The sequence below is a fragment of the Triturus cristatus genome, chromosome 5_2 (assembly GCF_964204655.1).
Source record: "Triturus cristatus chromosome 5_2, aTriCri1.1, whole genome shotgun sequence".
Classification (NCBI taxonomy): Eukaryota; Metazoa; Chordata; class Amphibia; order Caudata; family Salamandridae; genus Triturus; species Triturus cristatus.
In genome coordinates, this window is record NC_140588.1 from 147281808 (window position 1) to 147353896 (window position 72089).

Genomic DNA, 72089 nt, shown 5'->3' on the forward strand with positions numbered 1-72089 from the left:
GATATGGACCGTACCAAATACGCGCTGCTTCGCACTAGACAGCGCTACTATGCGGGGGGAATAAGGCTGTGAAGCTACTGGCACAAGCACTCTGGGCCGAGACGGCGGCATGATGGATTGCAGAGATTAGAAACGACTGGGGTGAGATCCTGAGGTTGGATAAAGGCATTGCGGCTGAGTTTGAGGTTTTCTATACTGCCCTCCATTTGGCGGTATGCCTAGAACCTGTGGCAGCCGAGGAATATACACGTGCGGCTCCGGTGACCCACCTTTCGGCTCCAGAGGCGGCCCCTCTGGAAGGAGATATCAGACTGGAGGAGGTCCTCCGAGCCATTCAAAACCTCTCCCCTGGGAAAGCCCCGGGAGAGGACCGTTTCCCGGCTGACTTCTACAAAATCTTTGCCTCAGATCTTACCCCCCTCCTGACACGCCTGTTTAATATGTTTAGTGAGACCGGGAGACTGGCCACATCGAAGTCCATGGCCGAGGTGGTGGTTATCCCCAAGCCAGAGAAGGACCCCCAGGAGTGTGCATCGTACCGCCCTATCTCTTTGCTCAAGGTTGACCTGAAGATTTTTACAAGTGTTTTAGCGGGGAGGCTCGCTCTCCACATGTTGGGCCTGGTGGATCCGGACCAGTCGGGATTCATTACAGAATGTAACTGTAGTGATGGGATTCGGCGAATATTTCACCTCTTGGATAAGACGCAACGTACCCAGATCTCGGCAGTTCTTCTGTCAGTGGATGCCGAGAAGCCATTTGACGGGTCCATTGGCCCTACCTTCACCAGGTCCTCGGCAGGTTTGGCATTGGGGAACGTTTCCTGAAATGGGTAAACTGTATATACCACAGCCCGCAGGCACGAATCAGAGTGAATGGGATTGCCTCTCGCCCCTTTCAGATTGAGCGGGGCACGAGACAGGGGTTCCGACTCTCCCCCTCCTGTTCACCCTCTATATGGAGCATTTTGCCGAATGTGTCCAACATCTCCCCACTGTTACCAGGATCCGGATGGAAGATAGAGAGCGCAAGATCTCGCTCTATGCGGATGACGTTGTGCTCTTCCTGACTCGGCAGTTACTTTCTCTCCCTCCCCTGCTAGCAGAAATTTAGTGCAGCATCGGGATTTAAAATCAACCTGAGAAGGGCACAGGCCCGTAGCTTAACAATGCCACACACAGATCAACAACAGATAGTGGCACGGCTCCCATTCTCATGGGCCCCTAATGACATTACCTATTTGGGGATCCGGGTCTTCCTGACAACTGCGAAGATTGCCCAGGTGAATTATGTGGATATCTTGGCCAAGGTTCGTCAAGAACTGCACAGTTGGAAGAAACATGTCCTCTCATGGCTGGGCAAAATTGCTGCAATCAAGATGACGATTTTGCCCCGTCTTCTTAACATAATGCAGACGCTCCTATTATGCCTGCCTCCTAAAATATTGGCCCACCTACAGCAGCTAATCGATGGCATCATATAGGGGGAAAGAAGGCTCGCATTGCTCGCCATCTAACGTATCTGAGGCAGGAGGATGGGGGACTCGGGGTTCCGCATCTGGGGCGCTATTACAAGGCAGCGCAATTACGCTACATGGTAAAGTGGTACCAATCGGGAGAAACACTGGTTTTCCATAGACCGAGGGGTCGCTGTTCTCCATATCTGGAAGGTCCCCTGGTTTCTCAAACGCCATCGCACGCTGGGTGTATACATCTCCCCTGTTTTAGAGATCTACAATGAAGGTTTGGGACAGGGTAGAGGAGCGATGCAAACTCTTGACCGCTGTGTCTCCTCTGACCCCCTTTATAGGGTATCCAGACTTCCCTCCTGCTCATATAGGGAATGTGTATCTGAAATGGCAGGAAGCTAACTGTAAGCGCATAGGTGACATTTTTGACATGCAGGGAATCATGGATTTCTCCCAACTAGTGCAGGGCTTTGGAATTCCCAAGGACGCGCACTGGCAGTACCTGGCACTAGGCCACTGGGTGACACAACCACAGCTGCGCGTACAAGCAAGCCACCCTCTTACCAAATTTGAGCTCTGGTTTATTACCCACACCGCAAACAAACTTCTCTTATCAGATGTCTATAACTTTCTCAACAAGGCCAAAAACCCTGCTAAGTCTCCGGCGTAATGCAGGTGAGAATCAGAACTGGAGCGGGAATTCTCCCCAAAGGAGTCGGCAGACATTATACATACGGCCCGGGCCTCCTTATGTAGTACTTCAGGAAAGGAAATGCTACTAAAAATTGTGCATTATTGGTACTACACTCCGGCACCAATTGCCTGGTGGAGACCACGTGGTGATGACCTCTGCTGGCGTAGATGCGGTCAGGAGGGCACTCTGACACACATACTATGGCACTGCAAGCCTTTTGGGACACAATCCTAGCTGAGGTTGACCATATACACCAGACGGAGCTTCCTAGATTCCATAGCTACATCTTGTTGGGACTTCCTAACCCACTTACATACCCTCTCAAGTCATGTGGGAGGAGAGCGATTACCTTGGCACTTGGGGCAGCTAAACAGGTGCTACTAGCAAGGTGGGGCACAGAGGAGATCCCCAAAAAACTAGACTGGCTTCATAAAGTCTGGGAGGTAGTGGGGATGGAAAGGATTACAGCGGGGATTAATCACACTCTGCCCAAGTTTGACAAGACCTGTGGATCCACCGTGGCCTACCTGTCTTCTGAATTTGTTTAGCTCACCTGCCCATGTTACTTAAGGGTCCTTAGGTTTCCCACTACTCCCCCCGCCAATGAGCAACCCGCCCACGACAAGGAGGTGCCACCCGATGGCTAAAACCCTACTGTGACATATACGGGGTAATGGGTCAGTCTCTGTCTCTCTTCCCCTTCTCTGCTCTTTGGTTTTATTTTTTCCTTTCTTTCTCCTCTCTCTTTGTTATACTCCTTTAATAATATAAGTATCAGCTATGCTATTCCCCACCGGCCAGTGGTTGTAGGTGGGTGTTGTGTTTATTGTTTGACACGAAAAACTCAATGAAATGATTTAAACCATAAATAATGAAAGGCTCTTGGATTGCCATACCTGGGCATATCATGGTTGTGCGTGAGCATGTGAAGGTTGTTCCTGGGGGACATGTGAGGCTATACTAGGGAATATGATGTCTGTATTTGGTTATGTGATGGTTTTTCATCTGGTCTGTGAATGGTCTACCCCTTGCCTATGATTTTCTTTCCTTTGGCATATCATGGGTTAACCACTCATTTACTAACATTAGTTAAACTATTGATGGTAGCTTATAGTTTTATGCACTTCAGTATTATTTCTATCATTTTATTAGTCTAGATCTTGAAAAATATGACTTCCTGTAAATATCACTTGGATCACTAGTCACATGATAAATCTCTGTGATGCCATCAAGGTCAGAGTGTGTGTGAGGTCACGTACTCTGGTGCCAAGAGGTGGATAATCAGTGTGTCTGTCGTCACTGCCACTTCCTCAGGCATTGTAGCGAATCAACCTCCATGTAAAGCACATAATGTGACATTAAACTCCCAGCAAGTAACTGGATATTAGAGAATCTATAACATAAGTATTGGCACTGAAAGCCTTAAATCTGCAAAACTAATTTGAAATCTGTACATATCAAATCTCATTCCTCTCCTTATATTTAAATACAGCAATATTTTGCATACCAATGTTTCTCTTGTACAGGCCACTCATTTATCTTGTGGCATTCACTAACTCAGATAATTCTTTACTGCATCCAGAAGTTTACCCCAACATTTTCCAACCTAAGTACGAATAAAATAAAATCTGATGTTGATTCAATAAACTTTCAACTCTGCAATATTAACTCCAATGGAAAACAGCACCACTGGGGAGTCATATGCCACATAACTACACATCCCTGTGACCTTGATATATGCTGTTGAAAATCAGAAAACAAGTGTGCACATCATCAAGTTTGCGCTATCTCTGTCAGTGGTGCGGATCGCCATGAAAATTAAGGGTGGACGACAATTTCTGTTCCGCTTGCGGAAATTGCGAAATTTCGACATTGTCGCGTTCCGCGCGGAACATGAAAATGTCGAAACTTCTGCGATCCGGCGGAACGGAAATTTGCAGGGCAGGATTCATTCTGGCACGATGCTCCTGTCATTAAACCTCAACAGGAAGCACTTCCAGATTTAAATAAAGCAGGTGCCCGAGTTGAAGGTCAAATTCAGTAATGCATTAATCAGCACAAAAGATTCGTGAGCATGGTGGAGGCTAGGCAGGTGTGCTTTCTCCCCATATCTACCGTCAACAATTTGCTGTAATCCTTGATGGAGGTCTGTGCATCCATGAGTTTCTCGAGTGCAATCCCTGTGTAGTTCCTGACATCAGGAGGTTCTGTCTCCTCATCTGCTACTCTGGTCGGTCTCTGACCCTTTATAAACAAGAGGCATGTGAACTGCATAGAAGCCCCGCTTGTTTGGCCCCAGCCCACACACCAGCGGTGTGCAACGTCTTCCCGCCCTTTCCCCACTATGATGGACAGCTCACTCGAGGGACCTCGGCGCCCGTCGGCGCAGTGACAAAAGTTACAGACACATATGTTTGCTGGAGACAACTCTTCTGGCCCTTTACGCAGCTGTAGTGTAGGAAAAGCACTATACATTTACCCACCGAGGTAGCACTTACTGATTAGCCAGTAGAAAGTACTCCCGTTGAGTAGAGGTATTGCACAAAACGGTGGCATCTTCTTGGATAAATATGCAGGGCAGGATTCTTTCTGGCACGATGCTCTTGTCACAAAAATGAAACCTCAACAGGAAGCACTTACAGATATAAATAAAGCAGGTGCCCGAGTTGAAGGTCAAATTCAGTAATGCATTAATCAGGCAAAATCTCCGCGAGCACGCGAAATTTTGCGTGTTCGCGGAGATTTTTTGTCGTTTTGCGAAATTTTGCGAAAGGCAATTTTGCAAATTCCACCCACCCTTAATGAAAATAGGTTAATTGCGCCTCTTGGTTTACTCTGGAATATGTGTGCCAATAGCGTACTATAATACTCGAAATTATGTAATCCCTGGATAAATGCACAGCTCTTATTTCATTATAATTAGTAACTAGTGATACACTTAGTCATCAATTATAAAGAGAATTCACCAGGACTCGACTATTATAAGTCATTATAGTCGAGCTCTGATGTCACCATGCCTCATGCCAGAGCCAGCAGCTGAGGTGAAAGGCATTTCAGGTGACAGACCATAATTGAAGCAGCTGTTAAAAGCAACAAGTTGCTTTTCTTTCTTCTGTTCTATTTTAATTGGTTAAAATAACAAGCTGAGAGAATGTTTAGATTTTTTGCACTTATTAGATAAAGAAATTCAGCAGCTTTTTATTTTTTTTAACTTATTTGTGTTAAACTTTCTGATTATCTGTTTGCAAAAAATATTTAACAGGTTTTTGATGTCTTTAATTTTGCACTAGATGTTTTGTTTTCATTCTTCTTGTTATAAACTTGGTGCGTAGTTCTTTCATATGAAAGAGTGAGTAGAATTGCTAAGTGGTTTGTGGCATAGGTGATGGTGTGACCATGTATTATTTGGGATAAAGTACTCCCTGGTGTACATGATAAGGATATTGCAAGTCACCCTAGAGTTTCATAACCTTATAAAAGAACCCTGCCTTCGGCCTCGTTCCTCTATATGGTAATGTAACTCCTCAGTGACTTGCAGTATCCTTATAATGTACAGCAGGGGGGACTTAATGCTATATATCTCATTATTGCAGACACACTCTGACTCGAAATTCATTCACAGCAACAAGAAACACACTGGCTGGTATAAATGTACTTCAGTCTTTTCTTTGTGGATCATCCACTGCCGGCCATCAAAAATATGTTGCATCAGTTGCACCATCAGTGCCCAGGCAGAGTAGCAAAGAATCCCACAACACTACCCGATCCATTTTCCAGAAGAGCGATCAGGTGTGTGGCTTGATTGAACGTCTCATGTAGCTGCTGTCAGAGGGTACACACGCGCAACAGCATCGAAGACACACGCGCCCTTGAGGGATCCTTCACAATGACAGTGCACATAACATCATCAAGAGCCAGGGTCTCAGTGCAAGATAAAGAGGCTCATGCAACAAGTAAACAGCGAGTTCTTAGGCACATACATTTCAATAGGCTCACACACAAAAACTGTCTTTTGAACTTTGAATCCAGTTGACCCGAACTCTCATGTCTAAGCTCAATGTCCAATAGACCGTTGACTGTTTCCTAATCTTAATATCATTTGAAAAAAATCCCAGGCACATGGCACACGCAGATCTCAAATGCCATGACCCTTCACGCAGTGCTCATCCTCATTCCACCAGAGACTAATAATTTTGTATTCTCATGGAGAACGGCTTTGTACTTTTCCTTTGCACAATTATTTTTAGTGGTCCATGCTCACACATGTAGTAGAACATCTCCACCAATGTCACCGAGCTGCTGGACGATTCCTAAAATACCTCAGACTATGCTGGGCCTCTCCTGATAAACACCCCTCTGCCCTCCTTACATATTAATCTTAACTTGATGCTGAATTTCCTCTAATAGTTACCAGCCCAACAGCAGCTGCTGGTCATTCCAGCATTTCTTAGTCAGTTGACAGGTATTCACTACAGCACTGTTATTGTGATCTTTAGGCTGTCTGGAAAATGGCACTTGTGGATTGAAACTTTTATTGCAATTGCAGTTGCTTATTGACTGTTCTTTAGACATATTAACTTCTGTTGTTTCAAGTTTGTTGCTTCTCTTACTTAATTCCATCATTTAATCAATCCATTCATTAAATAATTAGGAGAGACTATTCCTTAATCGCGTGCCTGTGTTGAGGAGAGGGTTTGAAATGCTGTTTGCAATATCACTGTAAGGTGCATTTAATTGGTGTATGTATACTGTTAGTTGTAGCACATACACACACAGTTAGATGTAATACAATTAGCTGATAAAAGACCCCACCAGGGTGCACCGCCCAGGTCTGCTAATAAACTGATAGTCAGAGATCACCAATTTACAAAACTTTCCGCAGCATCAACAGGAAGATGCGAACCCACCACACATCACTCACCACATTCATTCAAAAAATAAGCACAGATCTGACCCTGTAACTTAAACATTTCCTGTCCACTAGTACTCTAGATATTTTGTTCAGACTCTAGATATTTTGTTCAGAAACCAGAATTGCTCAGAGAGAAACTTGTGCATTCAAAGGGCCAGCACACAAGGGGAGCAATACAGCAGATGAATGTAATAAAACAGAGGTGAATTGTTGCACACTTCCTTGCACCCTTATATGGTGATAAATGTAATGCTTCACCTGCAACTCAATGATTTCTAGAGGCTGCTCCTCTTTGTCTTTATTTGGTGATTGAGTTGTATATGTTTTTATACTGCTCTCATATATACTGCATCCCGCCTCCTCCCAGGGAATATTTCTGGCTGATTTATTTTTTGTTTGCCAATGAAACTCCACAAGCTCTGCTCAACCCTAGTCCTAACAGTTTAGGGTTAGGGCTAAGGTTCCCATTGGCCAAAGGTCCCCTAACCTAGGGCTATTTAAGCTTAGGGCGTCTCAGCCTGGGCGTTGAGACTTAGGGCGGAGAGGACAAGGGCAGTTGCCTGTTTGGTCCTGTTCAATACTGGTCAGACCTAGGGCCAGAAATGCTGCCCTTTTTTGCATACACCAGCACCCACCCTAAACAATCCACAATCACAAACATATTAACACATTTACAGCTAAAGCACTCTGCTCATTTATTACAAACAAAAACTGAAGACATTTCAATGTCTCAACAGCCACCACAAACCACAGCTATACACGCTTCCACCCCAACTACAATACACTGGCAACATTACCCTCACAAAAAGCACCACTTTGTCCTATACCACTAACAAATCCAAATATCACCAACACAACACAAACCCACAATATACATAACTCTAATAAATCCAGACACACACTCCCTGTTCATACAAAACACCAGCTCTATCCTCTATTTACTACTAACATACCCCTATCTGCCACTTTCTCCCTCCATCATTTCATCCACCAACACCCTACTAATTTTTTACTAAAAGCACACAACTAATCAATCCTTACACTCCACTCCACCAAACATATTGCCTTTTCCAGCTATCAAATCTAACACAAACACTCATAACTCTTGTCCATTTTCTCTCACACACCACATACACTCCTTTTCAAAACACATCACCACCCCCTTTACCATTTAACTTCTACTCACCAACAATACTTTACATCCAAATCCTTCTCAGAAGACCACTACATTATCATCTCCTGTCACTACTCCACAAAAACAAAACAGAACACATACACCAGCATAACAAAATCTCACACACACATTATTTCATAATGCATTCCATCACAAACTAGAAACGTACACTCACTCCTACTCTCCTGACTAAACAAATAATACACATCACAAACCATCTGTACTGCCAAGTTTTCTCTCTTCCCCCACACCTAACACAAATACACCAACACAACAACTCTCATTCAACTGCCTCTCATCCATTGTACAATGCAGAGCCTTAAAAAATGACCCACATGCTCTACCACCCCTAACTTTCACCCTAAACAGATGTTAAGAAAATAAATAACATGCCGCTCTTCACAAATTCACATCTCCATGTCTATTACATAACAAGGCTACTGTACGAAAACTGCACAGCTCATCAACTCACTCTTAAGCATCATCTTCACAACCTACACAAACAGACCTATCAAATGGCTTCTAAGCCTGCTGGGCAAGAAATACAATGTAGAAAAGCAACACTATTGCTGTCCTCAGCCAGCTAACACCAGCTCTAATGACACACTTGCTACAAGTTCACAAAGTACTGCTCACTCTTCTACAAAACAGAGTCACACCACCACCAAAACAGAATCTATCTCTAAATTGCCTACTCATAAATGCTCAATCAATCTTTAATAACAAGCTCACTAACACACAACCTGACTTACTCTTAACACCTGTATCATGGTTGGGAGATGATATGGCTCCAGTGTTGCATGAAGTCGTTCCTCTAGGCTATCAAACTATCACACAAAATTGTATAGGTAAAATAGAAGGTGGACTAGCTGTTGTATTCAAGAAAACAATACAAGGCTGTGAGGCAGTCTTCACCAGATGCAACTCAATACTAAATTATTCCTGTAACTTCCTTCCCCCTTACAGACCTCCACCCTGCAATGCAACATTCCCAGACACATTTAAAGTTTCAACTCAGATTACACTACACTCCAACTTTTGCATTCTTGGTGACCTAAATATTTGTTCTGATAAATCCAACATGCCCCATCCAAAACCCTTAATCCCTGGCCCAGACACACTGGGCCTACATTAGATCATCTACAGACCCACACACCTCACTGGACACATTCTAGATGCTATTTTTGCTAATCCAAAACTAGACACCTTTCCAATGATTACTCCACTCACATGGTCAGACCACTATTTGCTAGCTTTCCAACATAAAATATCACAAAGCAACATACCTGCAAATACCTTGCATGTTTTCACCTATTGACCGTAGAACAATTTTGAATACTTAGAAACACAACTAACATCCAGCACAGATCTAGATACAAATGATTTGGTTCAAAAACTATATGAGTGGCTACAGGGAGCTTTTTATATCATAATACCACTCAGAACAACAAAACAGGAAAAGAGAAAACAGGCAACTTGGAGAAATACAGAACTAAAAGTGATAAAAGAGCAAACTAAAAAGCTGCAACACATCTGGCTCAAAACAAACAGCAATCAAGACAAACTACGCCTACAGAAACTAAACAGATTATACTAGTCAACAATCAAAAAAGCTAAAACTAAAAGTACTATTCAGACAGAATTTCAAAAGCTGAATGTTCAAATAAAGAATTTTATAAAATTATCACTGAATTTCATAAACTTAAATGCATAGAAGGAACTCATTCGATTACCCAAGTATTCATGGACAGACCTGGCAAATCCTTTCACAGCCAAAGCAGACATATTGGACTTCTATTTAAAACAAAGGAAAACCACAAGTACCAACCCATTTCTGAAATTCCCCTCCAAGAGAAGGCTAACCCAGCCTCTACATTTCTTCAAACGAATATCACAAAGTGAACTTATGGATTTGATCGAAGCAAGCAGGCTAGCCGTCAGCCCTTCTGACTGTTGTCCACCACAAATCTTCAAGAACATTCTTTTAACTATCTCTGCTGTCACACCAGTAAGAAGAATCGTCAATAATGAACTAACTACGGGAATCTTTCCAGAAGACCTACGCCCATTATTAAAGAAAACTATCCTGGACCCGCTTGATCCCGGACAACTATAGAACAACAATTTTCTGGGCAAACTGATAGAAAGAGCAGCGTTCGTCCAGATGTCACAATTCATTGAGGATAATTCCATACTTCCTGATTTTCAAACAGGATTCCATCCAGGAAAAAGCACAGAATCTGCCCTCATCACCATCTGTGATGACCTTGAAAACACAGTAGACCAAAACTGCACTACTTTTCTTGGACCTCTGCGCTGCTTTTAACATAGTTGCCTATGACACTCTAACACAAACACTCTTTGAAGCCAGCATAGAGGGAACTGCTTTCGACTGGATCACATCCTACCTTCAAAACAAAACAAATGTCATCCATTTTCTCCCTTTCTCATCCAAACTGTACTTCACGAAAACAGGGGTCCCTCAAGGCTCTATCATCTCATCCATGCTTTTCAACATCTACATGAAGTCATTACCCGCAACGATCAATGAATTTTAGCTTCCATGCTATAACTTTAGAGATGACATAAAAATGCTACTTAAATTGGAAAGCCCCAAACACATTGGAAACTCACACATTTTCAGTTGCCTCAGAGCTGTTGATCAGTGGAGTACATGGAGTCATCTCAAATTGAATGCTTCCCAAACAGAAATACTCACATGTGGCATTTGGAAAAATTATGACCCACTCCGTGTCTGACGATCTGGAACCACCTCCTAAAGTAACAGAGGATGTAAGAAACCTTGGAATTACCATGGATGTCAAGTTATCAATAAATGCCCTTGTGGACAAATTAGCAAGATCAAGCTTCATTACTATGAAAACTCTACAAAGCATCGTCCCCCAACTAGGATTTCCACACAAGGTCCAGGCTACTATCTCTTCTGTACTGTCTAAACTTGATTATGCTAATGGTCTTTACCATGGATCATCTTTATCAACTATGAAAAGACTGCAATAGATTCAGAACTCTGCTGCCTTTTCAATCCAACTAACAGACTCACATGTCCACCGCTCAAATTAATTTTCCCCTATACTAATTCACCACTAATCCTTTTAGCCTTCAGAGTAATGTGCTACTCGCCGAACAGCACTTCGATGCCTCGTCAGGGATAGTAGAAGCTATATAAATACAATTACAATAACAATTGCATTCCCACACCAAAATATTTTGTTACTTAATCCAGAGCCCTAGTACTTGCTTGAATTACTGTGCTGGTACAAATTAAATGGGAACATGTGCTTTGCATGGAGACTAAAGCAGTGTGTGCTTGTTCTTCTGCAGTTCTGTGAGCATGGCCAGGGCCGAGTATTGTCATTGGTTAGCAGATGCTTTCAGGTCAGAGACGCTCGTAGCTGTCAACTTTTAAAAGCCATATCCTTATCCTGTCAGGGTTAAGACCGGGTACTGACACATGGCACTTGTCAGCATACAGTGAAAAACTTAGGAGCCTGACAGAGAGACTTGGGGGCATATTTATAAGGAATTATCGCAGAGCAGTGCCACAAGTCATTTTGCTGCGCTGCCCTCCGCCAATTCCAAAGGGCAGAAATGCACTGCATTTACAATATACAGTGGATTTCTGTCTTTTCAGGCAGTTCCGTTGCATAATTAGCAGCTGTGCGCCAATGCAGCACCTTTACACACGGTGCAAGGGTGTTTGTATTGTTGGCAAGATTGTTTTTGAACAGAAAGGGACACCTTCCTACACAGAAACAATGATTGGAGGTTTTTTTCTCGTTCAATGTGCGCTGCAGAATGCAGCACATGTGGAAATTCGGGAAAAAACTAGAGAAATGTAAACATTTCTCCTTGTTGCTCCTGCTCTAGGGAGGTGCAAGGTTTTGGTGCTTCCCCAGGTTTATGAGATATTATAAATCTGGGTCAGGGTCAAAGTATATGGGTGCTGCGTGGGAACACCCACAGCAACACGCATGGAACGCCTCTTTGCCGCAGAGGAAGGTAAAGCCGTGACTTGCGCTGCTTTGCCTTACTGCAAATCCACAAGTCCATGAAAAGCCACGCAGGGTGGCTTTCCGTGGCCTTGTAGATATGGTTAAGCCCTCTGCGCCACCGGAATGTCACTTACGGAACGTCACAAAGAGTGACATTCCGTTAGTCTAACATGGTTTGTAAATATGCCCTTGGTTGTTTACCCTACCTCTGATTCAAGGCCTACCACTGACAACCCTAGCCAAGGAACCACCGACACTCCCCTGTGACCGAAGCTGCTCTCGGCACTGCATGTACCAGAACGAGGCATTCACTATAGTATGCGGCTGGTGGGCAATGAATGTGTGTTTTTCTTCTATCGACACTTCAACGTGCCCTTTCTGCAAAGGGTGCTTTTATGAATGAAAGATGGCTCTGCTAAAGGATTTGAAGATGCTAGGCAAGAAAAAAAAACAGAAAGATGTGTAAAATTAATCGTATGAACATTTGCAACGCTTTAAAATGTTTGTTTTTCTGCATGGATTATTTTTCACAAATGGCAGTATTTACATTGATAAATTTCAATCAAAACTAAAGGTTTTATTTTGTTGTTGACATGTGTCTGCGACCTGGAGAATTAAAGTTTACCCTGTGAAGCCGCTGTACTAACGGTTGTACATGCAAAACAAATCTGAATTGTTTTGTACTGAAAGAGGAAGAACGTTGTATTGTTTCAAAGTCTATATTTAGGACTCTAAACAGGCAGTTCTGCATTGTGACTCATCGCCACTTGTGTGTTGGAACAGGGAATCTCATGCCTTGAATAGGGAAAAACAAAGCCCGGTGTCCCACTGATAGGCACAAAGGGGTCCATTTATTATATTTATTTCATTCATGAACATAACAGTTTTTTTCTACACGCATTGAGGCATCACTCAAAGGTTTCACACGTTATCAAAATGTCACTCATACATCATACACCAAAAACATGGAAATGTCAGACATTCAAACTCAAAACGTGGCAGCTACGCATTATAACAACCAATGCACAATACTTTGCACATGTGAAAAACTGTCCTTTTTAAATGCACTGATCAAGTGAACGCCTGGTTTTAAAATGTCATTTTGACTCATACATAAGGTCAACTGCTCATTACATGGAAAATATGCATGTGATTTACCTAAAGGAACTTAGTAAAATGTTCCTTTCCCATTTTCATTAGGGATAATATCGAGTTTATTTCATATAAAGTTTAAAGAGTAAGGGGGACCAAAAATAATACCTGGTCATACACCTCTTTTATCCCTACTTTTGGTTTGCCATGTATATTTGGTTGGTGCTACACAATGAATAAATACGTTGCTTATTTATGGTTCTTGACTTAAGGTGAGTTCTTTCATCCCAGTGTCTTTTCAATGTACCATCATGTGTGTGGTTAAGTGTAAACTGGGGAGTCGCTAATCATTCGCCTCCCCCATGAACTACTCACATGACCTGAGCCTCACCAACAAATTAGGAAACCTGGCTCCTATGTCTGCAACCACTGCTGCAGTACAGCACTTTGGCAGTAGGTTTATGCTAATTTCACTACAGCTTCAGGAGCCGTTCCTAATCTATAATCAGTACCATCATTAGCTGAGGAGAAATAATGCAATAGAGCCCAGTAAGAAAATGTGTTGTGGACGTCACAGCTCACAATGATTCATCTTTGACATCTCAGGGTCGTTTGCCCTTGGGTTCAAAATGTAATGGAAGAAAAATCACTTCCTTGCTGAGGCATTGGTTAATGAACTCAAAGCCTAGTGCAGCTTTTGTAAATTTGCACAGGGCTGCCAGAAGGGCTGCAGAGAGGCATTATCAGGGCCCCAGTCTCATGCTGCAAAATGTATTATCAATTTTTGATGCAATCACGCCCCATTTATTAAGAGGTCTTTGAACACAATTAATGAATGGACCTTAACCAAAACACACAAAACAGAGCCACCACATTGGTTACCAGGCAAGTCCCATCCACTATCTTAATGAAGGTTATACTTCAGGAAAATAGAGCAGAGACATAATATCAAACAAAGAGTGACCTTGCCTCTCACTATAAATACCTTAACCAGCCTTCCCATTAGAGTTCCAGATGCCAAAAGAGTATATTAGTTATGCAAGGGAGGTAATGAATAAAGGATATCCTTTTTGACAAAATCCCTGGCTTTGAGAATTAAAGCTGAATTTGTTTTTTAAGAATCCATGACTTCGGAAGAAGCATAGTATAAGAAATTGGATAATTGGCTGAGAATGTGAAATCTTTCAAGCAACAATCACAAGCCTTGTCAGGGTGAACCACTAAAAGTAACTAAATTAACCTATGCCTAACCTTCTAGGAGCTTGGCACAAAAGACATAAGGCTTAACTTAGGCAATGTGTAAAGAATGTATGCAGCACACAAACAGTAACAAAGTGAAAACTCTAAACAAAAACATTTCCAAACCAATTTGGGAAAATAGAGTACATTTTAGTGAATACAATTATACCAGAATGACAACATTCCAATCAGAACTTTAAATATTCAATTTTAAAGTCTCAAATATTTATAGTGCCTAAAGTACAAAGTTCCCTTAGTGGTCATCTGGCCGTGCTAGACCAGGTGAATATCACAAGTTCAGGCCAACCATGATGGAGCACGGGTCCGATAGAGGGACTTGGTCAGTCCAGCTGAAGGAGTTAACTTCTCAAAGTCTATTACAGAGAAGGCTGCGGGAAAGAGCGAGAGTGTTGTGGGTGGTTGTTGCTGTAGCATGAAGGGCAGGCAAGGTGACATGGGCTGTCATCGCTGCAGACTGAAGAGCTGTTCAGTGTTATTGATGATCACTGCTGGAGCTTCGCGTTGGGGGTCACTGCAGGCTGTTGTGCAAAAGCAGATCTCACATTGTTGTCGCTCGTGGTTGCTGTTACACAAAGACCAGGTCTTCACCAGAGCTTCTCATTGACAGCTGTTACGAGTGACAGAGTCTCACCACGAAGGGGCCCGTTTGTGGTTACAAAGAGCCCTAACATAAGGACGTCAGCTTTTAATCTTGGGAGCACAGCTAAGGGTCCAGGACCTGGGAGGGGGCACCTCTTGAGCATTTGAGCATCAGGAATGCACTCCAGCAGAAGCCAGCAGGTCCAGGCAGGTCCAATGTCAGCAGGTCAGCTGAGCAGATGCATGGAGGCTTCTGGACCTTGCTATGGTGCTGTTGCTCAAATAGGAGGTTAGGCAACTGACCCTTGAAGTCACTCTGTACCTGCTTCTCTTCATCCCAGGCTAACCTGTCTTCCTTCTCAGACAGCAAGGCAGACATCAAGCAGGAGGGGGCAGTCTTCTGGCAGTTGAGCAGTCCTTTTGTAATGTCCACAGATCCAGGAGTGTTCTGATGAGTGGCTTTAGAAGTCCAAAATGTATAACAGGTGGCAGCCTTTGTGGGATTTTCCTCTACTACTCCCACAACTGGTTCTGGATAGTTATTCCCTTTCCCATGTCAAAGCTCCAAGAAGTAAGGGGAGATAAAAGACAGGGCAGGCCTGGTGTCAGATTGCTATGTGTGTGCAGAATGCAAACACCTGTGAAATTAAAGTGGGGCAGGGTACATCTCCGCCCTTATCTATGTGCAAAAAATATATAGGAAACTATTGCTTGGTAGACTAATAAGAATAGATGTGACCTTCAAAAAACAACTAAGGAGTGCATTCACAATTTTGTCATTTATTATATAAATATACAAGGATGTGCATATATTTATAATGTATCTATTTTTCCTTTTTATGCATATAAGGATACATGTCCTATTGATTCAATATTATGCATGTTCAATTTTACATACATTCATACATTTGTACTTCATTACATATAATTCATGAGAGTGCTCAGTTGATGACTAACATAGAAAAAAACAAAAAGCACAAAAAGGTAGAACAACAAATACTCAAACTAAATATCTGGCATGGCTAGACATAGTCTACGCGCGTTTCGGTGTTCTGCCTTCATCAGGTAGCCATGTGTTCAGAATTCCTTATCCTGGAAAACCACAGATCTAGCTGTGACAAATGATAAAGATTCCGGGAATGCTCGTGGAATCAGAGCGATGCAAAGTCAATAAAATCCTGTACCGGCGACAAATGTTGGAAATGCAGTGCGTAATAATTTGACGAGGTGGACAATTCTGCAAAGCAAGAATTTTATCATGGATGTTCACTGTCAGTTCTATTCTAGGACCACAAAGGAATGTGACTATTATTTTAGTGAAAATGAAAAGTCTGTGGAATATCTCAGTAAACTCCAGAGGCCTGAATTCTGATGATGCAGATTTTAGAGAATGAACTTAGTACATTTTATTTCCAATTGTGGAAGAAACAATGATTTGTGAGAGGAGTATTTACCTTCGTTGTAGAGACTGTTCCTTCAATGTATCTTGTAATTCGTACATATAATTCCCCAGGCATGCACTGCCTTAGGTAATGGAGTGGATAAGGTTAACATGCATGTCTAGAGAATCCAAATAAAAGTGAATGTCACTTGCTTTAACCCAGCATGAATCCAATTTTCGATAGGGCCATTTCCTCATATACAACTATACCCTACAGCAACTGTCCAGCTCTGAGTGTGCACCAATTTGAATCTCATATCATGTAACAATAGAAAAATAAATACAAAAATTTCAATCATAATTAAAAATGATCCTACCTTACAAAATAATTCCAAGCTAAAATATGAAGATAATATGTAAGTGATGAAAAAAGTAGGTATTGTGGTCTACAGGGAATGGCTAGCCTATTATCTTCAGGATGTCTAACATATTCTCATCTATTCTCATAAAATCTTGAAATATTCAATACTAGAGACTTGATTTGGAGTGTGACAGATGTAATATGGTGAGTAGTCTATGGCACTTATTATAAGGTAAACTAGATGTGTGTTACATTTGTGACGGAGTAACCAGTCAGCCAAACTCAGAATTATATCTACCATCACAGTCAATGTTATTGCTTCCCTAAAATATATCTAATATATATAACACTATGGGGCCTATCTACAAACTGCATTTTTGTAGCATGTTTAGTAGTACTGCAATACTTCTAACTTGCTGCAAAATGCTATTCACAAGCCTACGTGTGGAGGATCTGTTTACGCCTCTCTATCTTTTTATTTACAGAGATCTCTGCCCCAACTGTGGATTCTGCATTCACATAAGGATATGTTTCAGTAGTAAATATGAGGGGCAGGTAGGAGTGGCTGGAAAATGGCGATATTTACTACTAAACAAGAGGGGTTAAGGAAGGAGTAAGGAGTGGTAGCAGGAGGGCTTTAGGGAGGGACTTGCACCCACCCACAAAAGTACAAGCCCATTGCTCTTAACAAATTCAACTTCTACAGTTACCACCATTCAAAAAGGATCCAAGACAATAGTAAATTACTCCAGCAAGTCCACACCACACATGTACTACCACTTTGTACACATTTCAGTATAATACAGAGACAGGGTGAAATATGGCAGGCAGTAATTCGAGGAAACCATACATAGCCCAGTAAATGAGATTATCCGATCCAACGCTTTGCACCACTTAATTACACCCCCTCCCGATTCCACCCATTTTGGACCCTTCTGGTTAATTCCTGTACTGTACCCATGAAGCCCAGATCTTTTCCTACTGCTATGATAAATAACTTCTTATGTCTGTTGGCACCAATCTACATCTATCTTCCTGTCTCCGATCCTAGGGGCATTGGTAGCTCGCCATGCCCGTGCAATGTTCCTCTTTGCTACCCCATATGCAAGCCTAAGCCCTAGTTTAGTATATTTCAGCCAGTCTGTGTGTCCCATCACTCCAATATATGCCACCATGACTCAGCTGGAACATGGAGACCCATTACAGCTGTCATCACTCGGGCAACTCCTGTCCAATATGACTGAATTTTGGGACAGTTCCATAGAATGTGAAAGAAGGAGCCCATCTCCCCACATCCCCTAGATGCAGTGACCCATGCGGAGCTAAAGCATCCTAGGGACATGTGATCTATGCAAAATTCGGTGTTGAATCAATCTGAACTGTGCCTGTATGTCAATCTCCCTAGGGCTGTATATGGCTTCTGCCCAATCGTTTTCCTCCAGGAGCCCCACGTCTGTTTCCCACGCTTCCCTCAGGGGGCCCATGTGATCTGGGGAGTTATTCATGATCTTTCACTACGTGAGGGAGACAGCTTTGTCTATCATTGTGTCGAGTAGGAGTCTCCTCTAGTGGGGAATATTCAGGTATTTGTTCGCCCTCCGATATAAGATATCGAAGGTCGTGCCTCAACTGCAGGTAGCGAAATCGCTACCTGTCCACCATCTGACATTCCGTATGTAAATCTCTGAAGGTGACCATAGTTCCACGACACCAGACTCCCTGTCAGTCTATCCCAATGTGTCCCCACTTGCGAAAACTTTTCAGACGCCCAAGCTCACCTAGCAGGTCGCATCCCCAAAGCAGGGTATGTTCCATTAATTTAGTTTCCCATCCCAGTAGTTTCGTAGTATTTCGCAATGCCTGGGCTGCCATCTCTCCTACTTTTTGCTATACAACATGGTCGGGTAGCCACCGTTTCCCATGGCGAGGTGGTCCACTCGATGAGCGAGTTTGGTGTATGGTGCGAAGACCCACTTGTTAGTGTTAATGAACTGGGATGCCAGGTAATAGTTCCTGATATCCAGTACCACCAGGCTAACCTTGTAGACCGTTCTACCAAAAGTACTCCCCACCAGTAACTCAAAGATGAGATTGGGAGTTGTATTCGAACAGACCTAGAATTTTCAGATGTTAAGGTCCCTTAATGAAGATGGAACTAAACACCACTACTCAGTGGGAAAGGAGGCAACTCCTTTTGTTTTATATTCCCTCACACACCCTAGTGGTGTCATGCTTCATCATCGGGACACCTCGACCCCTATAAGTTAAGGTGGGCTCGACCATATCTCAGGGAGCTCTTATGATGATGTTTTTGGCCAGGGGGATAAAGATTAAAAGCCACAGCAGTTCCCAGTATCCCTTTTATTCTTGGAACTGTCAGTGGTGATAATAAAATAAAATTTAAGGGTCAAATTGGGATATTATGGTCCTAAGACCCTATAGGCAACATGTTTCAGTCCTGCTGGGCCCCATAAAGGGTGCTGGACTTTCTTCAGGGCGGAAAAAATGCCCCCTGGATTGGGTAGGCAGAAGAATTCCCTGCACTATTTGGGATGAGGGCGACTAACGCTCCTCATCAATTGTTGTGGACCAATTAGTCTTGTATGTCACTCCATCTAGGTAGAGAAACAAGGAGACAAAAAGAAAAAAGGAAAGAAAGAGACACCACATTTAATTATATATGGAGATCCAGGAATGTTCATGTCTACAAACGTGCGTCTCAACTCACTCAAGGTGAAGACAACAGACATTTCCGGGTGGCGGGTGAAAAAACACTCTGATTTTCTCACACGTTCATATTTGTGTATTGCCCGGTTTTTGTGGAGGCTGCGTGCCGCATTCTATCTCCTTTTATTCATAGGTGTAAGTCTATACATAATGTACTGACACCCGTGTAATCCTCTTGTGAAAAAACACTATAAAATGTGAAAAATCGCCGTGGTTTTTTATATATATATATATATATACATCTGTACATGTAACATGATCGCGTGATAACATGCTCACCTTTCGCGCTCTTACATACGTCTACACTTTCTCTCTCTCTCTCATACATGCATTCTTACCCCGTTTTGAGAGGGGTATCAACTCCAAGTGGAAGACTACTGTTAGTGGGGTAGCCCTGTAGTCAAACACTTCATAATCGTAAGCGTAAGTATCATCAACCCATGAGATGTGAGTATCCCAGTTTGTCATGAAGGGGGGCCATCAAGTAAGCGTACACATAAAGAGACACACAAAAACATAAACGAAGGACAAAGTCTGTTAGAGTTATGTCCGGTGCTGGATCCCGCGAGGGGACCAGCTCTCTCCTCATACCTTAGAGTTGCAGTCACTCGGCAGCATTTACTCACGCCATCAAGGGTCCTGCCCCTCGTATCAACCTATTCGGTGGTGGTTCCACTGCTTGGGGTGCTGTTCCGTTTCCTTGTGACGCTTTAAACACACAATTCGCTATTGGTTACTGCCCCACCTACTTCCGTATCCTGTCTCCGACTCTGTCGACTGTCATCGAGACTCATGGGAATTGTAGTTTTGGGCTTAGTGCGTGTCTATTGATGCTTTCTTTGAGGGATTACTTTAATTCTTCAAACAAAGCTTTATCAATTTGCTGACGCATGTTTATGGATTCTAAATCTGTGTATGTATTCATATCTATTTCACGCTGGTCCATCAGAGATGCCCAATATGATGCCGATACAGCCAGCACAATTGCCGGTTATAACTTCAGGTTATCAGTATTATTCCGTCGCCTATGGACGGTCTGTATGGCGAGAGTGTGCGATCTCTAATATGTCCTTAGCCACTCGGGTTTGAGAGTCTAGTTATTAAATAGAGAATGGATCTCATGGGACACCCACAGGGGACCGCAATTTGTTTCTCAGACGCTTGGTTCTAGAGATTGATTGCTGAATCAATACTGTGATTTTTGGGACATACCCACCGCGGAATGCAACCTGTTTGCGTTGTTGGAGGGTCAGAAGCTATTGGTCTTAGAATAAAAAACCAAGTGATCTAGCCATTGGTTGCTAAAAAGCAACATCTCACCCAATCTCTAGTTTCCATAGTTTTCGGTTTTTAGTCTAGGTATGACCATATCTACGAGACTTGAATGTGGGGTTATGTTTCAGTTGTATTACTCATAATGAGTGTTATCTCTGAGTAAGTTGGTTCCATTGTATTGAATCGTTTAATCCAATGATGTGGGTTTTGAGTCTGTATACCCATCGTTGTTCGCGTTCCAATAGGGTTTTAGACATATCGCCCTCCCCATTCACTTTCTCAATAATTGTCCACCACAAATCTGAATCTGTGTGTTTTCGCTCAATGTAATGTGCTGTCAATTTAGTAGACGTAATAGCCCTTCTGATCGTGCTTCTATGCTCACATATACGCACTTTGATTTTTCTTCCTGTCATTCCCACATACATCAGTTGACAGGGACATTTTATCAGATAGATGACCTTATCTGTATTGCAATTCGTGTGTGATCGCTGTTCCCACAGGTATGGCATTCCCAGATCTATTTCCTTAGTCTGTTCTGTAAACGGGCAAACCACGCAAGTCCCGCATGGGTAATGTCCAGTGACCATTGGTAGATTCCATAGTGTTGTCTGTTTTCTGGATTGTATTTTCGGTTTCATGAAATCAGTATGAATGAGAGAATCCCTCAGACTTCTGTTCCGTTTAAAAGAGAACATTGGTTTCTCATATTTCAGTTGATTGGACGTGAGAACTGTCCACTTTTTATTGATAATTTTCTTAATCACCTTGGATGATGTATTATAGGTGGTAACACATATGAGAGCGTCTGGTTCTTCTTTCTGATGTGTTTCAATTAGGGCCTCTCTGGGTGTGTTACGAGATTGTTTTTTTGCATTTTCAATAATCCTTCTTGGGTACGATCTTTCATATAGCTTCTTTGCCAGATTATCTGCTTCTATTCTGTATTCTCCCAGATCGGCACAATTCCTGCGTATACGCAAAAATTGGCCTATTGGGAGATTTTCCCTGAGTGATCGGGGATGGGCGCTGTTGAAGTGGAATAAACTGTTTTTATCAGTAGGTTTGGAAAATAAAGAACTGGTAATCCCCCCATTTTTTGCGCTCAATTTTACATCTAGAAATGTTATCTGATTTTGGTTAGATGTCATGGTAAATTTCAAATGTGGGTTGAGTTGATTGACCCATGTATGGAAGTTGGTCAATGTGTCTGTATCGCCTTCCCAAATCACCAAGATATCATCTATATACCGCCACCACCCTTTGATATTCTTGGTATATGGGTTGGTGGTCCATATGTGTTCTTCCTCCAGATGTCCTACATAGAGACATGCTATGCTGGGAGCAAATGTGCTCCCCATAGATGTACCGTGTGTTTGCAGGTACAGTTGATCCTCGAATCTGAAAAAGTTTTCTTTCAATGCCAGACTCATAAGTGTAATAACCCAGCTTATTGGTGCGTCCCAGGTCCATTCTCCTTGCTGGAGATATGTTTCAATCACTCTGATGCTCTCATCTTGTGGAATGCTGGTATATAATGCTTCAACATCCAGACATACCAAAATGTTCTGTGTTGGATCGTATGTAACATCCCGAAGGACGTTTAGTAGATGTTTGGTGTCTTGGATGTAGGATTTAATTTGAGTCACCAGAGGACGGAGAAACCAATCTGTGTATTTAGACAGTGGTTCCAAAAGGGAACCTATCCCCGACACAATGGGTCTCCCTGGTGGTGGTATTCTTCCTTTGTGGATTTTGGGTATTGTATAGAATATTGGTGTTCTAGGATCATTGCAGTTCTGGAAATCCTGCTCCTTCTTATTTATGCACTTCTGTTCCAGTGCCTCTATTGTAAGAGTGTTTATGGTTTTCTTGAGTCGAGCTGTAGGGTCTCTGTGGATGGGTCTGTAAAATTTGGTATCTGCTAATAGATTGATACAGGCTGATCTATATGCTGAAACGCTCTGTATCACCTTGTAGACACCCTGTTGTAGTTCACATAGCGCTATTCTCAGGCTGACGCTCCTCACAGTAAGTTGCACTGCTCCGCCTCAATTGCCTGGACGAAAGCCTCCAGTCTCCGGTATGGGGTGTTTTGGAGCACATATAACAGGCGGGGGAGAGCCATCATCTTGAATAAGACCGCTCTGTCCATAAGAGAGGCTGGTAGACATCGCCAGAGGACCTTGTCCTCTTATAACTTCTGCAGTTGGTAATGTACATTCCGATGCATAAAGTCTTCCTCTGATTTGGCGATTCAAATACCTAGGTATTTGAACTCCTCTTGTCAGACCAGGGCCACACAGGCAGAAATGAGGGGTTCGATCTCGTCAATCAGAGAGAATTCTACGAACTTGTCCCAATTTATTTGGTAGCCCAAACAGCTGCCAAAATGATGGAAAATGTAGATGAGTTGTGAAAACCTTGGCGGGGCTTATATTCATAGAGCAGAATGTCATCCGTGTATAAGGAGATACTTTCCTCCCAGCCACCCCCTACATCAATACCTCAAATGAGCAGATCCTCACATACCCACACCGCAAGTGACTCAAGTGCCAATGCGAAGAGCAAGGGAGAGAGTGGGCACCCCCTGCAGCGTGCCCCTGTGTAGCGGGCATTGTCTAGATATCACTCCTTTCACATTACCCGTTTTATATCATGAACCTCGCTAGCGGGTCATGATATAATAGTTTGACCCAGGTGCAGAACTATTGTCTGGATAGAACCGCAAAGAGATATGGCCATTCGATGTTATAGAACGCTATTCCAGCTTCTAGTGACAACAGCGCAACAGCCTCGGTCGGCTGGGTCGCCGTTACGTGCATGACTCCATATAGACGGTGAAGATTCATCCTAGTACTCCTGTGTAGCATGAATCCTGATTGATCAGGGTGGGCTGTAGTGGGCAGTACTGGGCCCAGTCAGTTAGTTAGTACTTGTGCCATGACTTTGACCTCAAAATTAAGAAAAGAGATGGGTCTACAGGAGCTACATAACTCCAGAGGTTTTCCTTTTTTCAAAATGGTCACCAATCTCAGTTCTTCTGTCAGTCTTCCATCGTCCCTTGCTGTGAGGAACATATTTAACATTGGCTGAGCCACTCCCTCTGCTACACTCTTATAGAATTCTGCAAGGAGTCTGTTCGGTCCTGCTGCCTTTCTGGACTGTAAATCCCAAAAAGACCCCACAATTTCGTCCTTTGTCAAATCATGATCAATTGCCTCACCCATCCTTGCGCGACAGAACCGACAGGGGAATATGTTTGAGCAGTTTGCAGCTGTCATTTCCCGATCTGCTGGAGACCGGTTGGTATAATACTTCATAGTAAGTTGCGAAAGCCTCCGCTATTTGCACACTGGACCTCCTCGGGGGGCCACCTGGAATTTGGAGTTTCGGGACCCAATTTTGGCTCCTATCCCTCCTCTCTAGGCAAGCTATTAACTTGTTGGCTTTGTCATCTAGATCGTATATTCGTCTCTGCGTGGCTACGGCGTGTGCCTGAGCCACATTTTCTTTCAGGTCTCTGAGCTCCCCCTGTTTAAGACGCAGCATGTGACTCAGAACTGGGTCGGTCAATCCCTTCTCACCCCAAGTGTGTCTCAATGTCCCTTATTTCTTGTTCCAGCTCCCCACATTGAGAGCACCGCTCCTTCCTCCTACCCCCAACCACCGCCTGTACAAAGCCCGGGCCAACACTTTGTATGCTTCTCAGAGGGTGCCTGTATTTTCATCAAAATACTGGGTTTTTTTCCCTGAACTTATCTTGGAATTCACAGTCCTTAAAGTGCCAGGGGTCTAGACGTTGTGGGAGAGTGAAATCTCAGACGGGACCCTGCAGAAGCACCTCGACTGGAGAACGGTCTAATATGCCCCTCACCTTGTGGCGCACCTTATTAAATTGCCCCAAGTACACTGTCTGTGTAAAGATGTACTCTAGCTGGAAGCCACTACTGTGTGAGGCCGAGATGATGTTTACTGCCCAGTGGTCAAATTGTGTATCCTCCATAAGTCCGTCATTCCCATCGCCTCTGTAAAAGCATGCATTGGCTGCGCCCTGTAGCTCGAAGGGACATCGTAGCTCTGTCTTGCTCTAATGACATGATGGCGTTCATATCACCACCTAGTATGAGGACGCCTGGGGGCATATCTAATATTCGTTTGCTAAGTTCTCATAGAGTCTCGGCGTGGATCCTTGGTGGTATGTGAGTGAATCAGATGTTGAGGACCCGACCCTCCCATGATCCTGTTAATGCCACATATCTGCTCGATGGGTCATACATTGCGGCAGAAAGGGTATTGTGTTTTTATCTAGGAATGAAACCCCTCTGGAACATGATGTGAAGCCTGCGTGGGCCAGGAGGGTATATCCAAACTGATTGAGTGCCAATCAGTTGTTGCCATTTAAGTGTGTCTCCTGCAGAAGAACTAAGTCAGGGGACTGTCTATGCAAGTATTGTAGAACCATTGTATGCTTAATTTTATCTCCCAGGCCACTGACATTCCACGTCATGATCTTCATTGCTATTGTGTGTTGTGATGTGATGTCTGTAATAGGGTAGATCGCAGACTTCCCTTCTCCCTCCCCAATGCCCCCATCCTCACTGTCACCATGTGGCCGGATATCACATACTACCTTTATTGGGGTTTCTGAAGCTAAACAAAAATCAGCATTAAACTTGCAAAACACAATAACACAGAAACAAATTCCCTCAGAACAAAACACTCCCTGCTACCCTGCACTGTAGGTCTGAAACTACCCATATCCACAATATATAGAGCGCCTGCCGCCCATTTAAACTGTACTGTATGCTGGGGTCGGCTGGCGCAGCTTCCTATAGACCAGTGGCAGCCCTACTGCCCCCCACTTTCCGTATTACTCTGTTGTCTAGCATGTGTCTTTCCATGTATCTCTACAAGACCCCAGCACTTACAAACCCTTTAAGTGTGGAGAAGTCCCTGATTCAGTCTTCAGTTCATCACCCCCAGGAATTGGTCAGGGCACGGCGTTCAGCATAGTTTGTTTCTTGTCTGTCATCTTCCAAAAGTGGGCCCAATGCCCCCTGTCTTAAAACCGATCACCATTTCGAGCTCGCAAGGCAATTCTCTGGAGAAAGTCCCCCGCCTGAAGCTTCATCTTGTGCCCCATGGAGAGCTTCGTCACTCAAATACCTACACACGCCATCGGTCCTGCTCCTGCTGCTGCTTGTTCCCTCGTCTGCCCTCAAGCCAGTCCCATACGTCTTTAAGTGCTGTGAAGTACCATGACTTCCCATTATCCAGCACCTGGAGCTCAACTGGAAGAGCATCATGACCTCGTCAAAGGTTTGTCGCCGTCGTTGCATCAGGAGGGTGAGGTCTGGAAAGAACCAGTTCGATGCATTTTCATAGGGCGATTCTCCCTTGATGTGTGCGCTTGCAGGATGGCATCGCTGTCTCTGTAGTTCAGATGATTGTACTGGGTGGGGCTCCCGGCCTTCGCGAGGGCACCTGCGCTCTGTGTGCTCTTTCAACTGAAAAAATGTTCGATAGGCCTTTTGGCTTCAGGTTGTTCATTGTGAGGTCCTCCAGAAAAAGGTCCATGCTGGGGTCCTCCACTCCTTCCAGGATCCCCGCCACTCTAATGTTGTTCCTAGGGGCCCTTCCCTCCTATTCTTCTTGTTTCAACGCAATTATGTTGTGCCGGTGGGTTAACTGCTGCACCCAGTCTTCCAATTTACAGGTGGCTGTTTGGAGTTCGGTAATATTCATTTCTGCTGTGGTAACCTTCTCAGAGGTCTTGTTCATATCTGCCTGGAGGAGGTTCACTTCTATTGTAACTTTATCCATTTTTGTCTCAAGGGTTGTTCCCAACTCGTGAATGGCCTCCATTATGGCCCCAGGCAAAGGCTCTGACACCTCCTCCTGACCCCCAGTTGCTCCTCCATTAGTGGCCGCCTGTCTAGGCACAGCATATTTGTCCAGTTTATTGGACTGGGTCAGGGGAACTCCCTTGTTCCACACTAGTTGAATCCGGTGGAGAGTTCTTTCACCTCCATGCCTCTTCCCCGATAGTACGCCCGTCTATGTCTATGGGCATCAGCTGGAAGCGGCCATCAAGGCAGTTCCAAGATAGAAGGATGGAGGGACCCCAGTGATCCCCTCAGGCGTCGTGTCCCTCACGTAACTCTGGAAGTGAGACCCCCATCTCCAACCGGGCCTCGTTGCTTCAAGCCCAATAATAATTTGAGCCATGATGTCTAAATTACCATTATGTGGATCTTTGTAGGTCCTAGAGGCAGCCAATTGAATTTTGCCAAGCCCTTTCACCTCCCCTAGGGCCCACTTGGTGCTTTCCCTCTTCGCACCTTGTTAGAATCTCCAGGCCGCACTCACCGGCTCTGTAGCGGGCCTGTTTATGGAAGGTTACATTGGCCTCTGTCTTCAGCAGCCCCACTCACTCTGGTGTCTGCAGGGGCCTCCCGGGTCATCTTGCTGCCCCTCCTGCATCCTGGGGAGAGGCCTCCCACACTGAGACTCCTCCAGTGCCCGCACCATGGGTCGCACACGTTGTTGTCACTCCAGTCTCCCTCCTCCAGAGAGGGCTGATGACTATGTTCAGTCCCAGCTGCTGCCTCTTTCCTCTACTCCGGCACAGCCCCCCACTTGTGGCAGCAAGCAGAAGGGGGGCAGGGATAGCAGGCCCCCATCAGAAGTCTGCACCGCAGGAAACAGACACTGCCAAGCCGTAGTCTGTTCCGGGCCCAGCCTGCCTCCACCAGCCATCGCCCTTCCCGCTTTGCAGCATTCAGTGGCCTCCAGCATCTGCGTAGGCCCCGGCAGCTGCCCCGAAGTGCAGTCGAGAGCCTATCAGTGGCCCCAGAGTCAATCAGTCATTGGGCTGCACACCCTGGTGCACTCTGGTGATCTGAGTTGGGCTGAATTTTACCGGATTTCAGGTAAGGCAGGAAGGAAGCTCTATGCTGTCAGGAAGACCATCCTCAGACAGTGGGACATCTCCCAAAGGTCTAAACAGAAGAAAAATATTTAATGGTTTGTTCTTGTCCGAAAAGGAAAAGTCAAAGACAGACCCTTACAAAATCAAAAGTTATACAGCGCTGGTTGAGGGCAATGCAGTCTCAGGCTTACTGCATTCACAATCCTGAAAAAGCTCCAACTATCCTTGGCCAACTAAAGGACGCAAAGTTTCTTGTCTTTATTCTTGAAAGCTGTACTATATGGGCTCCTAGATGGTATTCTCTGATGATGTGACTTCAACTATGCCTTCAGTCATCCTGGCCCTTTTTTTGCTCACCTGGTCAGCAGAGTGCTCCTTCCCAAACCTTGAAATGTGGGTGTATTTCTGCCATGGCCGGTCACGTACACAAGGCATCTTCAATTCCTTTGCCTGGATTTGAAGAGGTATAGAAACACAGAGTCCTGCTCCTAATAAATGTATCTCTGGATGTATACACAGTTTCCTTTCATACCAAGATGAATCACAAATAGAATATAGATTTAGTTAGCATATCTCTCGGGATGGAGGATCCAAGCAAAAGTTATTTTTATCTGAATATGGATCACTACTCCAATCTAGCAAGTGTGCATCTTTCCAAATGTTATTCCTGGCCGTCTCTGAAAAGTCGGGGAGAGGCTGATGTCAACTGTTCATGCAAAGTGTTTGGCCTAACTAAATCAAACACTATCAAACAAGGTGTTAGAACTGTGTTTTCTAGCTGGCAGAGGTATGCACCCTGTCCAGGCAGGAATCATCACTCTAGTTAGGGAAAGATAGATACACACTAAAAGATAGGCTGTGCCCACCCTCTGGTAGCTTGGCACAGATCGGTCAGGTTCATCTAAAGAGGCAAAGTGTATTTGTTCAACACACACACAGAGTAACAATGAATGCACCACAAAAAGACTCCACACAGGTTAAGAAAAATATAGAATATGTACCTAAGTAAAACATGATGAAAACAACAATACTCCAATCAGGAGTAGTCGAGATATGAATTTTTAAAGATAAAATGCAAACACATTACTTAGAAGTCACTAACAGGTTTAGAAAGATAGATAATAGGTTTATGAGCAAAACAAGACCAAAATGACAGAAATCCAATAAGTTGTCACAGAGTTATGATTTTTTAAAGATGAAATCAAAATCTAATGCTTAGAGTCAAATAGCGCTTAGGTGTTACAAGACCGGGTTGAATCCAAAGTTCAGGCTGACCACAATGGAGAGCAGGCTGGCTACAGGACACATGCAGGTCGCGCTGAATAAAAACCTTGGTGACGAAGGCTTGACGAGTCAGTTACAATTTGTGCAGACAATAAAGGCTTTGTCGATGAACCCCTTTACGAGGCAGGCACTGCGTCATCGCTGTGTCGTGCTGTCCATTGTCGTTGAGGCACACAGTCCATTTAAGCTATTTCGTTGATCAGCGTCGAAGGACAATGCATCGGTTCCAGTTGGCACAAAGCCACCACTGCGCCTATTTTGATGGTTCTGCACAGCAGAAGCTCATTTTTAAGGGCCCAGGACTGGATTGGCATCACTTGACAGCACAGGACTCACAGAAGGACAAGTCCAGGTGCTGCTGCAGGGTTGAAGGGAGTCTTTGATGGCTCTGAAAATTCAGAACAGAGATCAAGCCACTGGAGTTACTCTAGGTTCAAGTGATGTGGGCCCAGTCCTTCCCCTGGGCAGGGCAGAGATCAGCAGGCAGCAGGACTGCACAGCAAAGCAGAAAAGCAGTTCTTCCAGAGCAGTAGTCAAGCAGAATGGCAATCCTTGTAGCACAGCAGTCTTTAATCCTGGCAGAGTTCTTCACAGGTCTTGTAGTGTACAGTCTTGGCAGGGTCAGAGGCCCAGTATTTATACCGAGTTGTGTCTTTTTAGTAGAGGTGACTTCAAAGCAGGCCCTTGAAGTGCACAGGACCCCCTGTCTTCCCAATCCTGCCTCCAGACTATCTCTAGGGGGTAATCAGCCCTTTGTGTGGGAAACAGGACACTGCCTATTGAGGTAGCAGTGTCAGCTACCCCCCTCTTCCTGCTGAGGAAGAGCTATCAGAATGCAGATGAGTTCTCTGTCACACCCACCATTCCTGTATTTGAGGCTCTCTGGAGGGAATGCACAACGTGTAGCTGTCACCCACCCTATATGTGTATTGGAAACAGGCTGCAAGGCACACAGAGCAGTAAGAGCAGAGAAATGTCCACTTTCCAAAGTTGCATTTCTCAAACAGTAATGTTAAATCCAACTTTACCAGTAAAGAGAATGTATCATTACCATTCCAAATATGTGAAACAGTGACAGCTACTTCTTTCTGATTAGCAATTACAGCTTTAAAGTGTTTAAGGAATTCCCAATGTTTGCCTACAAGAGGTGTATGCCTCACAATAGTGAAAAATGAATTTGTCTGTTTGTCACTACCTGGATATCTAAAACTAAACAGTACATGTCCTACCTTTTACTTAAACAGCACCCTGCCCTACGGGCTACCTAGATCCTACCTTAGGGGTGACATATGTGTAATAAAAAGGGGAGTTTAAGGCTTGACAAATGGTTTTAAATGCCAGGCCGACATGACAGTAAACTGCACACACAAGCTCTGCAATGGCAGGCCTGAGATAGGTTTTAAAGGCTATTTGTGTGGGTGACACAATCAGTGCTGCAGGCCCACTGGTAGCATTTGGGTTACAGGTCCTGAATATATGGTATACCACTATACAAGGGACTTACAAGTAAAATAAATATCCCAAATAGGTGTAATCTAACTATACCATGTTTAGAGTAGACAGCACACGCACTTAGCACTGGGTAGCAGTGATAAAGTGCACAGATCCCAAAAGCCAACACAAATAATGTCAGAAAAAGAGGAGGAAGAAGGCATAAAGTTTGGGGTGACCCTTCAGAGACAACCATTTTCCATCACAAGGTCTCGGCTGACTGGGTGATGCCCAGTAAAACACGAAACAGGGAGGGAAGGTTCAGGTGCTGCAGCAAGGGAAATACTGTCTGATTCAGACTGATTGTAAAGCACCCAAATCAGCACATTAATAGGGCCACTGAGCTTAGGCTAATGAGACAGTTGGGATGAAGGATATCACTTCAACCTGTTGGACAAAGACAATCTGGTCGCAGGGACTCTACTGGTAAAGCAGAACTGTGCCTTGGGATGACAGGATGTCAGAATGTAGGGACTGAGTCTCTCTACAATGTCAGTATTTGTTGGCCCAAATCCTGGCTAGCTCATAGTGTCTCACCTGAACTTCTAACCTTCCCAGAGTAGCCGGTGATTTTGGCAACCTAGAACATGCCCCTCTAGTCCCCAAGGGAATGGTGGTGACAGAACCTCACCTTTCATCACTCACTCATGCATTACTATAGTATACGTAGGAAAGACACACAGAAAGTTTTCAATACCCTTATTTAAACTATCGTTGTCTATTGCGAAGCAAATGTGCTGTGATCACTTCGCAGTTGAAACAAAAAAAGTAATTAGCATTACTACCAGGCTGTATAAAATAAACATCCTCACCATGGCAAATTATCTATCTGTCTAGGCATATACTTACTGTGTGAGCACGGGGATATATATGCGTGATCTCTGGGATTGGCAACAGACCCCATACCTGATGCATGTAGTTAGGTGGTACGCATCTAAGTGTAAACTCAGTTTACGCAAGGCTGCATGTCAGGCTCTGTGTGCGTTCGTTCCAGGGCAGGTCTCTCTGCCAGAATTCTCCTCTCTGCCCCCAAGGGGACAAGACAGTTTATATGATAGGAACTACTTTGTTGGAAATCTGCAACTGTGCTACCCTGTTATGTCTAAAACGTTAGGAGCTCTTGCTAAACGAGCAAAGAAAACAGTAAACCATGTTGTTATGTATTACAGGCCACCTTGTATTAAGACTCACAAGAGGAATCACTGAACAAAACAAGATGTACAGGGTATTCCTAAAATAATTACACAAAAAGAAATGTATTATGTGTGGCTGTGCAGAGCTGAGGAAGCCTAAAACATTTAATACACAAAAACTAAGGGGGAACCTAAATGGGCCCAGAAGGGACATCACTAAAACCTGAGGAGGAACCACCATAGTGTGCAATGTTAAGGTACCATAATATCATAGTCTAAATATTGTTTGACTTAAATATCAACTCACAAGCATATTTTACAAAAATATTGTCCCTGTGGAATTAATAACAATCCACGTGCAATGGAGTTATATTTTTGCGTGCAATACCTAGGACAAAATATTTAGGTCAGCGAATAATTTTGTATGTTAATGTTAATTGTTATTGTTAATTGTGACTTATAAAGCGCTTAATACCGTCAGGTCTCTAAGCGCTGTGAGAAGAAAGCTACAGTGCCCCCAGGTGTATATGGCCCCTGACTGAATGGAATTAAGCCCAGGCTTCAGTGAAGAGCAGGGTCTTCAGATTCTTCCTAAATGGTAGGAGGGCCTTCCAGATCGAAGATGGGAAGGAAGCCTATTCCATAGTTGTGGGATGAGAACAGAGAAGGCCCGCGCTCCTTTTTTTTCGTGAGGTTAAACCGCGGGCAAGATAGATGGTTCCCTGCGGAAGATCTTAAAGAGCGGCTTGGGATATATTTCATAAGGCGCTCTTTGATGTAACTTGAGGCTTGACCATGTAGGGCCTTATGGGCGATACAAAGTCCCTTAAATTTGGTCCTTTGCTTGATAGGAAGCCAATGACATTTTGCGTAGGTTGGCGTATTGTTGAGGAGTTCGCTGGAGTAGAGCGGATGCAAACAGTTTCCAGTAGTCCCGCTTAAGTGACGCCGAAAGTGCTCAAAAAACAGGAAGCCCTAAAAGCTTACTAGCGCTGCAGACCCTAAGAGAACAGATGAAATCCAGATCGGCAATGTTAAAATAATATACAGATTTTAAAGGCAGATAACGAAAAGGAAGGGTATCAAAGATTTTAAGAAAAGGAATATATTAAAATAAGGAATCCTTGCGTTACTAGCGTATTTCCCGATTTTCATCAGAAGTGGTAACTGCAGGCTAATGTTAAACTTTGCAACCTAAAACAGAAGACGCTCTAATTAGAACGATATGAAATAAGCAATTGATTTCATGGTAACCATACAGTGCCATTAAGAGAGTTACATGTTGTCTTGAAAAAGATGGAATTATAATTGAGCCATCGAAACGTGTTGACGCTTCAGTTGCATAATCTGTGGAACGAGCACGTCCTGCGAATAAATGATAATATAGTGTATCCAGAATTAGCTGAAAAAGTTTTCCTATCATGTATGCTCCTTTATGACAAAGTGTATTGTCTGGGTGTCTCTCTCTAGTATTTGTGTTAGTGTCATCAATGTTACTTGTATATGAAACCTTTTACTTGTATCACTGTGATGTGTATAGTGTTTCTCTGACATAGTGATATATGGGATGTTTTTAAACAAATGAATTAATAAATGCAATTTTATTTTTGATATATGTTGTTTGTTGTTCATATATAGTGGTTTTGCTCTCTCATATGGGCTTGATTAAGTGTGACAAGAGAGTGTAATGCTAAGGTGACATGATAGAACTGCTATTGTGTACCCAAGCTTTTTAGTCAATGAACTAATATAATTTTTTACCAAGGGATAATTCTTTTCACTGTTCAACAGTACCCCAATCCCTGGGTTTGGCAGACGGGGTCCCTCTCTCTTCTTGTTTTATATCTGCAACAGGGGAGCAGCCCTTGGATATCTGGGTAGTTTAAAAATCAACCTGGCTGCGTCATTCATTACCACCTGAAGTTTGCTTAGCAAGTTATCCGGTAGCCCAATGTAAAGCGCATTGCCATAGTCTAGACGCGACAAGATCAGTGCTGTCACCACGGTTCACATGGTGGAGAAGGAGAGGATGGGTGAATGTTTCCTCAATTGCCTTAGTAAGCCCACACATGTCCCAAAGACGGTGAAAACTTGATTAGACAAAGAGAGATTAGCGTCGATTTTTATACCCAGGCTTTTTACCTCTGGTGCTGGAGACGAAGTGTCTCCCAGCTCCTGCGGCCAAAATTGATACGACCATGGGTTATTATCCATAGTAATGGCCAACACCTCAGTTTTATTGGGGTTGACTTTTAGTGATTGAGTGTCATCCAACTTACTACGAATCTTAAGATGTCTTGTACATGTGCGTGGACTTGGGGAGTATTTTCAATTTGTAGGATGATTTGGGTGTCGTCAGCGTAATTAAACACTTGACAATCATCCGGGCCAGGTCCATCACCAGAGGGCGCAAATAAATGTTAAACAACAGTGGTGATAGGGCAGACCCTTGGGGGACTCCACAGGTTATGGGCTCTCTGTCGGACTCACAGTCACCCATCTGAATTACTTGGTTGCGATCTGTCAGGAAGGAGGCAATCCATTGATGGATCATCCCGCCAATGCCTATGTTCCAGGTTCTAGTCAAAAGTTGATCATGATTGACCGCGTTGAACGCGGCCGACAGATCTAAGAGTACCAGAGCACACAGGTTTTTTTTGGTCTACCGTGAGCCTGATTTCATCCAATACGGACAGCATCACTAGCTCTGTGCTATGGTTGGCTCGGAAGCCAGCCTACCTGTCCCCAAGTAGGTGATGATCTTCCATAAACCCTGATAAGGTTTTTAGAACATGTTGTTCCAGAATTTTGGACATAAAAGGGAGTTGGGAGATGGGTCTATAATTTGTCATAATGGTGGTATCTGCTCCCACCTTTTTGACTAATGGAATTACTCTGGCTTCCTTGAATTTTCTGAGGACTATCCCTTTTTTCAGAGAAAGGTTCAGCAGGGAAAGGACTTCTTCCTCAATCGCTGGCAGTGCTAGTTTGAAAATCTTTGGGGGGCAGGGATCCGTGGGTGAGCCCGACTTACTCTTAGATGCAGTGTGAAGCTGAGAGTCTTGGTCCCATTTTGGAAAAGTAGTAATGGATTCTGTTATATTCTTGTGTGGCTTTTCCCTTGCCTATTAAGATATCTTTAACTTTATCTGAGAAGAAGGTCAGGAACTTATTACATAGTTCCCGACTGGTAGGGGCTTCTTGCATTTGCTTTTGGCTAAGCTCCTTCAAAATTTAAAAAGTTTCTTTTTGTTTATTGTCAGCAGCCAGGATCCTGGATTCATAAAATTCGGCCTTCCTTTTAAGGATGGACTTTTTTATAGCTAGTAAGTTTAAACCTATATTCCAGGAGCGCCTGTGGCTCGTAGGTTTTTTGCCACTGTCTTTCATAGAGGCGGACGGTCCGCTTCAACCCCCTGAGTTCTTCAGTGAACCAGGGAGCGCCCTTTCCCTTGTTTTCCACTTTATTCTGCGAGCTGGTGCCAATTTTTTTAAACCCATAGTCAGTTGATTAAAAATTGATTCACCCTTAACTTCAGGATCCTCACACCAGATTTCCCTGGGAGCCTTAACTTGTAGAGTTTCCCCTAGGCTATTGGCCTCAATTTTATTCCAACTCCACACCATTTTCCATATGGACGGGGTTCCCAACTAGTTAGGGTCATTTGGAAACTGATGAAATAATGATCGGACCACCCGCACCAGGATGTCTCTACTAGTTTGACCAGTGACCGAGTCGACCAAACCAGGTCTAATGTGTGACCTCTCTCGTGGGTGGGGGTGTCTACAAACTGGTGCAATCCCAATGTGGCCATTGTTTCATCTAACTGTTGGGCTTGTGCTTCTCTGGTTAGCTGGTCCCAGTGATAGTTGAAATCCCCTACCACCAGAAGCTGTTAAAACCGTGAGCGAAAGTTGGTGACAATTTCAGGGAGATGGTCAATAAACTTGTGGGGAGTTCTCGGGCTGGTATACCACCACCACTGCCACACTCGTAGTGTCGGTGTTAGCTTTGGCTATTACTATGTCAGCTCCTTCAAGGTTTTCTCCTGTTAATTTCCCCATTGTCAACTGTTTTTTGTAGAAAATTGCCACTCCCCCTCCTCTTTTCCCATCTTGCCTATTGTTCCATAAGGCAGCGTAGCCTGCGGGCAATGCTGCAGCTATGTTTGGACCAGAGTTATCGTCCAGCCAAGTTTCAGTAATTGCCAGAATATATGATTTTTTTTTTTTGACATGCAGTACTGTGAAGACACTCACTAGGTCCTCAAAAGTCTCCAACCCATATAATAATCATAAAATGCTGGATATACAACGAACAGTACACACAAAATGGTGGGAAAGATTCCAGTTATCGAGTGCTGGTAGGCCACCTCCCCTCAAAGGTGAAAGTAAAGCGGCCTGTTACACGGTAATAGAATCAGCTATAACTAATCTTCAGCTCCCACACATCTTGGTTTGAGGTGTCACCCTTGAATTTGAGGGGTAGATTTTGGAGGCCCTGCAAATTGATGCATAAAATACCAGAAAAATCGTAAAGCCCCTCTAGTAGACTAAGAGGTTGTCATATCCTCTAGGGATACCACAGGATACGAAAGACAAAATCAACAAGCATTGGCAAAGCCAAAAGATTTCACCCTTGCAAAACATATTGATGTTCTCAATATTTTTCCAAAGAAGTTGCTTCGCAGGTTGCTGTGCAACATGGCTAAAAGTCAATAAAAAAGTGACATGGCGAGGCCTGCATTGGGTTACTAAGCCATGTTGCACAGCAGCGAGAGCTGCTGTGCAAACGGCTCAAAGTAAACAAAAACAAAGAGCTATGGTTCCATCAGCTTTGACCACATCATAGAACTTGGGGGCATATTATCAAGCCAGGCGATAAAATTATCGCCGCTTTAGCGGTAGAAAACTGCCGCTAAAACAGCGATAATGGGCTTGATAATATGCTCTATGGAATTTCAATTGAAGCCCATGTTAGACGTCCTTCACATCTAACATGGGCTTCAATTGGAATTCCATAGAGCATATTATCAAACCCATTATCGCCATTTTAGCGGCAGTTTTCTGCCGCTAACGCGGCGATAATTTCATCACCTGGCTTGATAATATGCCCCTTGGTTTTTAGCAACTTTATGACATGTTGCACAGTAGCCCGTACTGCTGTGCAATGGGCCTTAAAGCAGCACTGGGGTTTCGGGGTGGCAACCAACCATCTCCTCTCAATCAATCAGCATCGGTAGAGCACAGCACTGTAACGTCTGGGGGTATCTGGACGCGAGGATGAGATGTCTATGTCAAAAAGCCTGGTCTTGAGGAAATGACTGGAAGAGGGAAGAAGCAAGCAGCAAAAGTCAAAAAGGAGGGCAGAAAAACTAGCTGTCAGAATAGGTAAAACAGAGGGCAGAAAACGAGCAGAAAAGGCACAAAAGGGTGCCAAAAAAAAGCAGAAAAAGGCAAAACTGAGCAGAAGAGTGTAAAACAGAGGGCAGAAAAACAAGGGAAAAAGGCCAAAGAGAGGGCAGAAAAACAAGCAGAAAAGGCCAAACTGAAGGCAGAAAAACGAGCAGAGAAGGCAAAAACAGCCAGGAAAGGCAAACAGAGAGCAGAAAATAAGCAGAAAATGCAAAATAGAGGGCAGTAAAGCTAGCAGTAAAGGCAAAACAAAGTACAGAAAAACATGTAGAAAAGGCAAAACAGAGGGCAGAAAAACAAGCAGGTAAGGCAAAACAAAGGGCAGAAAAACTAGTAGAAAAAGTAAAACAGAACAAGAAATGAGCAGAGGAGGCACAAACAGAGAGCAGCAAGCAGAGGGTAGTGGACTGTGGGCAAGATGGACAGGGAAGGGGGTCCTGGCACTAGGACCTTCACAACGGGGTTGTCTTGCGGCCTACTTTTAGTAAGTCCTTGGGGGAGGCTGGGGTACTGGGTGGCGGGAGGAGGGAAATGGTGGGAAGAGGGAAGAAACTAGCAGAAAATGCCAAAACAAATGGCAGAAAGATGAGCAGAAAAGGCAAAACAGAGGGCAGTAAAAACAAGCAGAAAGGCAAAACAGGGCAGAAAAACTAGCTGAAAAGGCATAACAGAGCAAGAAACCAGCAGAGAAGGCACAAACAAAGGGTAGACAGGTGATGGGGGTAGCACGAGTGCGGAGACCTAGTAAAAAAAAAACATTTTTTTTATGGAGGGGAAGATGTGTTGGGTGAAACATGAGTGCTGTGACATCTTATATGCTGTTGCACGCATGCTCGCTTTTGTGTTGCGTAGATTTGTAAAATAGTGGGTCATCTTCCAGCATGAGGTTAAGACTTTTGCGGGTCTTGCAGGAGTTTGAGAAATGCTGATGGATCTGCTATGCGAGCCCGGGGGTTAGGGCGTTGTTTATCTTTGAAGTGGGAGTGTGCTGGGAGGCTGGAGGAATGTATATAAGTGTGTGGCGAAGAAGACCGGAATCATTGCTGGGACACATTTCCTTGTAAGCTTATGATTTATACTGAGGAATAAATGCTCCTACGCTCAACCAGTGCTGGGGATTTATTTGAGTACTGGTTATGTGGATTTTCCCAGGATTAATATTTGTGCAACAGGCAGCAGAGGGTAGCGGACTGCAGCCATGTTGGACAGGACAACTATCGTAGGGAGAGCTGGCACGAGGAAAGGATGTGGTGTTTTGGCTACCGACTGGCAGGAGGGAATGGATATGATATATGGACAGGGGATAGGAGGGAAAGATGGGCAGGGGTAGGAGGGAAGGTATATTATAGGTAGGCAGGACTTAGGAGGGAATAAATGTGATAGGTTAGGCTTTGCAGGAGGTGAAGAGGTATGAGAGTGGTTAAAGCAACAATGGTGTGAGAGTATGCAAAAAGAAAAATAGAAACCAGGGGGCAGATTTACAAGCCCCTTGTGACATCTTTGACACCGTTGCGTCACTTCTGTGAGTCAGCGGCGACATAAACAATGCGCCACTATGCAACATATTTACAACATGACTCATCTAGTGAGATGCGTCACGTTGTAAAGCCCTGCACTACATTATGCCAGCATCAGATATAATGTTTGCTGGGTGGGCGTTCCAACATAGGAAAGCCTCGTAAAAGTGACGCAGTGAAATCTACAAGATTTCACTGAGTCACTTTTACGATGCCATTGCATCAAAACCTTATGCCTGCTTGAAGCAGGCGTAAGGAGTGACGCAGCATGTTAGGAATGAGCATTCCTAACCATTGTTGTAGTTGCGTCGTGCTTGCGACACGACTCCAGCAATGCGCTGCCTTTTTGTCAGAAGATGCGTCATGCATCTTTCCATCCTTGCTCCCCGGTACGCCGCATTGTAAGTGCGGCGCATCCATGGTGGCGCAAGGCTATTTTTCTGCGATGCAAAATAACTGGTGCAGCTCTGCTAATATGTAGAGAGGCGCCAGTTATTGTAAATATGCCCCCAGGTTTTAGTTTGTAATATTTAGCCTTTAGACTAGGAGGCAAACCGGGACTTTAAGGGGGATGAGAAAAGTGGGGGGGCCCGGAAAGGATGGGGCCTATATAATTAAGGGTGCTGCTTAAACGTATAAACCGAAATTCCCAGAGAGGTCCTTCCTACCCACATATGTGCATAGAATTATAACTACAGCAGCATATGTGACCATAGCTTTGTGTGCATTGTGGAGAGGCCAATGATTGGATGACCACATATTCTGAACATCTTTTTGTCCCACTTGCAGGTACTGAGAGGAACTCATACAGCCTTCAACCACAGCTCAATTGTGCCTGTTATTAACACCCGGTTGTGCCTCAAACCAAGTTATACGCTACACAAAAGCCTGACAAAACCATTGCTACATCGTAGAAAAAATAAACATTCATAGGGAATGCAAGATTAAGTAAAGCATGTGAAATTCTAGCAGGAACGACAGGAGTTACCTTGTCTATTTTAACACTCTTTGGTCAAAATCAGTATTTTTTGCCTGAAAAGTTAAGGACACGAATATAGGGCCCGAAAGGGACACGTGTCGGTGTCTGTTTTTGATTACAACTGTTTCTGAGACCAACAGCGACTAGCCTACTTAAAACCCGGAGGCCATTAAGCATTGCAGTGGTGAAAGGGCACCTCCTATATTTCGCAGATGCTGGAAAGCCATGTGCACAGGGCGTGTTGTCTCTTTGTATGTCTTTTGACGCATTGTTGCACACTGTGAATATAGCGGGTAAGAAAAGTTGAAGTATAAACAAGGCATATGAAAGCTGCTCAGTCGTTCACGGAAGGATGATCACCTGTCACAGGTACCATATGCTGCCCTAATGATGCACCTAATATGATTTCAATGAGCCACTTCAAGTTTCAGGTTTTAGTGATATGTTTGTTGCAAGTGTTCAACAAAACTATGCGAACAGTGGGGCATATTATCAAGACAGGCGATAACATTATCGCCGCTTTAGCGGCAGAAAACTGCTGCTAAAACGGCGATAATGGGTTTGATAATATGCTCTATGGAATTCCAATTGAAGCTCAGGTTAGATGTCCTTCACATCTGACATGGGCTTCAATTGGAATTCCATAGAGCATATTATCAAGCCCATTATCGCCGTTTTAGCGGCAGTTTTCTGCTAGTAAAGCGGCGATTATGTTATCGCCTGTCTTGGTAATATGCCCCAGTGTTTCATAAACCGCTGCATGTAGTCCACATTACTGCAAAATGATCAAGTATTTCATTTGTGTCATTCACTCTTTCAAATTCGTGCACAACAGTGACTTACCAATGTAGTGAAAAATTAACAATTACATTTTAAGCATTAAAAGTGCTCTCTTGGACCACTTTCTTACCAAGCAGCCTTACTTAAAGCATGTTTTATCAATTCTATACCTGGTAACAACTGATTACGCATTCACACACCACTAAAAAAATTGTCACTTTAAAACCTCAAGGGGCATATTATTAAGGGAAACATCGCCGCTTTTTCGGCACATAGCGCCGAAAAAGCGGCGATCATTTTTCACCCTTTTTGCAAGGACACGTGAAGAACCAGGGCCTTATGGGCCTGGCGGTGCAGGGCACGCCTTAATCTCCTGAGTTCACCTGCTTTGTTGAACAGAGACACAGGAAATTCTGTTGAGCGTAGAAGATCAGGTTTATTAGCTGCAGCTAAGTACAGTTGTCCCAGAAGTACACTCAGTATGTTCTTAGGAGACTGCCACTTTACTCCGTGGCGCACAATCTTTTATAGCACATAGATTCACCAAGAACACTCCCAATGCATACATGGTTATCCAATGAGAAGAGTTTGAAAACAAGATATAACCAATGAGAAAAGTTTAAAAACAAGATATCAAGTAACCCAAATAAACCTCTCTTCCAACTGTTTTTGTCACCCCTCCCCACAAGTTAATCAGTGGTAGTGTCTACAACTCAACTTGCAGGTGGCAGGACCTTTGTATGCTTTGGAGGACAGTTGTGAAATGAGAGAATACAAGTAGAGAATAGCGAAGGCCAGAAGATAAGATAAAGTCAGGAAAGAATGGTGTGAACCGACAGACAGTTGAGACAGGGTTTAGTCAAACCAGATGAGGATTAGTGGACTCAGCCAGTCCCTGACATCAGTCTCGTAAACAGAGGCAGAAGGTTATTTGACACGTCGCAGTAAGATCAGCAGAAAAACTTCGTTCATTGTGCTACCTGAGTGAGGGCAACACAAAATGGCGGTGGAACACAAAATGGTGGCTGTATACGAGCGAGATCGAAAATCGAATTTCCTCAGACCCTCCTTTTGCCATAACTCAGGAAAAACACACAGATTCACGTTAATCTGAATCAATGTCAATAGCCATGAGGTCGTCAAACTGTTGCTGCAACATCATTTTAATGTTCTCTGTTTTCTGTGACTCAGGTCTTGGGACACACAGAGTGGCACAAAGACCGCAGATGGCGGGGCCACACTGCATACAGAGACAACAGGAAAAAATTATGGCCAAAACCACTCCAAGGAATGTTAGTACCTTCCATCCCATTTAGATAGTAATCCCCAAAACCATCTTAATAAAGACCAATGTCCTTCGTCTTGATGAATCGATTCGGAGATCATGTGTAATTTGGAGATGGCTTGGTATACCGTAGGGGCGTCGTCAGGTATATAAATACAACAGCTAGATTCGATCAATTTACAGACTCCACCACGATCTGCAAGAATAACATCTAGTGCAATCCGGTTCTGCAAAGTCATGAGACGATCCGCCTGAAGTTCAGCTGTGAGATTACTCAAGGCTCCCACAGTGACATCTATGGTAGTCTCAACAACACGAACCAGCTGTCTCATGTTTCTGCTGTTGGCCATTGGGCCCCAAAAAGGAAGAAATCCTTTGAGGAAATCACTTCCCTCTTGTCCTGCCGTGTCTTTAGAATCAATAATCCCTCTGCCATATCTGTTTCTATGATGGCCTGAAGGAGCAGTGTATGTAGGAGGGAGAAGAAAAGCTATATAGCATGTTCCTGAAAAATCCGTTGGTAGCCACGTGTAAGCTCTATTGTGGCAGACAAAATATGTGCCCTGGGATGGCACTAACGGCGGTGAATTCTGAGACGTGTAGATGTATGTATGGGAACAAAAGCTTTTTCTTTGTCCAGTGTCAGTAGTCTGGCCATTCATTTGTAAACAGAAATTACCTTGATGAGGGAAAGTCCAAATTGGTGGAGATTTTCCCTGTTTAGTTTTATCTGTAAGGCTAGTAATGTAACGAGTCACGTTCCACTTAGTATATGTTTGTCTCTCATCAACAGGAACCTTATTATTCTCCACAATTTTAGTCATAGTCACCATTCCGTTTATCAGAGAATTATGACTAAAATCTGGCTTACTACCATAGGAACCAACTGGACGTCTAAATCGGCTCTGATATGCATTTGAAAATATTACAAAATAGGCCCAAGCGGAACCTTCATAAGAAAATGGAAGGACTAAATATGGCATCCCTTTATCTGTGGTATGAGGCATAAGTCCACACACCCAACAGTCGGTTGTGTTGACTACCAATTGGTGTTGGTGCAACAATTGGATAAATGAATTATTAAAATATTCTGTTCTCCTGATTAGTTCATGTTGGGGAAGTGTATATAATTGATGTGGGGAAATAGTAGAATGAAGAGGCAAGGAGATAGAATTAGGGACAACTTTTTGCTGCATAGCATGAATAACCCAACCTACACAAGCCAATAAGAAACACAAAAATATAGAAACACACAAGGTTACGCCACATCGACTGTACAATATTTTACAATATTTCTTTCTCATCTCTTCCTTATTATCCTTCTTTTCTAATTTAACACCCATCCTCTAAAATTGTTGCTCACGGCAATCTTCCTTAATCACTTAGCTGTGATTATTAGCCGTCCAATGACACTGCAAGTCCTGGGGGCCTAGCCACTATACAGGTCACAAACCAAGACTACTACCGTGACCCTGCAACCTGGACAGATGATAAATGTAGCAGAAGAGATAGAAATCTCAGGTGTCCTTGACCAATCTAGGTCTTAAATTGTATCTAGTCCTTGTTGGTACAGTATGGTCTTGAAATAGGGTATGTGGCTCTGTAGTGTTTAATCGGAGATGGGAAGGTACGGCTTCTTGTAGAATGTCGTCATCTTCTTTCTCCGATTGAGTTCCATCCAGGTGTGCACTACTGAAAGGTACGAATCGGGGGACTTTTTCTCCTTCAGAATCACCTATACCCTTACGAACCCACTGATCAAAAGGCAAGGGCAAGGGCACTTTCTTGCAGTGCATGCCGTGGATCCAGTTCTTTTTCCCTGCGACTTTTACTGCTGTGCGAGTTGTCAGGAGAACTTGTCGAGGCGTCCTCCAGCGAGGTTCCAAATTCTTTGTCCTCTGAAAATTTTTTACACATACCCAGTCTAGAATGACCTGGGTCTGTGGAGGCTTCTGGTAAAGCGTTTTGAACCTGTTGGTGAAGAACACGTAATTTAGTGGTGAGGTCATGGAAATAGTCAATCAGCATTGGATACTGTATATCAGAATACTTTCTAGGGCGAGGGACTCCCCATACATTAGCTGGGCACCCGAAAACAATCTCGTATGGGCTGAGTCCCAAACGAGAATGTACAGCTGTTCTAGTGGACAGGAGAGCCAAAGGTAAAGCATCGGGCCAATTAAGACCTGTGCTGGCTTGTACTTTTGCAAGCTTAAGTTTGAGAGTGCCATTATAGCACCAAACCCGCGGACTGAAGATGATTTGCCGCATGAAACTTTTGCCTTATACCAACACCGGTACACACCTTTTGCATAATTTGGCCTACAAATTCACTTCCATTGTCACTCCAGACAATGCGCGGCAAACCAAACCTAGGGAAGAACTCTTTTAGAAGAACCTTGGCAGTGGACAAAGCAGTGTTGTCTTTCAGGGGTAAGCCTCTATCCATCTGGAAAAGGCACATACCACTACCAGAACATATTTAAGATTGTTACATCGATCCATGTGAATGTAGTCGATTTGTAACACCTCAAAAGGATATGTTGGGGGAGCAAAATGACATGCCGGAGTTGGGGTTCCCTTTCCCAGATTGTACATCAAGCAAATGATAAACTGCTTCACCACATTATCTGCACATTTTGGAATCCCTTCGTTCAGCCACACTGGAGCCAGAAGTTTACATATTCCTTTTGCACTGATGTGGGCTGGACCATGCGCCATAGTAACTACAGGCAGTACGTAGGCGTCTGGTAACAGCCAACACTGGTGTTCTGACAATTCTATCCAACATCCTGTTGCGTCTAACATTCCTGTACTCTCTTTCCACTTTCTCAACTCTTTCTCTGTAGCATCTCTCTGAATCGATCTCACACTTTCAATTGTGTCCTCACACATCCCTCTTTCCCTGACCCAATTCACAGGGCCCGCAACATACATGCGACTTGTAGCATCTCTGGCTGTCCTTTTTGCTACCTCATCCGCAAAAGCATTTCCGCGACCAACATCATCAGTAATCTTCTTATGCGCACTACATTTCACAATTGCTATCTGGGTAGGCAAAACAAGTGACTCAAGAAGATCAGTTACCAATTGACCATGCTGTATTTTAGTACCGTGGGAGGTAAGGAATCCTCTTTCCTTCCACAAACGACCGAAGCTATGCGCCACACCGAACGCATACTGGCTGTCGGTATACACATTCACTCTCTTTCCTTTAGATAACACACACGCTCTAGTCAAAGCTATCAGTTCAGATGTCTGAGCTGAATTATGTCTGATGCGTGCTGTCTCCACGATTGTATACAAGGTGGTAACAGCATAAGCTGAAGTTGTCTCACCATTTGGGAGTTTGAAACAAGACCCATCCACCCATAGGATCCCATCTGGATCCACTAACGGCGTATCTTTCAAATCAATCCTGCCTTTTGTCTCCTCCTCAGTACGGAGAAAACAATCATGTTGTTTCCGAATATCTTTCGATTCTGGAAGAGGTAACAGTGTGGCTGGATTTAAAATATTACATCGTTTGATGTGCACATGACTAGCCAAGAGCGTCAGCTCATATCCAGACAATCGAGCACTTGTAAGATGTTGTGTTTTCGTCCTATTTAGCAAGGTATCCACTGCATGTGGTACCATAACAATGAGAGTATTATCTAGCACCACTCCAGCAGACTGACGAATAGAAATCATTGCTGCTGCTGTAGCTTTAAGACAACTAGGCAATGCCATGGCTACTGGGTCTAACGTAGCTGAAAAATAGGCACATGGCCGCTGTTTGTCTCCAAATCGTTGTGTTAAGACTGACAACGCACAACCCTCTCTTTCATGGACATAGAGCGTGAAGGGCTTACTGTAATCTGGAGAACCCAACACAGGAGCTGAACACAGAGCAGTACGTAAATCAGAAAAACTCTTCTGACATTCGTCAGTCCAAGGAAGGGGTTGGGGTGTGTCTTTCAAAGTGAGTGCTAACAAAGGTTTGGCCAACAAAGAAAAATTCGGAATCCATTGTCTACAATAAGAAGTGATGCCCAGAAAGGCGCACACCTCTCTTTGTGTAGATGGCACAGACATTTGCGCAATTGCTTGAATTCGTTCTGGGGTTAATCGCCTACCCTCCTTTGATAAGAGATGACCCAAATAGGTAACCTCTCGACGGACATATTGTAGTTTAGAAGGCGAAACCTTATGATTAAGATCAGACAAGTGACGTAACAGTGCAACAGTCACATTCCTGCAGACATCCTCTGAATCAGCAGCAATCAACAAATCATCCATATATTGAATAAGAGTAGCACCTGGGGGCAAAGGAAAGACATCGAGCTGACATTTCAGAGCTTGACTATAAATGGAGGGGCTTTCACAATAGCCTTGGTGTGCGCGCTTGAACCGGAAACTTCGGCCTCCTAGAGAGAAACCAAAAATATCCCTACTCTCTTTGGCAATGGGAATGCTGAAGAAAGCATTTTTCAGATCAATAACAGAAAACCAAGCCGCTGAGGCAGGTATCATAGTTAACAGGGCAGTGATATCTGGAACAACAGGAAACTGTGGTACAACAATTTTATTGACCTCCCGAAGATCAATCACAAAATGATAAACAGGAGGCTTAGAAGGATCAGTGCATTTAAGAACAGGAAGAATAGGACTATTACATACATTTCCTCTCGTTTCCTCAATCACACCCTTCTGAACCAAATCATAAATGATATTCAAAAGCGCTCTTTCACCTTCATTGGAAATTCTGTATTGAGGAATGCATGGCAATTTAGCATTGGGCTTGAGAGTAACATCATAAGGTGGGATCTCAAGACAACCAACATAATTTGGACCCGTAGCCCAGAGCGTTGCAGGAAGAGAGAGCAATTGAGGTGGGAATTGATCTTTAGACAAATACATTGAAGAAGTGAATTTCTGCCATAAAGTAAGATGCACACCAGAAGGAGAACAATATATCGTTGCATGCATTCTTTTCAATAGAGCCAAATCCAACAGATTCTCGCCGCAACCAGTGGTTAGAAGAAGAGGAGCTTCCATATCATAAGTGCCAATTGAAATAGGCAAAGGACAGGAGAGCGGGTTACGAACTGGGGCACCAGAAAATCCTACCGATAGATTTGTTAAGCCAGACAAAGGTGCCCCAGGGAGTTTAGAATGAATGATAGAACTTCTCATAGTACCAGTATCTAAAAGAAATGGCTCTGAAACACCCATTGTAGTGACATTGACATAAGGTCCATCCTGATTTACTGGAATCGATACAACTCCCTCACTTTGTCTATGGCTGTCCTAGTTAGCGTGAAGGCTTTCATTTTCACCTTCAACATGATAATCATCATTGTAATACTGTGTAGACTGAGTATTCTGCCGATCGAAGTAGTTCGTAGAATTTGGAGGGGGTAAGGAACGCTGTTCTTGAGGCATCACACCTCAACCTCTACCCCTGTATATTATCTGGAAACCACTGCGGCCTCGTGGAGCAGATAGTTCTCCCTTACGTTGCAATAAAACCGGGCAGCTATTCTTAAAATGACCTTCCTTTCTACAATAGGCACATTGGTTAGGACCTAATAAAGGTCGCGGAATAAAGGGCTCAGGCTTTTGATACACCCTCTGAAACTGTGGAGGCTGTTGAAACTGGCGCTGAGTATAACGAGGAGGATAAGCTTGTTGCAGAAGAACCTTCGTTTTTAATTCTTTCATCTTCTTCTCTTGCTTATCTTCCTCCTCTTTATCCCTGTTCTCATAATATTGAGCAGTAGCCAATATCTGGGCAGAAGAGGAAACAGCCCATGAACTCTCGGAGTCTTTCAACTTATGTGACAGTTCGGGAAGCAAATTAAATACGAATTTATCTACAAATAATCGCTGTCCACCCTCCGTAGTCATATCCTGACCACTGTCATCAATAAACGTCTCCTCAAAACGAGTGAAGAAATCAGAGACACTCTCATCTTTCTTCTGCTTACACGCAGCTAATTTATCCCAATTAACTCGCAAGGCGGGCATCATCGTTTTCATTAAAGTAATAATCCTACCAGGGTGTTCTGAAATCAAAACATCAGGCTTAGCACCACCCACTTGGGCTGCATCCACGGCAATTATAGCAGCCCAATCGCCACCCGATGCTTGGGCGTGATCCTCTCTACGAATCCGAGCCCATAATGCTTGTGGGACTACATTTCCCATCAACATATCAATATTGGCTAAATTCATAATGCAGGCATCAACAGTCTGGGACAACTCCTTATAATAGCAAGCAGGGTTTTTACGGGGATCCGGTAGAGACTGTTTAAGAGCCAAAACTTCAGATCTCTTCCAGGGGACATGTACCCATATACGCTGGAAGTGCGCGGGAACAGCTGGATTAGCACCTGCTTGTGCAACCGCTTCTCTCCACACTGGAGGAACCTCTCTCATGGGATAATGTTTGGATGTCAGCCTAACAGCAGGATCAGAATCAAAAAAAGTCTGTGAGGAAAATAAGGACCTAAAAGTGACAAGTGTCCTTACGGCATCCTCAACCTTAGAACCCACAATGAGTCCCTTATCGAAATTAGCCTGAACATCTAACAAACTCTGAGGAAGTAAACCCAAATCCATATCCTCCCATTCTTTAGCGAGAGTGTCACACATAACATTAAATACATATCTCTGCGTGGGCGCCTCCCACTGATGAAAGGTGGTCATGACATCTTTCACACTATACTGGGGACCCTTCTCGATCCATTTGCGAGCGAGAGAGTCCAATACAACCCGTTCGTCGGAACCTGGGAGTTGACTTCGAAACTGTCTTCGAGAAAAAGCCGGTGACATATTCAAAGTCTCAAAGAAAGGAGACAGAAACCCAGAGACAGTATCTGTGATTCGTTTGCGCACAGTAGGAGAATTAGACATAAGAACAGGGGACAAGGTATTAGGTGAACTAACAGAAGAATTAACAGTTATAAGGGGAGCCAAAGGCAAAGGAGATTGATGTTCAGGAAACGGAGGCAAAGAAGTCGGTGGCGGAAGAGGTGGGGGTGGCACTACCGGAAGGGGCAAATGCGGAAGAGCCGGAGCAGGCAGAGGCGCAACTAATGGCTGAACTGGTTGTAACAATGGGGGTGCATTAGCACCTTGTACATAGAGAGGAGGAAATCTCAATAAGTGAGACAGTAAAGGGACTTCCTCCGGATCCTTACTTTTATCAGAAGTAGAAATAGGCAACACCGGATAGCATTTATCTATCGCCATACGATGCTGTCTCTCTGAAATTTCCATTTCATGATTAATCTCATTATCTTTAAACTGCTGGGCAGCCTGTATAATTGTCATACTTTGTGTTTTCTTAACTCGTTTTGCCTGTTTAATTTCTCTCTGTTTGGCTTCCTTACGCCAGAGGCGGAAAGAGTCAAACATTGCCGGCCGGGCTTTTCTTTTAAACAAAATTGCTTCCAAATTATCTAATATGTCAGGCTCAAAGCTACCATTCTGTGGCCACTGTAGAACACCATTGTTCTTCGTGTATCGGATCCATGCCTTATTAAAGGCAATGGGGCCAACACCATGTTTAGAATAAAGCTCATAAGTGGGAGTTCCAACCGGAGGAATTGGACAAGAGTCCTCCAGCCGGGAATCCCTATCACAACCAAAACAACAAAACTTTCTAAACTTACTCAGACCAGGCATCGTTATTTCACTGGACTGTTCACAAACATCAAGGGGTTAAATCAAATAATATAGCACAATCTGTACTCACCCCTCGGCTTTGGCTTTTGCAATAGCCAAATCAAAGACCCAAATCAAAACAAAATAGTGGGAGCTACCCACCAATACTTAACTAAGTGTCTTCTTACGCCAACAGAGGCCCGTCTAACGTCTCGCGATACCATACATCACCAAAAGGGGCCAAAGCAAGGCGGCAGTCAGGGCAGCAGTCGTCAGCAGCCGTCAGGAAGGAGAAACCGCGCTGAAAAAGACCTTCGGACCACTTCGACATACAGGGGTCGCTTGACGTGGTTCGCGATTCCTCCAGAATTTTTTTGCAGGGTTCCTCACGACCCTCAGGCAAAATCGCTACCTCTGAAGCCGCCTCACAGAGGGCACCAATTGAAGAACCAGGTCCTTATGGGCCTGGCGGTGCAGGGCACGCCTTAATCTCCTGAGTTCACCTGCTTTGTTGAACAGAGACACAGTAAATTCTGTTGAGCGTAGAAGATCAGGTTTATTAGCTGCAGCTAAGTACAGTTGTCCCAGAAGTACTCTCAGTATGTTCTTAGTAGACTGCCACTTTACTCCGTGGCGCACAATCTTTTATAGCACGTAGATTCACCAAGAACACTCCCAATGCATACATGGTTATCCAATGAGAACAGTTTAAAAACAAGATATCAAGTAACCCAAATAAACCTCTCTTCCAACTGTTTTTGTCACCCCTCCCCACAAGTTAATCAGTGGTATGTCTACAACTCAACTTGCAGGTGGCAGGACATTTGTATGCTTTGGAGGACAGTTGTGAAATGAGAGAATACAAGTAGAGAATAGCGAAGGCCAGAAGATAAGATAAAGTCAGGAAAGAATGGTGTGAACCGACAGACAGTTGAGACAGGGTTTAGTCAAACCAGACGACGATTAGTGGACTCAGCCAGTCCCTGACATCAGTCTCGTAAACAGAGGCAGAAGGTTATTTGACACGTCGCAGTAAGATCAGCAGAAAAACTTCGTTCATTGTGCTGCCTGAGTGAGGGCAACACAAAATGGCGGTGGAACACAAAATGGTGGCTGAATACAAGCGAGATCGAAAATCGAATTTCCTCACACGCTAACAAGCGTTAGCGCGTGTTTCCTTGCGACTTTGCATGTCAGCGATCAATATCGCTAATGACATGCAAAGTAGGCATTCCCTAGCTAAACAACATGGAAAATCCACGCTAACACGGCTTCGCGATATTAGCAAGCCGTGCAGCAGACCCGCGAAGCGATAAAAATAAACGCGCTAACCGCGGTTATCGCAGGTATGTAACGCCTGCTTTTAAAATGACTTTGGCATACTTATAATGGGAGGTGGATTGCCATGTTAGGTCTACAATCCCCTATCAGCAAGCCTCTCCTTAGCGCTGTGAAATCTTCGCTGGATTTCACGCGCTATTCCGGTTGTTCTCTGGAATTACATCGCATGTTAGCAAAACGTTGATAATATGTTGCTAACACGGCGATGTAATACAGTGATAATGTGAATGGCGCTAAGCGCAATTTGCGATAAATATTGCATGTCCTTGATTATATGCCAAGTAAAGAATTTTTTTCCTTTTTGGAAACGGCACTAATCAAATCACTTAATCACTCTAATCAATCAGAATCCCAATCTAGGGTTTAAACAAATCACTCCCACTGATGGAACACTTACACACGAACAGCCAATAAAATCAGAGCAAGCTATTTATTTGCAGCAAAAAATATTTTCATAGGAATATGATCAGTATAAAATATACATTTCATTTTTATAAAAAACAAAAACAATTAAAAGCATTTATAATCATACAGGAGAAAAGGAGAATAAAAGACAATACACTTTGTCATATCATAGTTAATTCAGATCCCTCATGGGCAACATCGAATAGGGATTCACTTCCCTATTTCAAATAGTTTGTATGCCTCTTCCGAATTTAACACATGTACAATGCGTCGACGCGTTTCGGAGGCTTTCGCTGTTCGTAGCCTCCTTCTTCAGGACAATAACTATTTGTTTCTCCTTATCCCGAAATAGTCACCTGATACAGAAATAAAACATTTTTTTACTTTTAACATAAAACATATTCTCTACATACAGCATTGCTCTAATTACTATTACAACTCCTTAAGTCCACTATGGACATCATTAATTTTGGGAAAACATTTTTGTTTTCCCAAAATTAATGATGTCCATAGTGTTAAATTGGGAAGGGGCATACAAACTATTTGAAATAGGGAGTGAATCCCTATTCGATGTTGCCCATGAGGGATCTGAATTATCTATGATATAACAAAGTGTATTGTCTTTTATTCTCTTTTTCTCCTGTATGATTATAAATGTTTTTAATTGTTTTCGTTTTTTATAAAAATGAAATGTATATTTTATACTGATCATATTCCTATGAAATATTTTTTGATGCAAATAAATAGCTTGCTCTGATATTATTGGCTGTTCGTGTGTAAGTGTTCCATCAGTGGGAGTGATTTGTTTAAACCCTAGATTGGGATTCTGATTGATTAGAGTGATTGAGTGATTTGATTAGTGCCGTTTCCAAAAAGGAAAAAAATTCTTTACTTTCCAGTTACTTGGTGCTCTATTTCCTTTTTGGTTGATATTGAGCCCCTCTCTCTTTTGTTTAAAACTTGATTATATGCCCCCAAGTTTCATCTCAGTGGGAGAGCCATGTGGTGTGAGACCTTGCGCCATTTTGAGTAAGTGGCGGCCAGAGCAGCCGGATATGGAACTTGGGAAACCAGATTTGACTCCCAGCGTCACCTCAACACCATGGGGCAGATTTACAAGTCCTCTGCGCCACCAGTACATCAATATTTGTGACGTACTGGTGGCGCATGTTACTGCTCCATATTTACAAGGACAGGAAAAGCCACCCTGCGTGGCTTTTCCTGTCCTAATAAATATGGCCCCTTCACACACAGCACTTTGCGTGAAAGGGGCGTTCCATGGGTGTTGCTGTGGGTGTAACCACGCAACACCCATGGAACAAGACACATTTCCAGATTTACAAGGAATCGTAAATCTGGAAATGTGTCTAAATGCTACGCCACCTTAGGAGTGGGATAGCGAGGCACAACGAGGAGAAATGTTTTTATTCCTCCTCTTTTTTTTCCTCTTTCAATGCGTGTTGCATTCTACAGCATGCATTGAAAGAGGAAAATGCCTGTAGCGATTGTTTTCGTGCAGGAAGATGCCCCTGCCTGCACAAAAACAATCTCCTCATGACGCAGGCATCCTTGCACCATGATGGTGCAAGGGTGCCTGCGCCTGCGCATGGCAGCAGTTTGTGTGCCAGAGCAGGGGAGAGCACAGGAATGCGACATATTCTTGTAAATATGTTGCATCCCTGTGCTTTGGAAGTGCCGCAGCGTGGCTCAGCCAAAGGGCTTGTGTTGCAGCGCTGCGGCACTTCTTTGTAAATCTGCCCCCATGTGATTTTGGGCAAATAACTTAATTTCTCCCAACCTAAAACTCAGCAAAAATTAATGTGTTATTGTGTAAAAGTAACTGATGATCATGTAAAACGCTCCAATTCCTTTAAGTCCAGTTAGCGCTATATAAATGTGCAATAAAAAAAAGCAACAAGATGATGGGGAACAAAGAATGCTAGCAGGTGGGGTGGAGTAAAGAGAAGGACAGCAGTGAGCTTGATATCCAAAAAATGAATGAGAAACAAAGAATGCATAGCAGGAGGGTTAAAAAGACATGAGTGTGTGCCAAAAAATAACAAAACGAGTTCACATAGGAGCCTACAGCCAGTAGATGGACAATGGCCACAGAAAGCAGTACTTTGTTCAGGCCTCACAACAGGGATGAACAATGAAGCCAAGAAGGCAGCCGGAGGAAAGGAGGAGGCACCGACCAATAGGAAGCAAGAAAACTAGCGTGCCGTGAAAGCCAACCAATGGTTAATATAGGTAAGTAATGAGCAGGATCTAAAGTCGTAAAGATAATACTTGTAACTTACCTTTGTGAATACTGAAAAGCAGTAAAGGTAGACTTTTGGTTTAAACTTAGACCTAATGTCTATATTTACCTTTGTGAATCGAGCACTTAGATCATATACAAGACCCGGAAGAATTTTAACCTTGATCACCTTAAAACTGAGTCAGGTGCGGTGCTGCATAGTTATGTTATAAGTCTGCACAGGGTAAAGGTTAACAAGGCAACTTTGATCTTTAATATAGATATATGGGGACTTATTTACAAGCCCCTTGCGCCGCTGATGCATCACTTTTAACATGGGGAAAAGTGACATACCAGTGGCGCAAGGGGCTTGTAAATAAGCCCCATGGTATTTTGTTGTGAGGTTTACGGAAAGCCAGACTTCAAGATAGTTGTAACTGCAAACCTTGCTTTACACATGACTACCTAGGTTCCATTTCCTGTTGGAATTCTTACTGTCTCTACAAAAGGCCATGATATTTGTCTTGCTAAGGATGGCCTCTAACTTGTATTTAGTGTTCTTTCTAGATTTCAGGTGCATCCAATGCCCTCTGCTGGCCAATCTGTGTTTGATAGGGTAAAATTAGAACATCATCCAACTATAATATTGGAAAATGGTGATCAGCAAGTTTGAGGGGGCTGGGACTCTGGTCTTACTTAATGATATACCAATGCCACCTCTATAGAGATTGAATAAAACTAGCACACCAATACACCTTGTTTCAAATCTCTGTTGGAAAGTACCCATTTAAAAAATTGACTTCTGTCCCCTACCTTAATTCTGAGCGAGGAGTTGGTATTTAAAGAAAGAATTGCCATGAGTAACAGTGTTTCAAGTTGTCAATCATTCAGTGTAATCCACAAAATTCCCCTGCCTACACCATTGAAAACCGATGTGTAGACAAGAAAGCAATCATATAATGGAGTGAGTTGACATAAATGGAGTGATGGAACATAAGGATATGGGTTATAATATTATCTTTTGTGCAACCCCTTGGCCGAACCCCACTGTGATAGAAGAGGATAATATAGTTATCCTCTCCCCATTTTTCAAGATCTTTAAGCAGCAACCCGGCGTAGTCCTTGGCTTCAATATCTAATAGGGAAATAAGGTGGTAAGCACATTTGACTGAAGGGTGTAAGATGGCGCCTCACTGGAAGTCAATGACAGACACCATTTGAAAGGAGGGACTTATTACTGGGTGTAACCAACTAGCTCAGAATTCAGAGCCCTGTTAAAAAAGAGCACTAGGTACTCTGTTGGGTCCTGGTGCACCATTGGATTTACCTTTCCTAAATATTTGGATAGTAGACTTTAAAAAAAATAGATACTCATAGGCTAGTGGAAAATGTGATTAGTGTTGTGATGGAAAGTTGATGGCCCCTCAAATTGTTTGTCTAGTCAATATTATCATATGATTCAGAACAATATAGATTCAAAATATGGTGTTCTCATTCTCCAACTCCTACTCCATTTTCCTCTTTGGAGCCGTTATTAATGTGGTCTAGTCAATTTATAAACTATCAACATTTGAAGTGGATCCTGAAACTACTACAGAATGTTGCGGGACACGATTATAGACATAATATTGAGGGACAAAATTTCAAAAGTAAGTATGTATAGATTTTATAAATATCTTCAAGGTACATAGATAGAAGTAGGTAGGACAGGCCTATCTTTTTAAGTGCGGAGCCTTCACGCGTATTGTGCCTTCACAGTCATAAAATTACTATTAGTGAAATTAAACTTGTAGTTTGTATATACCCAAAAAATAATTAATTAACATGAAAGTTTAAGTTTACTTTTGTGAGCTAGGACTATTGCAATGCGGAGTCAGGGGAATGTTTCTGGGCATCATTACCAGAAGTGGCTCTACTTTACCCACAACCTGTAATTTGCCATAAATCTATTGGATTTATTTACAAGCCCCTTACGCCTCCGGTACGTCACTTTTAATCTGAATATCTGAAGGTGGTATGCATTAACCATTTTCAGCTGCATCCAAGACAGAAGGTGTTTTCTATGGGCCTCTAAAAATGGATTTAGACCATTCCAGAGTAGGGGGCATTGTACCTCAAGGAATCTGCCTTGCTTTAACTTCCATTGCCAAATTGCCAGAGTGTGGAGTAATTTGGGGTGTCTGGTATGAAGTTGGTCACAGCCCTTGGGTGTATCACTATTCATATGCCATAGAAGGACAGATAGAGGAATACCCAACTTCACATTGAAAATACTGTGGCATAATCACCCTCAGACCCCAATATATAGATGTTTGAATGTGCACAGAAGTCATGGTAAATGTACAAAAGGTGGTTTACTTAACTTTCAAACAGGAAAGTTTAAGTTTACTTTTGTGAACTAGGACTATTGCAATGCGGAGTCAGGGGAATGTTTCTGGGCCTCATTACCAGAAGTGGCTCTACTTTACCCACAGTGCTTAATTTGTGCTGGGGCTTTCCGGTGCTTAGCACCGGCACCTTTTTATCTGGGCCGGGTCTACGCTGCCAATTTACATCAATGACGCGACTGCACTGCAGTCTGCACATTATGCGTCCAAGTAAATTAAATAGATTTGCCTTACAGCAGTGTTTTTACAGTCTCAAGTTTACCTAGTCCTTCCGTTCAGAAGAGTGTTGCTGTGCAGCGAGCCCAATCAATTTGCTTTCAGTTTAGCCGGTGGGTGGGCCACTGATTAGGCTGCATTTGGTTCTATGGGGGTAGTGGACTACGCCAGCGTGCCGTGCGTAGCCTTTTTCAGTCCACGGACAGCAGCGCAGCAGGGCTCCTAATAAGGCAGTGTCAGAGCTAGAAACTGCAGTAAGTAATAAAAAAAACATCACTCCTTTTTCTTGCATGTGGTGACTGCTGATGGTAATCTGAACCGAGTCAGAGGCCCAAGCAATTATGCCCCTGGCGCCGGGCGGGGCACCGTGTGCAATGCTCCGGCCCCGGGCCAGGAGGTGGCCGGAAGGGCAGGGCCTTGCCATTTAGATTCACTTTTTCTCATCAATCCATGGGCCTGTATACTAGTACAGAAGAGCAAGAGGAGGGGTTTTTAGACAAAATTGAGAACATGTCTTGATATATTCTGTAGTGTATAGATATTCCCACAGTGTCTCTCTTCGGAATTATTTCTGCTGAAAACAAATGCTGGTTTAACGATACATGTGTAAACCAGTAATCATTTAGTTTGGCGCATATCTCTTTACAGTCTGCCATGTTATGATTTTGCATTTCCCTTCCAGTAATGTAAATATGCACAAGGGTAACTTCCAGGTAGATAATGAACGTGACCTTTTGTGCGCTGTCACAAACACTTTTCAAGCGCCCTGGGGATTGGCTAGGCAGTGATTTGAAGTGCAAGATTTCTCATCATAAACGTTTTTGTTTAACCCCTTCGCTGCTGCGGACATTCCGCTGCAGCGCTGGGGGGGGCAGGGGGGCAGCGCGGCGGGCCTGTGCTCATGACGGAGCCGCTCCGTCATGAGCCACAGTTGAGCTGTGCTCATGACGGAACGGTTCCGTCATGACTCCGCCCATTTGCGTTGTCGCCCCGCACAGGCGGGGAAACAGCGCCGCGCAGGCGGAGCGGCCGCCGACAGGATTGTCATGACGGAACCGTTCCGTCATGAGCACACGGCAACCGTGGCTCATGACGGAACGGTTCCGTCATGAGCAGGGAAGGGGTTAAGGTCTTGTCTAACGATGAAGTATTATTAGCAAACATGAAACATGTCCTGTGCTGTGCCGTTTCAATAGCGGAGTTCCTTGGCATTTACAGGGTGTTTTCTGAGAGAGACATGAATGGAAACGCGCCTGTCCCTTCTTTAAAATCGGACTCCAGTTCTGTAACCATGCATTCATGTTTGGTGGCCGCCTCACTAGGCTGGAAATGATATTGAAATACTGTTGATATTTTAAAAATGTTTAACAGAAAGAAACAATGGCGAGGATTTCCTCTCCAGGGTAACCAACCCAATTTGGGAATTAATAAGGATGTGCAGCAGAACGTCTGTTTTCTTACTGTATATTGGAGCCTCATCTGAAGACTGCACCCTTGCATCTGGTAACCTTTAGTATTTGAGATTTGCTTGTAGTGTTTTAATACCGAGCAGACTGTCTTGTAAGCTCATCTTATCACAACGTGCCTTTTGTGTTTTGGGATCGTTGTTATGAGTACCATGAAGTTTGGGAATAAAATAAAGAGTTATAATTAGGAGCTAAGCCTTGTTCCAGCTTACACTTTACGAAGTGTTCACTTTTTTATATTTATGTCCCATGGACATTGGCATTAAAAAAAAGTGCAAAGGCCCAAAGATTTACTTAAGGGATGACCGCCTTTGCTGCCCACATATCCCTTTTCAATGCATTAGTCGTTTTAGATATTTATTCCAAAATTGTGCACTTTTTATTTTTATATTTTTCATAATGTTCACAGGGCAGGGGAACCTCCTCTCAAAACCTTACTTGGAGGAAGGCTCCCTTGCTGAAATTCAGATTGGGTTTTACATCTGACTTTCAGCAGTGCCAGTGAGGATGTAGGCGAAGCCAATAGAGTAATTGGGTGAAGCCAGTGGAGGAAGTGGGTGGAACCAGGGGAAAGTGAGGGTGGCTCCAACAAAAATTTGAGCACCTGGACTTCATATTTTACAAATTAAGCACTGACCCACAACCTGTAATTTGCCATAAATCTATTGGATTTATTTACAAGCCCCTTACGCCTCCGGTACGTCACTTTTAACCTGAATATCTGAAGGTGGTATGTATTAACCATTTTCAGCTGCATCCAAGACAGAAGGTGTTTTCTATGGGCCTCTAAAAATGGATTTAGACCATTCCAGAGTAGGGGGTATTGTACCTCAAGGAATCTGCCTTGCTTTAACTTCCATTGCCATATTGCCAGAGTGTGGAGTAATTTGGGGTGTCTAGTATAAAGTTGGTCACAGCCCTTGGGTGTATCACTATTCATATGCCATAGAAGAACAGATAGAGGAATACCCAAATTCACATTGAAAACACTGTGGCATAATCACCCTCAAACCCCAATATATAGATGGTTGAAAGTGCACAGAAGTCATGGTAAATGTACAAAAAGTGGTTTACTTAACTTTTAAAGGTTCTTAAAATTAAAAGTGGGCCTGCATTTCAGCAGCACAAATGTATAGTAATACCACACTGCAGCATGGGAAAGCCTCAGGTTAACACCAATAAACGTTGATGCTAACTTTGCACCAGTAATAGTGCAAGGACCTCTCTATTTTTTAAAATGACTGAAGTAGCAGTAATTATGGGTCATGTTTCTTCAACTGATCTTACTTCTCCTAATAAGAGACTGAGTTGCTTTCTTCACAATGCGACCTAATCTATCGGCTGGTAATACAACCAAACGCTTCTTTAAGGTTTTGAAATTCCAAAGACTGCTTTTGAAGCAATAAACATGCAAAAGCTTACATTTTCAATAACACTTGTAAAAAATCATTGTCCGACGAAAGTGGTTTATAGTGGAGACATAAAGCATGCAGTAGGTAATACAGTAAAATTATGGCTGCATAGACATGTAAATAAAACTAGAGGGTAAAACCACAATAAATTTGCTGAAGCAAAAGCCACTCTATTCAAACTCTAGACACTATTATATTTATTGAGGTAGTGAATGGATGTTATGCAGCCATAAAAATGTTTTTTTCCAGAAATGTTCCTGTAAGGATGCTATATTTTTTAGATTCATTTTTGCTTTTCGGTATAATGCGCTGCACACTGATCTAAATCTCCCTGAAACTGAGCGCAGCTTCTTTGCTTTGCTCCGTCCTTGGCTTTGCCAAGTTCAGTCTTTGAGATGGTGCATATTTAAAATGCATAAAGACATCACTTCTGCCATGTTAATTCCTTTGTTAGTCAACCAACTCAATTTTGATTATGCAATTATCTGGAACTTGAAATATATATCTATATATTTGTTTATTTAATTTTTTCACTGAGAAAAACCAAGGTTACAGGGATGTTATAGTTAGCTCAGATTTCACTCATACAAAACCAGTGAAATTCGGCAGTTCTAGTTATCTGAGCTAACTATAACTTAACGCCCCGCAATGCGCCGCTTATGACCTCATGTATAACATCACTGATGACTTGGTCAGTGCCATCACTGATGACATCTCCATTGATATCACTGATGACATCACTGATGACACCATCCAGTGAGTGTAAGTATTTTGTAAGAGTTTATGATTGTTAATCATATATACTAAGGCACTACAAAAGTTAAAGTAGTATACTAGGTGTACAACTAATGAGTGATACTACTTCTAATATATCTCATGTGAGTGGCTGGGAGAGTGTATGTATCCATGTGCTGATAGGTGTGTGAGTTGCTGTATGGGTGTATAAGTGGTTGTATGAATATCTATGTGGGTGAATGAGATGATGTGTGAGTGGCTGTATTGGTGAGTGAGTGGGTGTGTCAGTGGCTATATAGGTGAGTGAGTGGGTGTCTGAATGGCTGTATGAGTGAGTGACTGTATGTGTAAGTGGATGTATAGGTGAGTGTGTGGCTGTTTGAGGGGGTGTTTCTTTAAGTGAGTTCATGTGTGAGTGACTGTATTGGAGAGTTAGTGTCTGTGTGAATGGCTGTATGGGTGAATTTGGGGATGTGTGATTGATTGTATGGATGTGCGAGTGAGTGTGCGAGGGCTTGTATGGCTGTGTTGAGAGGCTGATTGGGAGAATGAGTGAGTGTGTGTTTGACTTTGTAGGTAAAAAAGTGGGCATGTGAGTAGCTGTATGGGTGAATTTGTGGTTATGTGTCTGGCTGTATGGGTGAGTAACTGGTTATATGAGTGGCTGTATGGGTGAGTGAATGTTTGTGTGAGTGGCTATATGAGTGAGTGAGTGGGTGTGTGAGCGGCTCTATGGAGGAGTGAGCGGGTGTGCGAGTACTGGTATAGGTCTGTGAATAAGTATATCAATAGTTGTGCATGTGTGTGAGTGAGCATACCAGTGGTTGCATGGGAGTGTGAGTAGGTGTGCAAGTGGTTCTGTGGATGATGTCATTTGAGATGTCATGAGTGATGTCACTGACAATGTCATTAGTGATGGAATATGTGAGGTCATAAGCAATGCATTGCGAGGGCATATGTTATAGTTAGCTCAAGTAACTATAGCTGCCAAATTTCACTGGTTTTGTATGAGTAAAATCTGATCCTAACTATAACATCCCTGTAATCTTTGTTTTTTTCAGTGAATTTCTAAGGTTTTTTAAATTCTATTTGCTAAATATAGCGTCACTGTAACCTTTGTTTTTTTAAGTGAATTTATAAGGTTTTTCCTAATCTATTTCCTAACTATGACATCTCAGAAACCTTTGTTATTTTAAAGTGAATTTCTATGGTTTTTCGAACTAGTAGTCACATTTGCAGGGTGTTGGAGAAAGGGGGCAGGGCCTCTGACAAGCTCCCAGGAATTACACTGTGTCGGATTTACTGGAGGTAAAAGGAGGACTTCTTAACCCTCCAGGTCCCTCAAGAGTAAAATGGACTTCATCTCCCAACCAGTAGTGTGCCAGGAGGTGCGTTTGCAAAGTGGTGGAGAAAGGGTGTGTGGCACCCGAGGGCCTCTTATCAATCCCACTGTATGGAACTTACAGGAGGAAACAGGGGGGTTCACTGGCCCCCAAGGGCATCCTTGGGGGCCAACTACCCTCCTGTTACCTCCAGTAAGTCCCACACAGCAGGATTGCTGAGAGGTAGTCAGAGGCCTTGCCCCCTTTCTCCACTACTCTACAAGCACACCTACTGGTGCACTACTAGTTAGGGGACAAAGTCCCCTTGGCTCTTGAGGGTCCTTGGGGGCCAACTAGCCCTCCTATTACCTTCTTTAAGACATACACAGCTGGATTGCTGAGAAGTCGTCAGAGGCCACACCTCCTTTCTCCATTAGTTCCTGGTGCATTACTGGTTAGGAGGAGAAGTCCACTTTAGTCCTGAGGCGCCCATTCCCCAACCAGCAGCATGGCAGGGGGTGCGTTTGCAGAGTGGTGGAAAACGGGGGCATGGCCTCAAAGTCCCTACAGCCATCCCACTGTGTGGGACTTATTGGAGGTAACAGAAGGGGTTATAAGGGCCCTCCGCATCCAAGGGGACTTTATCCCCCAATCACCACTGTGCCAGGAGGTGCTTTTCCAGAGTTGTGGTAAAGAGAGCATGGTCTCTGGCAACTTGCAGGAGTCTTTATATTTGTTTTTTTTTAATTAAGAGAGGGGGCTATGTGCCCCCCTTACCTGGGCCATTTTTGGCCCTGGGGACCCTATCCAATGGGATCAGGCTTTTTTTCATGGATGAGAGGGGCCACGCGGCCCCCTCTCTGGGCAATATTTGGCCCCATTTTCATTTTGCTTAAAAATAGGGAGGGGGCCATGTGTCCCCCCTCCTAGGCTGATTTCAGCCCCTGGGAACCCATCCCCTGGGGTCCGGCTTGTAGTGTGGGTGCCTTGCTCCCACCCAGGGCACCCACTTTTTAAAGATTGAGGACCGTGGAGGAGCCTCATGACTCTTGTGGACCCTGCCAGCTCCCCCTCTCCTGAGGAAGCCAGCATTGCTTTCAAACTGTTGCTAACGTGCATCTCCCTGTGTGAAAAGCAATGCATGCTTCACTTTGAGCAAGCGAGTGCAAAATGCTTTCGCTCGTTCAAAGTGGAGCACTGTTTGCTATGGTTTGGCAGGAGCAAAGCCAAAGCAAACAGCAATGTACCAGTGGTAGACACCCTAGAACATTACCAGATATGTCCCTGGGAGGCGGCGATTCCCAGGGCCATGTACAGCTCCAGGAGGGGGACTCTTCTTCCTTGACTAATGGACTGCCCTGGGGACACAGGAGTCCCTGGGGCCAAGAAGCACCGTGGAGGGGGCCATTTGTTAAAAAACACTTTGGCCCCGGGAAGGTGGTGGTCCCTGGGGCCCAGGGGGGCTCCATGAGGGCCCCCATATCAAAATTTAAGAGCCCTGAGGAGGTGGTGCTTCCCAGGGCCCGGGGGTCTGCAAGGCTTCCCATTACAGTAGCCCGAGGAAGGTGGCCATCCCCGGTGGCTGCAGGGAGGCCAAATGGCACGTATTCAATAATTTGCCTCAGTTAGGTGGTGATCCCCAGGGCTGCGGGGGACCGTGCAGGCCCCCGCATCACTTTATATATATTGGCCCCGGGAAGGTGGCGGTTCCTCTGGCAAGGGGTGCCCATGGGCACCCCTTGCATTACTGTAAAAACCGCCCCGGGACCTGCCCCACCCAGAGACCTATATTTAATGAGCCCGCCCATCGTTTTTTAAAACATTTCAGCTGAAGTCACGGATCCAGTGTGACTCCTGCTGAACTTTAAAAAATATATATTTTTGGGCCCTGGGGGGTCCCTGTGGGATACCCCTAAGAGGTCTGGGGGTCAGGGTGTTTCTACCCGGCCATCTTTTTAAAAAGAAATGTTTTTTCTGTGACTCGGTTCAACCGAGTTACAAGATGGCTGCCAGCACTTCCTGATTTGAAGTGTAGGCAGTTAATCAGATCTCAGCACGAGATTGGGAGGGGTCGTGGATCCTCCGCATCCCTAAATATACAACTGGAAACTTCTTTATATTACTCCAAAAAGACTGAGCAGATTTACACCTTTTAACAAAAAGTGTGCTTTGTGGACCAACTGCAACCTTTCTACCAAATGTGGTGTAATTCCTTTCAGCTGTTCGGGCTGTTGCTGTGTCAAAAGTTTCCTATGAAAAGTAACACGGAGAAAATGCATTTCTGGATCCCCATTTTTTATTTCAGCCCCAGCTTGACGGATCACCCCGAAATTTTCATGAGAGCAGCTGAAGTGAATGGCAAATTTGTGAGGATTTGTCATACAATGTCAAAGTTTGTCACAAATATATAAGCACTCTTCCTATGGAAACTACATCCTAACTATAACTACCTACTTGCTACCTCCAGTAGGATATATATTTTTTCATTATTATTTCTCACTTGTAGAGCACGTGGCGACCCAAAGGATTCCCAGCGCCGAGTAAGAGGAAGCAAACTATCAAAGTCAGTGAAAGAGCCTGATGGGCAATACATAATGATTTAAATTCCCCTCTTTGGGCAATGGAAAGCCAATGGAGAATTCTCAGGCCTCGCATAACTGACTGTGATCTCAGAAGCCCAAGCAATATGTGTCTGGCCCTATTCTGCACAAGTTCGGGTTTCCGGATAACTCCTTTTAGGGACCCCAGATATAAGGAGTTACCATAGTCCAAACGAGCTAGGACCAAGGCTTGCACCACCACACGTCTCGAAGTTTTGTGGGAACAAGTGTAGATTCTTGCTCAGCAATCATATGATTTCAAAACAGCTGTACGCTATTTTTATGACTTGGACTTCCATTGCCAGTAAGTCTTCAAGTCACATCCCTAAAGTTTTTATGACAGGCTTAAGAGTTGGAGGGGGGCCTAAGCTGGCAGCCCAGCCGAGATCTTGTTGGGTCTTTGTTAGAAAGGGTAGATGGACCGGGAGGGTCGGCCGGGGTCAGGAGGAGAGGTCTCCGGGGAGAGCCGTCTCCAGCGATCGTACAGACAAGTAACTTCCCCCCCACAGACAGATACCACACACGGATAAGGTTCAGTGTTCTTTATAAGCACTTCTTAAGGTACGGTTGAATGGTACAAGGAGGTCTGGACTCAGGGGTCCCCTCGATTCAAGTCTCTCAAAGCAGGGTAAGGGATAGCGGGACAGTCTGTCTACCAGTCAGGTAGTTCGGATGAGATGATGACTAGCTCACAATCCTCGAGCTTGGTGGCTTAGTTGGTACGGGCCGCGGCAGCGCCAGCAGGTCCCGGTTGAGATGGTCGGTACACGGTCCGCGGCAGCGCCAGCAGGTCCCGGAAAGATGGTCGATGTACGGTCCGCGGCAGCGCCAGCAGGTCCCGGTGAGGATGGTCGTTACAACGGGCCGCGGCAGCGCCAGCAGGTCCCGACGAGGATGGTCGTTACAACGGGCCGCGGCAGCGCCAGCAGGTCCCGACGAGGATGGTCGTTACAACAGGCCGCGGCAGCGCCAGCAGGTCCCGACGAGGATGGATGTTGCAGAAGGCCGCGGCAGCGCCAGCAGGCAGGACGATGGTTCACAAGAGCGGGCTATGGCAGCGCCAGTAGTCCGTCAAGGCTGAGTTCTCTCGGTGTCTCTCGACTCCAGGATACAACTGCCTTCCTGCTCCGGAGTTGCCCCAGTTATAGGGCAGGCGCCCTTTGATGTCCGGACCCTCGCACTTGGAGGTCGGAGGGCCCGGGATGAAGGTGTCCAGACACCCAGCAGGGGGTGGAGCCAGCGCCTGGGGGAGCTGGAGGCGATCGGCACCTGGCGGGGGAAGAGCTCTTGACACTTCGTTCTCCCATTGACCTGCCAAGTGGTCCGCTCACCTCCTGGGTGGACGGTGGTGCCGGGATGTCGGGGCCGGCCAGGCCCGGGGTTAGGGTCGGGGCGAGGCCACGCGGCCTCGTGGTGCAGGGCCCAAGATGGCGGCTTGAACCGGCCGGGGGAGCCGGTGGGGCTGGGCCCCGTGATGAGTAGAGGTCCGAGGGCAGAAGATCCGTCGGGAGACGGGGTACAGGTGCTTGTCGTGGGTTATGCCTGGTGGGCCGGAGCTCGGGCCCTGTCGTGCGGGGAGGGAGCAAGCCCTTCGTGTGGCCTGTCCAACATGCGTCCCCCCCAGCTGAAGGCGGGGAGAGTCACCCATCTCCTTGGGGACTCTCTTCGTCGAGGCGGAAAAAGCGGGACAGGCCATCCGCGTTGGCGTGGTCTTGGCCTGGTCGGTGCTCCACAGTGAAGTCCATTCCCTGCAGGGAAATGGACCAGCGCAAGAGTTTTGGGTTCTCCCCCCGCATCTGCATCAGCCACTGCAGGGGTCGATGGTCGGTTTGTACCCGGAAGTGGGTACCGAAGAGATAGGGCCGGAGCTTTTTGAGGGCCCACACCACTGCGAAGGCCTCCCTCTCGATGGTGCTCCAGCGCTGTTCTCGGGCCAGGAGACGTCGACTGATGAAGGCCACCGGCTGGTCATGACCTTCGGGGTTTAACTGAGAAAGGACGGCTCCGATGCCGTGGTCGGAGGCGTCGGTCTGTACCACGAATTCCCGACTGTAATCGGGGGCCTGGAGCACAGGGGCGGTGCACAGGGCGGCCTTCAGCTTCTCGAAGGCCGCTTGACAATCGGGGGTCCAGTTAATCCGCTTCGGTTGGTTCTTGGACGTGAGACCCGTGAGAGGCCCCACGATGCTGCCGTAGTCCTTCACGAACCGCCGGTAGTAGCCGGTGAGCCCCAAGAAGGCTCGGACCTCGGTCTGGGTGACGGGGGGCTGCCAGGACTGGATGGCAGCAATCTTAAGTTGTAGCGGGGCCACCAGCCCGCTTCCCACTTGGTGCCCAAGGTAGGTCACAGACCCTTGGCCAATTTGGCACTTGCCGGCCTTAATTGTGAGGCCGGCCCGCTGGAGGGCCTGTAGGACCTCTTGGAGGTGACGGAGGTGGTCGGGCCAGTGGCGGCTGTATACAGCGATATCGTCCAGGTAGGCAGCGCTGAACTCTTCGAGCCCCGCCAAGACCTGGTTCACGAGGCGTTGAAACGTGGCGGGGGCATTCTTCATGCCGAAGGGCATGACCTTGAATTGGTAGTGGCCATCGGGGGTAGAGAAGGCTGACCGTTCCTGAGCCCTGGGTGTGAGGCCGATCTGCCAGTAGCCCGCCGTTAGGTCGAAGATACTAAGGTAGCGGGCGGCCCCCAGCCGGTCGATCAGCTCGTCTGCTCGGGGGATCGGATGAGCGTCGGTCCGGGTGACAGCGTTCAAGCCCCGGTAGTCGACGCAGAATCTCAGTTCAGGTGCGGTGCCGGGGGCAGCGGCTTTGGGAACCAATACAACCGGACTGGCCCAGGGACTGTCCGAGGGCTCGATGACCCCGATTGTGAGCATCTTGGCCACTTCCTCCTGTATGCAGGCCCGTACCCGATCTGGTACGCGGTAGGCCCGGTGTCGGACAGGGGGACTGTCCCCGGTGTCCACGTCGTGCAAACACCAAGGGGTGACCCCGGGGGTGAGGGAGAACAGGGTAGCGAACTGCAGCAGGAGGTTCCGGCAGCCCTGGCGTTGCTCCGAAGTGAGGGCGTCAGAGAGCCGGACCCCGTCCACGGAGCCGTCATTCTCCTGAGTCTTCAGAAGATCCGGGAGGGGTTCGGAGTCTTCCTCGGCCCCACTGTCCGTAGCCATCAGGAGGCTGAGTTCTGAGCGCACAAAGTGTGGTTTGAGTCGGTTGGTGTGGAGGACCCGGAGGGGGTTCCGGGAGGTCCCCAGGTCGATGAGGTAAGTGACGGGGCTTTTGCGCTCGACCACTTTGAAGGGCCCCGTCCACTTATCTTGCAAGGCACATGGTTCGGTGGGGGACATCACCCATACTTGTTGTCCAGGCTCGAACTCAACGGAGGAGGCATTGTGATCATACCACCTCTTCATGTCCTCCTGGCTGGCCTCGAGGTTCGCCTTGGCCATCTGTCTGAAGCGCCGGGTCTGATTGCGTAGGGCCAGGATGTATTTGAAGACGTCTGGAGGGGTCTTTAGGGGGGCCATCTCCCAACCTTCTTTTACTAGGCTGAGGGGCCCTCGCACAGGGTGCCCGTACAGGAGTTCGAAAGGGCTAAAACCGAGGGACTTCTGGGGAACTTCTCGGTAAGCGAAGAGGAGGCACGGGAGTAGTACATCCCACTGGCGACGGAGGGGCTCTTCCAATCCCCCAATCATCCCCTTGAGAGTGCGGTTAAACCGCTCCACTAGTCCGTTCCCTTGGGGGTGATAGGGGGTCGTGAATCTGTAGGTGACCCCGCATTGTTGCCAGAGGGACCTCATGTATTTGGATATAAAGTTCGTGCCTCGGTCGCTGACGACTTCTCGGGGGAAGCCTACCCGGGAGAAGATCCCCATTAGGGCCCGGCCAACCACCGGAGCTGTCACGGTCCGTAGGGGCACCGCCTCGGGGTAGCGGGTGGCATGGTCCACCAGTACTAAGATGAACCTGTGTCCTTGTGCCGTGCGGGGGTCCAGAGGCCCCACAATGTCTATCCCCACCCTCTCGAACGGGGTGGTGACCACAGGGAAGGGTTGCAGAGGGGCTTTCAGCTTCCGACCACTCTTCCCGCTGGCTTGGCATGTGGGGCAAGATCGGCAGTGGTTCAAGACGTCGTTCCTCATTTTCGGCCAGAAAAAGTGGGTCACTAGGCGGCTGTACGTTTTGTCCTGGCCCAGGTGTCCAGCCAGGGGGACATCGTGTGCCAGGTTGAGCAGAAAGTCTCTGAAGCGGAGAGGTACCACCAGTACTCGACCGGCCCCCAGCTCGGCGATTCTTTGCTCGCTGTATAGCAGGTCGTTATCCCAGTAGACCCAGTGAGTTCCGGTGGAGTCCCCTGCGTTCTGGGCGCTGGCTTGTTGGCGGAGTCCCTCGAGGGAGGGACAGGTCTTTTGTTCCTGGCGGAACTGTTCTTGGGTGGGCCCCCCTTCTTGACGCCACTGAGCCAGGTCAGGAAGGCCCTGGAATTGCGCGTCCCCTTCGGTCGTCGGGTCTGGGAGGCTGGCCTCGTCGCTGTCTTCTACTGGGGCGACCGGGGGCGGAGGTGCTGGCCATTCCGGTTCTTCTGATCGGGGGACGGCACGGGCGGCCATGGACCGGGTGGTTATACAGGCCCAGTCCGGGAGGCCCAGCATCCCCAGGTGCTCTCTTCTCTCAACTGTGGCCCACGGGGAACTCTCGAGGTCATTCCCCAGGAGGCAGTCCACGGGGGCATCGTCCCGGACCATTACCTTCAACAGGCCGGAGACCCCTCCCCATTCGAATGGGACGCAGGCCATTTGACACATACTTTCAGAGTTGTCTGCCGAGCGGACGGGGCAGAGAATGTTCGGCAGGATCTGCTCGGGCTTCACCAGGTGACAGCGGACGGCCGTCACACTGGCGCCTGTGTCACGCAAGGCCTCGGCTCGCTGTCCATTAATGGTCACCCACTGACCGTATTTCCTGGTGTTAGCGGGTAGGGGAGCCCGCGGGACCATGTCTCTTCCCCCTAAGCACGCCAGGACCATGGCGGCCGGCTCCCACTCTTGCTGGGCCGGCTCATACTCTTCTGGTTCCTCCGATGATCGCTCTTCCCCCAGGGCGGCGGCAGCTACCTGGCGGGGCTTGGGTGCTTGGTTCTGCGGGCAGCTCGGGTCATTGGCGTAGTGGCCGACTCGCTGGCATCGGTGGCACGTGACGTTGGCTCGGGCCCCAGGACGCCACGGGGGGTTGCCCCGGCCGGCCGGAGGCGGGGTGCTGGCCACGGGTGTTGTTGGCAAGGCGTCTCTCCCTCGCCCCTGGCCCCCTCCTCCTCCCCGAGGACGGTGCTGGCCTGGGTTGCTTCTGTTCTGTTCGTGTGGCCCCCTCCGGCCCACTCGGGTGCTTTCCCATCGGTCAGCTTCGGCGGCGAGCTGCCGGGGGTCAGTCAGCTTACTGTCGAGGAGGTGCTGCCTGAGCTCGACGAAACAGTTGTTCGACAGGTGCTCCCATACCATAAGGTTAAAGAGTTGTTCGTAAGTGGTGACATGGCTCCCCTTTATCCAACCCTCGAAGGCACGGCTGAAATAGTTCACGTATTCTACCCAAGTTGTACCTGGGATCCGGGTGCAATCTCTGAACCTCTGGCGGTACATCTCGGGTGTGAGGCCGTAGCGGGTGAGGAGGGCAGCCTTCATGTGGTCGTAGGACGACATTTGGTGATCTGGGAGCTGCAGTAGGGCATCGCGACCCACGTTGATAAACCTCCCCCAAAGTCCGGCTCCCCAATCACTCCGGTCGATCCGGTGGGAGGTCATGGCGATCTCGTAGGCTTTAAACCACTGTTGTATGTCGTCTTCTCGGACATACTCGCGGACAACATCCTTGGGGATGTGGACTTTTTTCTCGATTGGCCCCGGGGTGTGTGGTCGCTCAGGCACCCCCAGTTCTTTATTTTGTTTCCGAAGTTCTATCTCCGCTAGTTGGCGCTCGTGCTCGAGCGTTATTTTTTTCTCCTCCAGCTCTCTCTGTCTCTGCTTCTCTTCTCGTTCATCTCGGAGCCGCATATGCTCGAGGTTGAGCTTCTGTTCAGCTAACTTGAGTTCCCCATCCATCTTGAGTCGTGCCATTTCCAACTCGTGCAATCTGGTTCTTTCTCTTTCTCGGATCTCCTCCTGCGAGAGGCCCGTTCCCCGCTCCTCGGGAGCCGTGGCGTTCCCCTCTGGTGTGATGCTGCTTTGGTCGGAGGGTCCGGCGACCCCAGTTTCTGTCCACGACTCTAGGGCGTGCTTTAGATCATCCTTGGTACTCAGGCCGGTGGTAGCAATGCCAAGTTCTATGCAGAATTGTCTCAGTTCGCGGTGGTTGTATTCTTCTAATTTATCCATTTGGAAATTCTCGGTGGAGCTGCTATCTTTGGCTGACATCGTGTTTTTGTCGTGGGGTGAGCTACTCTCTGTACGATTACGCGTTGATTCGGATCGCGCCGCTGGCCACCAATGTTAGAAAGGGTAGATGGACCGGGAGGGTCGGCCGGGGTCAGGAGGAGAGGTCTCCGGGGAGAGCCGTCTCCAGCGATCGTACAGACAAGTAACTTCCCCCCCACAGACAGATACCACACACGGATAAGGTTCAGTGTTCTTTATAAGCACTTCTTAAGGTACGGTTGAATGGTACAAGGAGGTCTGGACTCAGGGATCCCCTCGATTCAAGTCTCTCAAAGCAGGGTAAGGGGTAGCGGGACAGTCTGTCTACCAGTCAGGTAGTTCGGATGAGATGATGACTAGCTCACAATCCTCGAGCTTGGTGGCTTAGTTGGTACGGGCCGCGGCAGCGCCAGCAGGTCCCGGTTGAGATGGTCGGTACACGGTCCGCGGCAGCGCCAGCAGGTCCCGGAAAGATGGTCGATGTACGGTCCGCGGCAGCGCCAGCAGGTCCCGGTGAGGATGGTCGTTACAACGGGCCGCGGCAGCGCCAGCAGGTCCCGACGAGGATGGTCGTTACAACGGGCTGCGGCAGCGCCAGCAGGTCCCGACGAGGATGGTCGTTACAACGGGCCGCGGCAGCGCCAGCAGGTCCCGACGAGGATGGATGTTGCAGAAGGCCGCGGCAGCGCCAGCAGGCAGGACGATGGTTCACAAGAGCGGGCTATGGCAGCGCCAGTAGTCCGTCAAGGCTGAGTTCTCTCGGTGTCTCTCGACTCCAGGATACAACTGCCTTCCTGCTCCGGAGTTGCCCCAGTTATAGGGCAGGCGCCCTTTGATGTCCGGACCCTCGCACTTGGAGGTCGGAGGGCCCGGGATGAAGGTGTCCAGACACCCAGCAGGGGGTGGAGCCAGCGCCTGGGGGAGCTGGAGGCGATCGGCACCTGGCGGGGGAAGAGCTCTTGACACTTCGTTCTCCCATTGACCTGCCAAGTGGTCCGCTCACCTCCTGGGTGGACGGTGGTGCCGGGATGTCGGGGCCGGCCAGGCCCGGGGTTAGGGTCGGGGCGAGGCCACGCGGCCTCGTGGTGCAGGGCCCAAGATGGCGGCTTGAACCGGCCGGGGGAGCCGGTGGGGCTGGGCCCCGTGATGAGTAGAGGTCCGAGGGCAGAAGATCCGTCGGGAGACGGGGTACAGGTGCTTGTCGTGGGTTATGCCTGGTGGGCCGGAGCTCGGGCCCTGTCGTGCGGGGAGGGAGCAAGCCCTTCGTGTGGCCTGTCCAACAGTCTTGAACTTATTTAGAAGAATCATTAGTTCTGATTTTGCTCCATTGAGTTTCAAACAAGATTTGTTCATCCAGCTGCCTACCTGCTCCAGACAGGGACCTAGATTGGATGTTTCTGGGCGGGGAACCTACCAAGTCTGGAGAGGAGCTTTGGTACTCCAGTTTGCTTTTTGTTTCCCCCTCGTTATTGCCAACTCCATGCCAGCTCCAATATTTAATTCATTAAGGAGCCATAGGTGTGCCATAGGGCGAAGATCGTATCTCTGGAAAATTCTGTGCTAACCACCAAAACATGTCGACATCTGGATGCAATATATTATGATTTTATGGAAAATCAGTCATCCTGAACATTGGTTGCAGCAGATTAGTAATGCGTAAAGATTTATGTGGTTGTCTTATGTGCTCTCCCCCTGTTTAATTTATTTCTAGCTGATTTATAATTAAATGTATTGCATACTGTGGGTTATACATTGAAATTAATAACACTGACTATGTGATCAGGCTGTGTTCAGATCAAATTGTTATAGGAAATTTTAACTGTGATGTGATGTTGATAAATGCAACATTAAAGATCTTACCAATTCTAGATACTTGTGGCAAGGAACCTTGGCTAAATTTGGGGTATAATTTAGTGTGGCACATAGATGATAGGTGGAATGATTGAATGGCTCTTTGTACTATGGATAGAGTTCAGAAAGAGAGATTTTATTTTTACTTTATTGAACTTACATAAACACATAGGGGCCGATTCCAAGGTATGGGAGGATGCAACGGAGTGTTTTCATTGTGAAGATGGCACTTTGTTTTACTTTGTTGTGGTATCAAATATAGGTCTGAATCCATGGTTACCCCTTAGTTTCTGAC